This window comes from Lithobates pipiens, unplaced genomic scaffold (assembly GCF_037356315.1).
Source record: "Lithobates pipiens isolate NorthernLeopardFrog02 unplaced genomic scaffold, aLitPip1_a1.2 Scaffold_23, whole genome shotgun sequence".
Classification (NCBI taxonomy): domain Eukaryota; kingdom Metazoa; phylum Chordata; class Amphibia; order Anura; family Ranidae; genus Lithobates; species Lithobates pipiens.
Genome location: NW_027507785.1, coordinates 20,019,638 through 20,091,726, shown reverse-complemented (window position 1 = coordinate 20,091,726; position 72,089 = coordinate 20,019,638). Strand labels below are relative to the sequence as shown.

Genomic DNA, 72,089 nt, shown 5'->3' with positions numbered 1-72,089 from the left:
GACCCCTGGCCTATAAAGCACCCTTCCTGGCCGTGCCATGAGGAGCCCGTTTGCCCGCCCACTCGTCTCCCGCAGGGCTGCTGGCGGGGTAGCTCTGGACATGTCCCTGACATCTGCGGCCGTGCGACCCTCTTCACTAGCCGTGTGGGGGGTCCTTTCGTCCGCCCCCCCGCTACGTGTAGAGCGACCGGGGGAGACACCCCCGCTGAAGCCCCCCTGCTGACGGCCACCCCTCCTGCATCTGCAGGGCGCCTGAACCGTTGTCCTGAAGCCCCCCCCCAGCCCGTGCAGGGTTGCAGCGCCCAGTCCAATGGGGGATATACTCCTGCTCCTGCCTGGTGAAGTCCCGCCATGGATGTCCGTGGCCCCACCCCCTCCCGCATGTCCGCGGCGTGCAGGCCGCTCAGGCCGCCCCAACCCCCCCTGACGCGGTGGCTGGCTCCTCTTAGCTGGGGGGGAGGAGTGCTCCCCCCGTGGACTCCTGGACAGTCTCGTAGGCCCCACCACAGCCCCAGGCGAATACCTTGATGGCGGCCTGGAGATCCGCCCACGTGCCGCCGATCTGCCGCTTCCCGAACCTCCTGGCCCATCCGCCAGCTCCACGGACCCGTCCAGAGCCGCCGCCACCTGATGGTGCAGCCAGTCCGGCCCCCGGGATGATGTCGCCTCTCGCAGCCTCTCCAGCAGCGCCTCCACGTCGGCCATGTTTTTGTGAAAAAACGAGGAGCAGTGAAAAAACTGCCTCCTCGTGTCTTTCTCCTTCTGCACTGCCCGTTCCGGCCCCGCCCCCTTTTTATATGGCCGCTCCCCTTCTTTCAGCCCCACCTCTACCCTCTACAATCCCACCCCTTCGTGTGTCACTAGACACACGGTCATGTCCGGCCCTCCTCTATCCTTCCCTGTCAGTCCGGTCCCTCTCCGGTCCTCTCTGGATCTTCCTCAACTATGGATGATCGTTTCACCGGGTGTCTTCAACACTGGAGTTACGGGAGACACATTCATGCAGACAAAATAGTTATTTGCCGGCCTGGAAAGGACAACATTGTTTACTTTATAACTACTGTGGATGCCAAGGGGAAAGCCATAACATTGCCAGATCCCCGGTTTTATTGGTGATGCATCGCATTGACTTTCTTTTTCATGCCAGTTCTAAAAGAGAACTTCTTTTGTTTTAACATACAAGGACTGTGGGGACTACATACAAGGACTGTGGGGAGATAGTGTCAGGTCTCATAAAAGATGCTTCGGGTCAAGATTACTTACCGGTCACCACACTTGTATAAAGGACTTGTTCTTCAACGCTTTCGCCACTAGGTGGTGAAGGTTTGCATAACAGGTTGGACTATTGCGCTCAGACATGCAGTTAAAGCGGAGGTCCACCCTAAAGTGGAGCTTCCGCTCATTGGAACCCTCCCCCCCTCCGGCGCCACAATTGGCACCTTTCAGGGGGGAGGGGGGTGCAGGTACCTGTACAGTACAGGTATCTGCACCCACTTCCGGCGTAGATTCTGCAGAAGGTACGCCCCTTTCCGCAGAATCTACACCCCTTTCCGAAGGCCCCCCCGCTGCCTGCTGGGAAACACACAGATCCCAGAGACAGCGGGGACCATCCTTATTGCGCAGCGCGACTCGCGCATGCGCAGTAGGGAACCGGGAAATGACTTCCTGATTCCCATACCCAAGATGGCGGCGGCAGCACCCGAGAGACGATCGAGAGATCGGCTTCGGGTGCCAACATCGCGGGCGCGCTGGGCGGGTAAGTGTCCCTATTTTAAAAGTCAGCAGCTGCAGTATTTGTAGCTGCTGGCTTTAAAAAAAAACTCCCGGCGGACTCCCGCTTTAATATTTTGGAAAGAAAGTGTCATTTCATTTTCTTTTGAAGTGAGGCTTTGCTTCCGTAGTCGCACATTTTGTATGCCTCTGTTTTTTTTTGCTTATGTGTTTCGTTTCAGGAAAGCAACGAAATCTTCTATCAAGCTACTGGAGAGTGGGTGGTTTAGTTAGAAAATGGGAGTTATGTGTTATGTAACTTGTTTGCATGTCAAATTGTTCTAATGTGTTGAGTGTTTGTTTACCTTCCCTTTTCCCTTCCCTGTCCAAGTTTGAGTTCAGGTACCAAACTTTCAGGACTGAAAGTCCTTATATTTTTTTCCAGATGATGGGGACATTGTCTAATGCGGAGGGGAGAGTATGTAGTGCCGTGCTCCTGATGAGCAGACGCTATTGTTTTTTTTTTCAAATTTAATTGTCTGAAGCTGTAGTTTTGGTCAGGCTAATTTCTCTAAAAGGTCCGGTTTCTGTACCAGTCCAGCTGGGTTTCCAAAAAATCTTCAAAAAGGACCACGTGTCTGATATATCTTCATTTGGGCTACTTTCCATGGGACTCCCCTAAGGGGACCAACACCTAGGGCCCAAATTTCCGCAGAGTATATAGGGCAGGGGGTATAGTATATACAGGCGGTCCCCTATTTTCAAACATCCGACTTACAAATGATTCCTACTTACCAATGGAAGGAGACAACAGGAAGTGAGATGAAATCTACCCCTAGGAAGGGAAATTCTCTCCTCTAAGGCCGCGTACACACGCGGGGACTGTTCGCCCAACTTTGTCCGTCAAACAGTTTCGGCAAACAGTCCGCTCAAAATTAGCATGGACGGACATGGCCACACACGACGAACGAACAGTTTGCTGAAACCGTGCGCGATGACGTGAACGGCACGTACGACGGGACGAAAAATACGACGTCCTATACACTGCATTATAACTTTCGGCGTGTAAATCCTTTCTGAGCATGCGCGGAACTTAGTTTGACGAACAAGCCTACACACGAGCGGACTGTTCGCTGAAACAAGGTTTCAGCGGACAGTTTTTCGGAAATTCCGAAAAACCTTGTTCGTCAAACTGTCCGCTGAAACTGTCCGCTGAAACTGTCCGCTGAAAGCCCACACACGAGCGGACTGTCCGCCCAAACACTGTTCAGCGGACAAAGTTGGGCGAACAGTCCGCCCGTGTGTACGCGGCCTAAGAGTTGATATGGGAAAAACGTGTCTCCTCTCCACTGATGCTTTATCACCAATCCTTGTTTCACTAATTACCCCAAATTTTCAAAATCCAATTGTCATTGGAACAGAAAGTGAGGTGAAATCTTCTGAAGAAGTGCACAGACAGCAAACCAAATGTTACAGGGGTGATAACCCTTCCCTATGTTTTCCAAAAAGCTTAAAAATAGAGTTTTGGACTTTAAAAATGGGCCAGTTCAAAATTACAAACAGATTCTGCTTTACACAACAAACCTACACAGTCCCTGTCTTGTTTGCACCACCTGTATACTGCTGTTCTGAGTATATAGGGCCTGGGGGCCACACGCATTTCCTTTTTTTAATTTGGGTGCGGGGTTCCCCTTAATATCCATATAAGACCCAAAGGGGCTGGTAATGGACTGGGGGGGGGGGGGACATTACATTACATTACAGCCACAAGCAGTTTTAAATTACTTTTATTCCTTTAGAAATGTCATTTTGTGCAGGGACTGTTCTAAACATGGGAAACACGCCACTTTAAGCATTATTAACCCATTCGCGACTAAGCCTATTTTTGACATTTGGTGTTTACGAGTTAAAATCTGTATTTTTAAAAAAAAAAAAAAGAAAAAAGACGAAAACTCTCCATAAGCAACGCTTTAAAAAAAAATTCCGGTTACCAGGTTAGAGTTACAGAGGAGCTCTAGTGCTAGAATTATTGCTCTCGCTCTGACGATCGCGGCGATACCTCACATGTGTGATTTGAACACCGTTTACCTGCGAGCGCGACTTCCGTATGCGTTTTCTTTGCTGTGCGAGCTCGCGGCGACGGGGGGGGCTGTAAAAAAAAAAAATCTTATTTATTTTAAGATTAATAAATTGTTTTAAAAAAATATATATTTTGATCACTTTTATTGCTGTCAAGTAGGGATGAGCTTCGTGTTCGAGTCGAACGCATGTTCGACTCGAACATCGGTCGTTCGTGCGTTCGCCGAATTCCGAACGTTTGGGCCGTTCACGGCAAAATTCGTGTGGCCCACAATGCACTGCGATGGCGCAATGCATTGCTGTCTCACGATTGGCCAAGCATGCACTGTGACCCCGCATGCTTGGCCAATCGCAGCGCCAGCAGCGAGGAGAGCCATGGTTGGCCACAGGCATCCTGCCTGTGGCCAATCATAGCTCAGGCTGTGTAGTGCACGCCCCACACTATATAAGGCTGCCATTAAGGCGGCCTCGTGCAGTGTATTGGCGTCTGAAGCAGTGGGTGTTCTGTGTACCTTCAACACAGTTACACACCAATCGTTTTTGGCTGATTTACTATCTTGCTCTTGTGTAGTGGTTACTGTCTGTGCCCTGACCGCAGTATACACCACTATATTCACCTCACCTATATAGCTAGTGATCTAGCTTTAATAATAGAGCTTGCGGTCAGTAGTGTTAGTGCGTGCTGTCTGCGTGCTCTGTACCCAGTACATACCACTATATACACCTACATAGCTGTTCTCTATTTGAGCCCGATTGTCATCTGCAGGAGTTATTGGAAGTTGTGTGTGCCTCCAGCACAGCACAGTATACATCTGTATATACCCCTTTAACTCTGCTGTTTTCTGGTTATTGTCTGCGTGCCCTGACCGCAGTATACACCGTGATATTCACCTCACCTATATAGCTAGTGGTCCATCTTTAACAATAGAGCTTGCAGTCAGTAGTGTCACTCAGGAGATAGTGCGTGCTGTGTGCGTGCTCTGTACCCAGTACATACCGCTATAATCCACCTACATAGCTGTTCTCTATTTGGGCCCGATTGTCATCTGCAGGAGTTATTGGAAGTTGTGTGTGCTTCCAGCACAGCACAGTATACATCTGTATATACCCCTTTAACTCTGCTGTTCTATAAAAAAGGCATCTGCAGGAGTTAGTGGGTGTTGTGTGCCTCCAGCACAATATAAACTACCCAACTACTGTTTTACCCAACTCCCTTCAGGCCATTACCATGTCTGGAAGGCCAGCAAGGAGAGGCAGACAGGCGCGAGCCGATAAAAGAGGGCAAGCAGGCTCTGTGTCTAGAGACAACAGTGCTGGTCGTGGACGCGGTGCATTGTCATCAGCACGTGGCCATGGGACATGCTTGTCCTTCTTTTCTGCAGCTGGACATGCTGAACCGCAACATGCCAACGACTTGGTAGAGTGGATGACCAAGCCCTCTTCATCCTCCTCATCCTCTCTCACCCAGTCTCAGGGTAGTAGAAAAGCAGCTGCCAACACATCGTCGTCCCTCCTCTCAATGTCATCATCAGTGACTCCTTCCCTAGACCCACCACGTCCTCCTGAGGAGTCTCCTGAACTCTTTGAGCACAGTGTTGGGTACATGCTCCAGGAGGATGCCCAGTGTTTGGTGGGCTCTGATGATGACACTCAGCTAGAGGAAGGCAGTAGCGTGAGCACAGAGAGAGGGGATACTCAAGAAGGACAGCAATCTGGCAGTCATGTTCCACAAGCTGCAGCATACTGCCAGGTTTGCTACAGCGATGAAGAGGGAGGGGATGATGAGGGCACTGACTCCACGTGGGTGCCTGGAAGGAGGGAGGAGGAGGAGGAGGAGGAGGCACATGTCCAACGAGGCAGGATGCCCTCCGGGGGCCAGCTTAGGGGCAGCACACCGACTGAATCACACCGCAGAGCTCCGCCTGCGCAGAGCGCTTCCTCTGCGCGTTATTCTAAAAGTTCTTTGGTGTGGGCCTTTTTTGAGACGAGTGCATCAGATCGCACCGCTGCTATTTGCAACATATGTCTCAAGCGTATCTCGCGTGGCCAAAACATCAGCCGCTTGGGCACCACATGCTTGACCAGACATATGTTGACCTGCCATGCAGCTCGTTGGCAAGCATACCTCAAAGACCCACACCAAAGAACAAAGCGGACCTCTCCTTGCTCCTCATCAGCTGGCATCTCCAACCCCACTAGACCTTCAGTCCTCTCTGAAACCTGCTCTGAGAGGAATGAAGGTGTAGAATTAGGTGTGTCACAGCCAAGTGCTTCCGGGAACTCTGCTAGTGGTACATCCACGTCCGATTATAGCAGGCAAATGTCCCTGCCCCAGCTGCTGGACCGGCGGAAGAAATTTACTCCCAGCCATCCACATGCCCAGCGGTTGAATGCTAGCTTGGCTAAATTGCTAGCACTTCAACTGCTGCCTTTTCAGTTGGTAGACTCGGCCCCCTTCCGTGAGTTTGTACAATGTGCGGTTCCTCAGTGGCAGGTCCCCAAACGCCACTTTTTCTCACGGAAGGCGATTCCGGCTCTCTACCGGCATGTGGAAGGCAATGTCCTTGCCTCGATGGACAGGGCGGTCAGCGGTAAGGTGCATATTACCGCTGACTCATGGTCCAGCAGGCATGGACAGGGACGTTACCTGTCTTTCACGGCCCATTGGGTCACTCTTCTGGCTGCTGGGAAGGATGCAGGACAAGGTGCAGTAGTGTTGGAGGTTGTTCCGCCACCACGCCTCCAAAATGCTACTATTGGTTGTGACACACCTCTCTCCTCCACCCCCTCCTCTTCTTCTTCCTCCATGGCCTCTTCCAGTGCTCTGTCCTCAGAACCAGCGGTGCTCCGTAGGCGTTGCAGGGGCTACGCAAGTACGCAGGCAAAACGATGCCATGCCGTGCTTGCGCTGGTTTGTTTGGGGGACAGGAGCCACACTGGGGCGGATGTTTTATCAGCTCTGCAGGAGCAGGCCGAGAGGTGGTTGACGCCACGCCAGCTTAAGCCAGGAATGGTGGTTTGCGACAATGGCACCAACCTCCTCTCCGCCCTCCGACAGGGACAACTGACCCATGTGCCCTGTGTAGCTCACGTCCTTAACCTGGTGGTGCAGCGGTTCTTGGGCAGGTACCCCGGCTTACAGGATGTCCTGAAACAGGCCAGGAGAGTCTGTGTGCATTTCCGCCGATCATTTAATGCCTGTGCTCGGCTGGCTGAGCTCCAAAAGGAGTTGAACCTGCCCAAGAACCGCCTTATATGTGACATGCCCACCAGATGGAACTCAACATTGGCCATGCTGCAGCGGCTGCACACGCAGCAGAGGGCCATCAATGAGTACCTGTGCGACTACGGCACCAGGACAGGGTCAGGGGAGCTTGGTTTTTTCTCACCACGCCAGTGGGGCATGATCAGGGATGCATGCACTGTCCTGTCACCGTTTGAGGAGGCCACAAGGATGGTGAGCAGTGACAGTGCATGCATCAGTGACACTGTACCTCTTGTCCACCTCTTGGAGCATACGCTGCGTGGAATAATGGACAGGGCACTTGAGGCAGAACAGAGGCAGGAAGAGGAGGACTTCCTTGCCTCTCAAGGCCCCCTTTATCCAGACAGTGTTCCTGCTGTGCCACCCATCACACAGGAAGAGTGTGAGGAGGAGGAAGAGGAGGAGGAGGATGATTGTGTCAGCATGGAGGTGGAGGCTGGCACTCAGCATCAGCAGCAGCAGTCTTATAGGGATGATTTACAGTCCCAAGAAACACGTGGACTTGTACGTGGCTGGGAGGAGGTAGCTGCGGATCATGTTGTCCTTAGTGACCCAGAGGACTCCGGACCGAATGCCTCAGCTAACCTACGCTGCATGGCCTCCCTGATCCTGCAAAGCCTGCGGAAGGATCCTCGTATTCTTCGGATCAAGGAGAGGGACCATTACTGGCTGGCCACTCTCCTTGATCCACGGTACAAGGGTAAGGTTGCCGACCTTATCTTGCCATCGCAGAGGGAGCAGAGGATGAGACATCTCCGGGAGGCCTTGCAGAAAGCTCTGTGCAACGCGTTCCCAGAGACTGGGAGGTCACAAACTCCTGGTCCTGGACAACGTGTTGCTGAGGCATCAGTCAGAAGGAGCGGTGGAGAAGGTGGCCGTCTGACTGATGCTTTCAGACAATTTTTTAGTCCGCAGCCCCAAGGTATGATTGGTTCCAGCACCCATCGCCAGCGTCTAATTTACATGGTGCAGGAATACCTAGGGGCAAGGTCAGACTTGGACACCTTTCCCACTGAAAATCCTCTGGCTTACTGGGTCTTGAGGATGGATCACTGGCCAGAGCTTGCACAGTATGCAATTGAGCTACTGGCCTGTCCTGCATCCAGCGTTCTTTCGGAACGCACCTTCAGTGCTGCTGGTGGCTTCGTTACCGATCACAGGGTGCGCCTGTCCACCGAATCAGTTGATCGACTGACCTTCATCAAGATGAATCAGTCTTGGATCACCCACAGCTACCAAGCACCTGAAGCTGATGTAACCGAATAATTTTTTTTGAAATACCACATCCCTTCAAGACTGCCTATGCTGATGCTGAGTGACTGTCCTGTTATGTTGATTGTCTATCCTCTTCCTCCTCCGCTGATATGTTGGAAGAACATTTCTGGTTCTGGTTGATGCCATCAGCCCAATTTTTCTGCCCCTGTTTAACAGGGGCGTTTAAGTACAATTTTTGATGCAATGCTTTGCAGCAGGGCTAATTCCTGCAATAAAACTACAGTATATGGCAGAGGTTGCAGTGTGATGGCACCAGCACCAGTGCCTAAGGCACAATTTTTCTGCCCCTGTTTAACAGGGACATGTAATTACAATTCTTGATATAATATTTCACAGGAGGGCCCCTTCCTGTGCCCACCCAGAGTAACGGTGAGGACTTATAGTGTTGTGGCACCAGCACCACAACCACCAAAGGTCAATTTTTCTACCACTGTTCAACAATGGCATGTAATTACAATTCTTGATATAATCGTTCACAGCAGGGCGCTCCAGCGCCCACCAAGAGTCACTTTGAGGGCTTACAATGTTGTGACAAAACCAACACCTTGTTCCGCCATTTCTGCAGAGCATATAGGGCAGGCCCCTACTTTCAAACATCCAATTTACAAACATCTCCTACTTGCAAACGGAAGGAGACAACAGCAAGTGAGATGAAAAAAGATGGACGACAAAACAAATTATACAGGGGTGATAACCCTTCCCTATGTTTTCCAAAAAGCTTAAAAATAGTTTTTTTGACTGGAGCTACACTTTAAAAATGTACCAGTTGAAAATTACAAACAGATTCAACTTAACACAACAAACCTACACAGTCCCTGTCTTGTTTGCACCGCCTGTATACTGCTGTTCTGAGTATATAGGGCCGGGGGGCCACACACATTTCCTTTTTTTAATATGGGTATGGGGTTCCCCTTAATATGCGTACAAGACCCAAATAGGCTGGTAATGGGCAGGGAGGGCTACCCATGCCATTTTTCTGAATGATTTTCAACCATATTGCAGGAACCAGATATAACATTAAAACCGCAAGCAGTTTTAAATGACGTTATTTCCATTAAATGTAATTTTGTGCAGGGACTGTTCTAAACACGGGAAACACGTGGCACTTCACAGGCATACTACAGACACCCCCCAGGCACCATATTTAAAGGAATATTTCATTTTTTTTTTTCACTTTAATCGTCATTAAAATCAGTGTTCCCGCCAAAACGGCCGCTTTTAAAACTTTTTATTGCATTGACCCATGTCCCCTGAGGCAGGAGCCAGGTCCCCAAACCCTTTTTAGGACAGTATCTTGCATATCAGCCGTTAAAATTAGCACTTTCCATTTCGAACGTTCGAGTCCCATAGACTTCAATGGGGTTCTAACGTTCGTTACGAACGCGGGGTCTGTTCGAAAGTTCTGGTGCGAACCGAACCGGGGGGTGTTCGGCTCATCCCTACTGTCAAGGAATGTAAACATCAATCGTGACAGTAATAAGTGGTGACAGGTACTCTTTATGGAGGGATTGGGGGGTCTAAAAGACCACAAATCCCTCCTTTACACTTCAAAGTATTCAGATCGCCGTTTTCGGTGATTCTGAATACTATATATTTTTTTTTTAAACCGGCGCCATTGGCAGCCGAGTAAAACGGGAAGTGACGTCATGACGTCGCTTCCGTGTTTACAATCAGGAGACTGGAATGAAGCCGGTTACGGCATCATTCCAGTCTGTTCCTAGCCGCCAGAAGCGACGGTTTGTTGATCGGGGCTCCGATGGAACAGGAGCCCCGGTAAGAGCGGCAGGAAGCAGCGGGAAGGGGGGGGTGTCCCCTCCCGCTCCTCCAGTATAACAGCCGAGCGGCTTTTAGCCGCATTGGTTGTTATGGCTGTAAAAGCCAATCGCCGGCTCTAAAAAACAGTAGCGGGATGATGCCTGCAGCTGCGGGGATCATCCCAGCATTGATCCATGTCCCCTGGGGCAGGAGCCGGGGCCCCAAACACTTTGTATGACAATAACTTGCATAGAAGCCTTTATAATTAGCACTTTTGATTTTTCACATTCAAGTCCCATAGACTTTAATGGGGTTCACACACATTTTTTGCCTGTACACATGTTCTGCCGCAAACCGAACCGGGGGGTGTTCGGCTCATCCATACTACCTACATAATGTACACACTGAGCCACTCACAGTCTCACCATAATATGCACATTGAGTCATACACACTGGCTACATAATGTACACACTGAGCCATACACACTGCCTACCTACATAATTTACACACTGAGCCACACACACTGTCTACATAACATACACACTGAGCCACACACTGGCTACATAATGTGCACACTGAGCCACACACACTGCCTACATAATGTACACACTGAGCCACACACACTGGCTACATAATGTACACACTGAGCCACACACACTGGCTACATAATATACTCACTGAGCCACACACACTGCATACCTACATAATTTACACACTGAGCCACACACACTGCATACCTACATAATTTACACACTGAGCCACACACACTGCCGAAATAATGTACACACTGAGCCACACACACTGCCAACATAATGTACACACTGAGCCACACACATTGTATACATAATGTAAACACTGAGCCACACACTGCCTACAAAACGTACACACTGAGCCATACATACTGCCTACATAATGTACACACTGAGCCATACACACTGCCTACATAACATACACACTGAGCCATACACACTGCCTACATAATGTACACACTGAGCCACACACACTGGCTACATAATGTACACACTGAGCCACACACACTGGCTACATAATGTACACACTGAGCCACACACACTGGCCACATAATATACTCACTGAGCCACACACACTGCATACCTACATAATTTACACACTGAGCCACACACACTATAGAAATAATGTACACACTGAACCACAGACACTGCCAACATAATGTACACACTGAGCCACACACACTGCCAACATAATGTACACACTGAGCCACACACATTGTCTACATAATGTAAACACTGAGCCACACACTGCCTACATAATGTACACACTGAGCCACACACACTGCCTACATAACATACACACTGAGCCATACACACTGCCTACATAATGTACACACGGAGCCACACACACTGCCTACCTCCATAATTTACACACTGAGCCACACACACTGCCGAAATAATGTACACACTGAGCCACACACACTGCCAACATAATGTACACACTGAGCCACACACACTGCCTACATAACGTACACACTGAGCCATACACACTGCCTACATAACGTACACACTGAGCCATACACACTGCCTATATAATGTACACACTGAGCCACACACACTGCCTATATAATGTACACACTGAGCCACACACACTGCCCACATAACATACACACTGCCTACATAACATACACACTGAGCCATACACACTGCCTATATAATGTACACACTGAGCCACACACACTGCCTATATAATGTACACACTGAGCCACACACACTGCCTACATAATTTACACACTGAGCCACACACACTGCCTATATAATGTACACACTGAGCCACACACATTGCCTACATAATTTACACACTGAGCCACACACACTGCCTATATAATGTACACACTGAGCCACACACACTGCCTATATAATGTACACACTGAGCCACACACACTGCCTACATAATTTACACACTGAGCCACACACACTGCCTATATAATGTACACACTGAGCCACACACATTGCCTACATAATTTACACACTGAGCCACACACACACACACACACACACTGCCTACATAATTTACACACTGAGCCACACACACACACACACACACACTGGCTACATAATGTACACACCGAGCCACACACACTGGCTACATAATGTACATGAATTGCAAACCAAGGGCAGAGTGAATTGTGTCCAGGAAAGTAATTTTGAAGAGTTCAGAAAGGAAAACAGAAATTGTATAATTTTAGGGACCTGACCAAGTCATCTGAGAGGAACGTTTGATGTTTGCATGTCTGTAGTCACAGAGCACGGGGGCGTTGGGTTGTGTCATTGTGTGTTACCTCATACAGTGATATGGTGACATATATAGTCTTGTTTCAGTGTCTCATACACGGACATCCTTTGGGGAAGTGGTATCTACAGGATTTGCTAATGATTGCACAGTATGAATATTCTCTGTCACTTGGCACAATGATCTGGGGGCACAAAATCTTTTGACCCTAAGATTGGCCCTGATGCCCAACCGGCAGCCCTTTGTCACTCTGTTTTAAATGCCACTTTATTCATTGACATAACTCTATAGACCCAATCTATCCAGGCAGTATGGTCACCTACTGACTTGGCACCATCCACAGGCAGCTCAATAAGCACAAAAGTTGGATCAAACATAATTTTAGTTTGGATAATTGCACTGCAGGGGATGTTTTTTAAATTTATTTGAAGTGAAAGAAGGCAGTGATTTTCCTAAGCTTTGTCTTTGCAAAAATTAACATTGACCGAGAGAATACGGGAGAAATGAGGAGGGTCTACCTGGGACTGAACTAACTAGCACTAAACAGGATCAGAGAACAGAGGGAGATATGAAATCACATACCAAGTAAGTTATAGTGGTCCTAAACACCCACTAGATGGCAGTATACTACAGAACAACAGTAACCAAATACCATTCAATACAACAACTGAAAAAAAACATAGGTGGGACAAATCATAGCAGAGAGTATTCTGTGTTTCGATGCTTACTTAGGTCACAAAAGTAAAAATTGTATTAAAGTGATATTAAAGGCACCGTTTTTTTATACTTACCTTTTTTATACTTACCTGCTCTTTGCATCAGTTTTGCACAGAGCAACCCCCATCCTCCTCTTTTCAGGTTCCCCGCCGGTGCTCCCAGCCCCTCCCTCCTGTCACATAGCTCCCAACTGTCCCTGACTTCGAGGGACTGTCCCTGATTTGAAGCAATGTCCCTCTGTCCCTCATTCCTCCTCATGTGTCCCTCATTTGGTCTGATCTATATAGTTGTATATCCAGGGCTCAAAATTTCAAGTCCTGAGCTACTAGCCAGGCCTCAAGGGTTAGTGCCGGTTCACACTACCGCGACTTGTCAGGCGACTTAGCCGCCTGACAAGTCGCGCTCCGTTCTGTACTACGGAACCGTTCTAATAGGAGCGACTCAAGTCGCTCCGACTTAGAAAAAGGTTCCTGTAGTATTTTCGGGGCGACTTCAGGCGACTTGCATTGACTTCTATACAGAAGTCATTTTGCAAGTCGCCGCTGAAATCGTGTGCAGGTCGCGTCTGTGAGACGCGCTGCAAGTCACGTCGCCCCTGTGTGAACGGGCACTTATTCACCACCAGTTGCCCCGCCCAACCCCTACACTGCCCCACCCATAATTCCGCCCCTAAACACACCCTCATAAATGATCTAATGAAATTACACTTACATGTTTTATGCAGAATTAAGTTACAAAAATAAATATTATCAACAACTTTATCCGTGCCTATCAGTGCTTTTTTTACCTGTGTCCATCAATGCCGCTTCACCTCTGTCCACCAATGCCGCTTTACCTGTGTCCACCAATGCCGCTTTACCTGTGTCCACCAATGCCGCTTTACCTGTGTCCACCAATGCCGCTTTACCTGTGTCCACCAATGCCGCTTTACCTGTGTCCACCAATGCCGCTTTACCTGTGTCCACCAATGTCGCTTTACCTGTGTCCACCAATGTCGCTTTACCTGTGTCAACCAATGCCGCTTCACCTGTGTCCACCAATGCTACATCACCTGTGTCCACCAATGCCGCTTTACCTGTGTCCACCAATGCTACATCACCTGTGTCCACCAATGTCGCTTTACCTGTGTCAACCAATGCCGCTTTACCTGTGTCCACCAATGCTACATCACCTGTGTCCACAAATGCCGCTTTACCTGTGTCCACCAATGCCGCTTTACCTGTATCCATCAACGCCGCTTCACCTGTGTCCATCAACACCGCTTCACCTGTGTCCATGAATGCCGCTTCACCTGTGTCCACCAATGCCACTTTACCTGTGTCCATCAGTGCTGCTTTACCTGTGTCCATCAATGCCGCTTTACCTGTGTCCACTAGTGCTGCTTCACCTGTGTCCACCAATGGCGCTTCACCTGTTCACCTGTGTCCATGAATGCCGCTTCACCTGTGTCCATCAACGCCTCTTCACCCGTGTCCATGAATGCCGCTTCACCTGTGTCCATCAATGCCACTTTACCTGTGTCCACTAATGCCGCTTCACCTGTGTCCTCCATTGCCACTTCACCTGTGTCCACCAATGATGCTTCACCTGTGTCCATCAATGCCACTTCACCTGCGCCCACCAATGCAGCATGCCTGTGCAGGGGAAAAGAGAAGAGGATTGCCTGCTGGATGATCAGAGCGCCGAGGAACACCACTGGAACAGCTTTCATTTCAATTGCTGTGTGCTCCCGCCACTCGCCGTCACATACAGCTCCATCTCCTGGCTGGGGAACTTTGATACACATCACCTGACCCGGGATTGGACGAGTGGTCTGTCCATCAAAGTCCCTGGACCAGAAGGCGGGGCTGTATGTGACAGTGAGTGTGGGGAACACACAGCAATTTAAATTATATCAGGGGTTCATGCTGGGACTTGTAGTCCTTCAATTTTGGGGGGAGGGACACACGCATAGATCTCAGGGGTTCATGCTGGGACTTGTAGTCCATCACTGTGGGGGGGGGAGGTCACAGCCTTAGATCTCAGGGTTCATGCTGGGACTTGTAGTCCTTAAATTTTGGGGGGACGGACACATGCATAGATCTCAGGGGTTCATGCTGGGACTTGTAGTCCATCACTGTGGGGGGGGGGGTCACAGCCTTAGATATCAGGGGTTCATGATGGGACTTGTACTCCTTCAATTTTGGGGGGAGGGACACACCCATAGATCTCAGGGTTCATGCTGGAACTTGTAGTCCATCACTGTGGGGGGGAGGGTCACAGCCTTAGATCTCAGGGGTTCATGCTGGGACTTTTAGTCCTTCAATTTTGGGGGGGGGAGTCACATCCATAGATCTCAGGGGTTTGTGCTGGGACTTGTAGTTCTTCAAAAAAAATTGGGGGGGGGGGCAGCCTTAGATCTCAGGGGTTGATGTTGGGACTTGTAGTCCATGACTTTTGGGGGGAAGACACATCCTTAGATATCATGGGTTCATGTTGGGACTTGACCCCCCCCCAATAAGTGAAGGACTACAGGTCTCAGCATGAACCCCTCAGAGCTGAAGATGACACACGCCCCAAAAATTGGCAACAAAAAGTATCAAAAAGGATTTTTGGGGGGAGTAGGGGGATGTCCCTGAATGGCAGTTTGGAAATGTGGTCACCCTGAGTCGGGCACACGCCGGATCTAGTTCTTGTATACGCTCGTTCTCTATACTTATGACAGCGCCAATGTATAATGACATGCAAAGTGCATATGCCCTTAATAAAGTAAAAATAATAAAAAAAATATATTAATGTAAATTATGATTATAAAATAAATACAATTTTTTCAACCAATGAATGAGCTTACATTCATAAGTCTCTAAACGCCTTTTGTGTGTAAACGCACATACATAAAACACAAAATGTGCATTTTTTTTTATTTGCTGGTTTCTGGAGGAACGATCATCCAGCGTTGATGGAAGTATTTCAGGAGTACATGAAACCTTGGTGACCACAGGCAGCACATTGGATGACATCATATCAGTCCGGAGTTTTGTGGTTGCCATGGGAGATCTCTGGTGTGATCCCTACGGATAATAGAAATGGTGCAGGGAATACACAATCAATACATTGTATCCACATTCCAAGCTTCACTAATCTGTACAACAAACACAGTGTGACCGATGAGGAATTCATTACACAAGAACTATGTCCCTCCTCCTCCTCCTCCTCCCTACTTCCTCCTCATCATTCTCCTTCCTCTCAGTGTCAGCTGTCTGGGGAGAGCGCAGGATCACAGGTAATACAGGCTTCTGCAAACACTGCCTAGAATCTGTACACACTGAGCCACACGCTGCCTGCATTCACAACACACTGAGCCACACGCTGCCTGCATTCATTACACACTGAGCCACACACTGCCTGCATTCACAACACATTGAGCCACAGGCTGCCTGTATTCTCTACACACTGAGCCACACACTGCCTGCATTCACAACACACTGAGCCACACGCTGCCTGCATTCACAACACATTGAGCCACACGCTGCCTGCATTCACTACACACTGAGCCACACGCTGCCTGCATTCACAACACATTGAGCCACAGGCTGCCTGCATTCACAACACACTGAGCCACACGCTGCCTGCATTCACAACACATTGAGCCACAGGCTGCCTGCATTCACAACACACTGAGCCACACGCTGCCTGCATTCACAACACACTGAGCCACACGCTGCCTGCATTCACAACACACTGAGCCACACGCTGCCTGCATTCACTACACACTGAGCCACACGCTGCCTGCATTCACAACACACTGAGCCACACACTGCCTGCATTCATTACACACTGAGCCACACGCTGCCTGCATTCACAACACACTGAGCCACACACTGCCTGCATTCATTACACACTGAGCCACACGCTGCCTGCATTCACAACACATTGAGCCACAGGCTACCCGCATTCACAACACATTGAGCCACAGGCTGCCTGTATTCTCTACACACTGAGCCACACACTGCCTGCATTCACAACACACTGAGCCACACACTGCCTGCATTCACTACACACTGAGCCACACACTGCCTGCATTCACAACACACTGAGCCACACGCTGCCTGCATTCACAACACACTGAGCCACACGCTGCCTGCATTCACAACACACTGAGCCACAGGCTGCCTGCATTCACTACACACTGAGCCACAGGCTGCCTGCATTCACTACACACTGAGCCACAGGCTGCCTGCATTCACTACACACTGAGCCACAGGCTGCCTGCATTCACTACACACTGAGCCACACGCTGCCTGCATTCACTACACACTGAGCCACACGCTGCCTGCATTCACTACACACTGAGCCACAGGCTGCCTGCATTCACTACACACTGAGCCACACGCTGCCTGCATTCACTACACACTGAGCCACACGCTGCCTGCATTCACAACACACTGAGCCACACGCTGCCTGCATTCACAACACACTGAGCCACACGCTGCCTGCATTCACAACACACTGAGCCACACGCTGCCTGCATTCACAACACACTGAGCCACACGCTGCCTGCATTCACAACACACTGAGCCACACGCTGCCTGCATTCACAACACACTGAGCCACACGCTGCCTGCATTCACAACACACTGAGCCACACGCTGCCTGCATTCACAACACACTGAGCCACACGCTGCCTGCATTCACAACACACTGAGCCACACGCTGCCTGCATTCACAACACACTGAGCCACACGCTGCCTGCATTCACAACACACTGAGCCACACGCTGCCTGCATTCACAACACACTGAGCCACACGCTGCCTGCATTCACAACACACTGAGCCACACGCTGCCTGCATTCACAACACACTGAGCCACACGCTGCCTGCATTCACAACACACTGAGCCACACGCTGCCTGCATTCACTACACACTGAGCCACACGCTGCCTGCATTCACTACACACTGAGCCACAGGCTGCCTGCATTCACTACACTGAGCCACACACTGCATTCATGACACACTGAGCCACGCTCTGTATTCTGTACATACTGAGCCATATGCTGTATATACTGAATCACACACTGTATGCACTGAGCCACACACTGTATGTTGTATATACTGAGCCATATGCTGTATACTGTAAACACTGTGCCACACGCTGTACATACAAAGCCTTATGCTGTATACACTGACTCACACAATGTATGCTCTATACATCGTGTCACACTGTTGGCGCTATATAAATCGATAATAATAATATGCTGTACACATTGAGTCACCCATTGCCTACACAGCAAGCCACATGCTCTATATTGAACACACTGAGCCACATGTGGCTTGTATTTTGTATACACTGAGCCACATACTGTATACTCTACACATGAAGCCACAGGCTGTATGCTATACACACAGCACATACTGTACACATTGTGCCACACACTGTGTCTGGTACACAATGAGCCACATCCTGCCTGTATCCTGAGCTATGTACTGCTTGTATTCTTTTTTGGGTGCACACTGTGCTGGGATTGCACTCTTCACTCCTGTATGTGTCAGTGCTCTCTGTGCCCACCGATGTCCAAAGCTCTGCACACCCATACTGTAATGACTGCATTCGCATTGTAATATTATAAATATTTGTGAAGAAACTTTTGCAACATACCGAAACATCCTGACATCAAAATCAATACAATATACACAGAAACCTGCTATCAAAGTGTTATGTAATTACAGAAAATAACATAGTTCTCTTCTGGGAGAGCAATGTGCCAGCTGGTAACACCCCAGGGTGGAGCTCACAGGATTCACTCAAATTCTGCACCCAGTGCCAGGCTGGAGCCAGGGAAACAAAGCCAGCTCTGATAAACTAAGGCAAGACTCCGATCACAAACTGGGTGTTATCTGAGATCTCTGGAATCTGTATTGCAGAGGATAAAGGCCTCCATGTCTCATAACACCATTTATTCCTCATCACTGTTGTCCCACCGCAGATGTAGATTATATATTTTGATGCCCCATATGTTCATTCCAGGCCTGCTCAATGCAACTATGTCCTGCAGTGACCTCCTCTGTTTATTTTATGTCCGACACTGTCCTTCTCTGTACTAGTGTTGCACTACTTTGGTCTTCTTTGGTAATTTCTTGTCCACTGATCTCTACCATACTGCTGCACTGACCTCCTCTGATACCTTTCTGCACTGACCTCCTCTGATACCTTTCTGCACTGACCTCCTCTGATACCTTTCTGCACTGACCTCCTCTGATACCTTTCTGCACTGACCTCCTCTGATACCTTTCTGCACTGACCTCCTCTGATACCTTTCTGCACTGACCTCCTCTGATACCTTTCTGCACTGACCCCCTCTGATACCTTTCTGCACTGACCCCCTCTGATACCTTTCTGCACTGACCCCCTCTGATACCTTTCTGCACTGACCCCCTCTGATACCTTTCTGCACTGACCCCCTCTGATACCTTTCTGCACTGACCCCCTCTGATACCTTTCTGCACTGACCCCCTCTGATACCTTTCTGCACTGACCCCCTCTGATACCTTTCTGCACTGACCCCCTCTGATACCTTTCTGCACTGACCCCCTCTGATACCTTTCTGCACTGACCCCCTCTGATACCTTTCTGCACTGACCCCCTCTGATACCTTTCTGCACTGACCCCCTCTGATACCTTTCTGCACTGACCCCCTCTGATACCTTTCTGCACTGACCCCCTCTGATACCTTTCTGCACTGACCCCCTCTGATACCTTTCTGCACTGACCCCCTCTGATACCTTTCTGCACTGACCCCCTCTGATACCTTTCTGCACTGACCCCCTCTGATACCTTTCTGCACTGACCCCCTCTGATACCTTTCTGCACTGACCCCCTCTGATACCTTTCTGCACTGACCCCCTCTGATACCTTTCTGCACTGACCCCCTCTGATACCTTTCTGCACTGACCCCCTCTGATACCTTTCTGCACTGACCCTCTCTGATACCTTTCTGCACTGACCCCCTCTGATACCTTTCTGCACTGACCCTCTCTGATACCTTTCTGCACTGACCCCCTCTGATACCTTTCTGCACTGACCCCCTCTGATACCTTTCTGCACTGACCTCCTCTGGTGGTTTCCTGCACTGACCTCCTCTGGTGGCTTCCTGCACTGACTTCCTCCTGGTGGCTTCCTGCACTGACTTCCTCGGTCAATCTTCCACACACCTAAACTTTTCTGTCTCCTGCAGTCACCTCTCATCTCATACTGCTGCACTGATCCCTTATGTCCAGCAAAAACCTTCTCTCAGTTTCAAGACCAGTTCCACTCTGTCTTGTGCACCGATCTTCTCTGTCTCTTTACAGTAATGTCCCACCCTCTATGTCTTGGTCTCCATTTTTATGCTTTATGTCTCTCATGTTTATCTCAGCATCTTTGATTAACTGTCCATGTCCCACTTTCCTTGACCATCCACCTATATCCCATTTTCCATGTGCCATTGTCTGTGACCATTCATTGAGATCCCACCGTCTATGTTCCACCACCCACGTCCTTCTATCCACATGTGTTGAGGTGCAGTGGCAGTCTAATTGCAAAACTTGTATTCATATAGAGTCCAATAGTTTATAACAAACTCAGCTGGAAGGCACCCAACCAGGAATACTACCAGAATATATCAGCAGTGTGTAGAAGAGCTGGTCTCAGATGTGTTGAGGGGCAGAATGTGGCCTGGCCGGTCTATACACAAATGGGGAGGTTTCCAGGGAGGATGGAGTGTCCCTATTTGTTTGGAACCTCTCTCTGCTGCTAATCACTGTCCCTGTCACACTCTGACTCCTGGCACACTAAGCCCAGGAGTCAGGGCCTTAAATCAGAGCTCCCTGACCCAAGATGGCTGCCAGAGTCACATAGGGTGGCGGCATCCAATCGGAAAAAAAGACTGCACCTGCTACACGTCTTGCCATTGATGCCCTACAGTCCATGTCCCACTTGCTTGAGTCAAAGCCAATTCCCATCCTTGATTTTCTATTATCCATGTCCCTTAATCCATGTTGGAGTTTGGGCTGTTTTCCACCCCCTAATAATTTCTTTGACATCAAATAATCTTCTGTGTTTTACAACAGAACCATGACGTCCTACAGCGGCACTCTGGAACGTGTCAGGCGCAGCTTCAGTGAAGGAAAAACCCGACCTGCAGAGTTCAGGATGGCACAGCTGGAGGCTCTTGGACGATTCCTGGATGAGAAGAAGACAGAACTACTTCAATGTCTGAAGAAAGATCTGAATAAGGTGAGATCATGGGGTTAATAATGATAAATGGTGGGGTCAATCTACAGCGCCATATTCACAGGCATTTTCTATAAAGCCTTCAATGTGGGCTTGTTGGCCCAGTGCAATCTTTTGGCATCAATATCAGCCATTAGGGCCAGTGTTCATGTTTGTTGCTCCAGAGGGGGGGGCAGACAATGCATGGTGCAAGCAGATGTTGGCAAGGGCTAAAGCCCCGTACACACGATCAGAAATTCTGCCAGCAAAAGTCAGACGTGAGCTTTTGGTCAGAAATTCCGACCGTGTGTATGCTCCATCTGACTTTTGCTGGCAGAATTCCAACCAGCAAAAGATTGAGGGAGAGTTCTCTATTTTTCGGTCGGGAAAAAGTTCCAATCAGAAATTCCTGTCGTCTGTACAGATTCCGACACGCAAAATTCCAACGCATGCTCAGAAACAATTCGACTTTTGTGTGACCAAGCTTGAGCGGAATTCAAGCATCCAAGCAATTCAACCACCCAAGTTTTTTCCATAATTATCTCGGTAGGAACAATAGTGCTCTAACCTGTCCAATCACCTGTTTCCCCAAACAATGGCTGATAGGATAGAACCTCCCACAGACATGAGATAGCGGCCCAATCCTGCCAAATATGCCAGTTGGCATCCCATGTTTTTGAATACTGTAAGGTTGGCCGTACAAACCTTTATATGTGTCTGTAGTAATGATGAATCATGCTGGTAAGACATCTATATTGACACACTGGGAACCAGTTCCATATTAAAATGTACTTGTCATGGCAACAATATAGGAGTTGCTATTTCTCTAGAGCTTATATTGTAATTCTATATTCATTAACTTGTAAGTCAGCTATCTGAATCAAGTGCACAAGATGACCCTTGTTCCAGGTCAGTGACTCACCGGGTAGAAACTTCCCAATTAAAGGGCCAGTTTACTGTTCTTCATACTTTAGGGGGACCGAACTTTAGCTAGTGGGAGTAGAAAATGCCCTGGCTTCAGTGGGAGTAAACCATGCTATAGGCTTGGTGGTCAGTGGGAGTAAAACAAAATAACATCATTGGCGTGGGCGGCACAGTGGTGTAATGGGTAACACTCTTGCCTAGCCGTAAAAATGGTCACTGGTTCAAATCCCAACCATGACACTACCTGCCTGGAGTTTGCATGTTCTCCCTGTGCCTGAGTGGGTTTCCTCCGGTTTCCTCCCACACTCCAAAGACATGCAGGTAGGTTAATTGGCTTCTGTCCAAAATTGGCCCTAGTATATGGACCTTGGATTGTGGGCTTCTTGAGGGTAGGGACCGATGTGAGTGTGTAATGTACAGGAATAGGGACAATTGTAGACACTCGCTCAGGTTGAAATGGATGGACTGGTGTCTTTATTCAACCTTACTAACTATGGTGTTAGTGGAAGGAAGCATAGCCCATCACTGGTATCAGTGAGAGGAATAGTAGCCCATCACTGGTATCAGTGGGAGGAATAGTAGCCCATCACTGGTATCAGTGGGAGGAATATTGCCCCATCACTGGTGTCAGTGGGAGGAATAGTGCCCCATCACTGGTGTCAGTGGGAGGAATAGTGTCCCATCACTGGTGCCAGTGGGAGGAATAGTGTCCCATCACTGGTGCCAGTGGGAGGAATAGTGTCCCATCACTGGTGCCAGTGGGAGGAATAGTGTCCCATCACTGGTGCCAGTGGGAGGAATAGTGTCCCATCACTGGTGCCAGTGGGAGGAATAGTGTCCCATCACTGGTGCCAGTGGGAGGAATAGTGTCCCATCACTGGTGCCAGTGGGAGGAATAGTGTCCCATCACTGGTGCCAGTGGGAGGAATAGTGCCCCATCACTGGTATCAGTGGGAGGAATAGTGTCCCATCACTGGTGCCAGTGGGAGGAATAGTAGGCCATCACTGGTGCCAGTGGGAGGAATAGTAGGCCATCACTGGTGCCAGTGGGAGGAATAGTAGGCCATCACTGGTGCCAGTGGGAGGAATAGTAGGCCATCACTGGTGCCAGTGGGAGGAATAGTAGGCCATCACTGGTGCCAGTGGGAGGAATTGTAGCCCATCACTGGTGCCAGTGGGAGGAATTGTAGCCCATCACTGGTGTCAGTGGGAGGAATTGTAGCCCATCACTGGTGCCAGTGGGAGGAATTGTAGCCCATCACTGGTGCCAGTGGGAGGAATTGTAGCCCATCACTGGTGCCAGTGGGAGGAATTGTAGCCCATCACTGGTGGCAGTGGGAGGAATTGTAGCCCATCACTGGTGGCAGTGGGAGGAATTGTAGCCCATCACTGGTGTCAGTGGGAGGAATAGTAGCCCATCACTGGTGTCAGTGGGAGGAATAGTAGCCCATCACTGGTGTCAGTGGGAGGAATTGTAGCCCATCACTGGTGCCAGTGGGAGGAATTGTAGCCCATCACTGGTGGCAGTGGGAGGAATTGTAGCCCATCACTGGTGGCAGTGGGAGGAATTGTAGCCCATCACTGGTGGCAGTGGGAGGAATTGTAGCCCATCACTGGTGGCAGTGGGAGGAATTGTAGCCCATCACTGGTGGCAGTGGGAGGAATAGTAGCCCATCACTGGTGGCAGTGGGAGGAATAGTAGCCCATCACTGGTGGCAGTGGGAGGAATTGTAGCCCATCACTGGTGTCAGTGGGAGGAATTGTAGCCCATCACTGGTGTCAGTGGGAGGAATAGTGCCTTGTATCAGTGGAAGGAATACAGTAGTGTCCCAAGGGCTGGATAAAGGCAAGCAAAGGGCCAGATTTAGGCCCACGGGCTGCAGTTTGGAGACCCCTGCTCTAATCAATTTTCCAATTTTCTCATTTTCCAGTCAACATTTGAAGGGGAGGTCACAGAACTGAGCATGGTGAGGAGCGAGATTAATCTGGCAATAAATAATCTGAGCTCCTGGATGAAAGATGAACCCGTCTCCACAAGTATGGTGAGGCCTCAATAATTGTTCTGTGATGCATGTCTCAGGGTTGGGACAAGGGTTGGAACGGAGGGGTGGCTGCCCTGGGCCCAGTGGGGATTTGGAAGGTTGTGTTAGAAGGGGTGAATTGGAGGGGGGGATTTGTGTAAGGAAGGGGGCTTTGGTTGGGGTGGGGGGGGAGGGATTTGTGCTAGCAGGGGTGATTGGGTGGATTTGTACTGGGGGGATTTAGGAGGGAGGATTAGTGGTAGGATAGGGGATTTGTGGGGGGATGATTTGTTCTGGGAGAAGGGGATTAGTAGGGGGGAAGGATTTATGCTCAGATAGGAAATTTGTGGAGTAGAGGATTTGTGCTAGTACAGATAATTTGGGGGGTTTGTACTGGGGGGGAGGGAAGGGGATTGGTGAGGGAGGGAGGATTTATGCTCAGATAGGAAATTTGTGCGGTTTAGGATTTTTGCTAGTAGAGATGATGATGGGGGGGGGGGGGGGTGTTTGTCTTGGGGGGAGGGTTAGTGGTAAGATGGGGGATTTGTGGGTGGTGGTGATTTTTTCTGGGAGAAGGGGATTAGTAGGGGGGAAGTATTTATGCTCAGATTGGAAATTTGTGGGGTAGAGGATTTGTGCTAGTAGGGATGATTGGGGGGTTTGTATGGGGGGGGTAAGTGGTAGGATAGGGGACTTGTGGGGGGAGGGGTGATTTGTGCTGGGAGAAGGGGATTAGTAGGGGGGAGAGAGGGATTTATGCTCAGATCGAATATTTGTGGGGTAGAGGATTTGTGCTAGTAGGGATGATTGGGGGTGGGTTTGTACTGGGGGGATTTGGGGGGGGGGGGGGTTAGTGGTAGGATAGGGGATTTGTGGGGGGGGGATTTTTGCTGGGAGAAGGGGATTAATAGTGGGTGGAAGGATTTATGCTCAAATAGGAAATTTGTGGGGTATAGGATGTGTGCTAGTAGGGATGATTGGGGGGGTTTATACTGGGGAGGGGGGGGGGGTTAGGGGGAGGGTTAGTGGTAGGATAGGGGATCTGTGTGTGGGGGTGATTTGTGTTGGGAGAATGGGGATTAGTAGGGGGGAAGGATTTATGCTCAGATAGGAAATTTGTGGGGTATAGGATTTGTGCTAGTAGGGATGATTGGGCGGGGGATTTAGGGGGGGGGGTGTGGTAGGATAGGGGATTTGTGGGGGGGTAATTTTTTTGCTGGGAGAAGGGGATTAGTTGGGGGGGGGGGGGAAGGATTTATGCTCAGATAGGATATTTGTGTGGTAGAGGATTTGTCCTAGTAGGGATAATTGGGAGGTTTGTCTTGGGGGGAGGGGGGGTATTCAGGGGGGAGCGTTGTCCTAGTAGGGATGATTGGGGAGGATTTAGGGGGATGGGTTAGTTCTAGGATAGGGGATTTGTGGGGGGGGGGGGTGAATTGTGCTGGGAGAAGGGGATTAGTGGGGAGGAAAGATTTATGCTCACATAGAAAAGTTGTGGGGTAGGGGATTTGTGCTAGAAAGGGGGGGGGGTTGGAAAAGGAAGCAGATTTGCGCTATAACAGGGGGAAGTTTTGTTTGGGGTGATTTTTGAAGATTAGCACTCAAATTTTTTTTTTTGTGGGTGGGGGATTTTTGATGACACATATGGCACATAATGCTCATACATTTGGAGGGAGGGGGCACCATTTGGCATCTTCGCCCTGGGTGCTAGAAGACCTTATCCCGGCACATTTGATGTATCATGTGATCTGTTGATGAAGGGCGGTTCCTCTTTCTCTCCCTGCAGGCCATGTATTTAGACTCGGCGTTTATTCGGAAGGAGCCGTTTGGTGTGGTGCTCATCATCTCCCCCTGGAATTACCCCATCCTGCTGACTCTCATCCCTCTAGTTGGAGCCATAGCTGCAGGTAGGTTCATCAATGTAGTTTGTCAGACCTGAAAAGCCAGCAGCATGAATGACTCGCATGCACGGACTGTGAGAAAAGTCCTAATAACACGGCAACATTAGAACATCCACTTGAAGACCACAATACTCAGATTTACGTTGCGGTTTTTAAGTGGTATACCGGCATGATGCTTGCAGCTGCAGGCATCATCCTGACATCGTTTCTTTTTATGCCGGCAGATGTTTTTTTCCTTTTTTTTTTTTTTTTTTTTTTTTTTTTTTTTTTTTTTTTTTTTTGTTAAAGCCGTCCTAGTGGCTAATTAGCCACTGGATTGTAGTTAAGAAATGGTGTTGCGCTCCGACTAAATAAATCTAATTAAATTAACATGTACTCAAGTGACAACCAAAACAGAAATAGAATAAAGTGTGAAACTGTATGTTTAAATAAGCTCAGACAATGTGCATAAATACTAAAGTACAATACACCAGGTCACATTGTGCGCTTGACCAAAAAAAAAACTTGATATGAGAAATCCTCTATAAATGACAGTGAGATAATATTAAGTATATCCAAATATATAGATGATATGACACAAAAAAAAAAAAAAAAAAAAAAAAACTGAGTGTCGTTATAAAAGTGCAAAACAAATCAAAAATACACAAAATACTAATAGTCCATGTGTAGTGTGTCACGTGTCTGAACAAAATACTAATAGTCCATAAGCAGTGAAATGTGTGTTTAAGCAAAAATTACAAAAACAAAAATAAGGTGAACTATAGTTATATAGAAAGCATATCCATTTAGTGATAAAATGCGTCCATTTGGTGATCAACAAAGCAGTATCCTGCGTGCTCCAAAAGCAGGGGGTGGATTCCACCAGTGCTCCTATGCGTATAATATCCTCACACTAGGTGCAGTAATTACCTTACCTTACTGCTGTAAGGTAAACAGCATTTCCAAAGTAACGCTTGTTGTCCAATAATGTAGGTTCAGTAGGTGATGTGATCCTGGACTCTCATTCACCATGGGCACGTTGTAACATGCAGAGAAAGCAAGGGGAACACTCCAATAGTGAAGTACGTATTCACAATTTATTGGGTATAAAACGAAGATAAGGTACTCACATTTAAAACAGTAATAAAAGCACAACTTAAACGAACGCGTGTCACGTTCGCGCTTCCGGACGTCACTTCCGGTGTCCTTACTGGCCAATTGTGTTCCTACGCGTATCGTCAAATGACTTCATCAGGGAATAACAACTGGGGTAAGGACGAACGTATAAATAATGTCAGTAATTAGCAGCCATTTTTGTGAAGTCCATTGTGGCCACATCTACGGCCATTTTCTCGTGGGCTAATATATATAGAGTAATGGTCTACAGACGTGACAGTGACAGGAAATGTGCAAGCCTCACTTACGATCATTTTATGGGGGCATTTTTTATTGTGGATGATCATTAACTGTTTTAGCCCGCTGGGAAATGCCCAGGAAACATTATTCTTATTGGCGCAGCCCCGAAGGTAATAACAGAGCAACCCGTCTCATTAGCGCACCTGCGCAATAACGTTCGTTTCTAAAATGACATCTAGCATAAAACAAAAAGAGAGAAAAGTATGGACAGTACTGGACGAATATATTAAAATTGAAAGTAAATAAATAAAATCAGAATAAAAGCTGCACTAGTAAAACCATAGTCATAAAATTATTATGTGTAAGAGATATCGATAGGGTATTTATATAAAATCTTAGGGGGTGTGGTATAACATGGCCAATAATTAGGAATCAACTATTGGCGATATAAATTATCAACAGGTCCATCTAAAAAGCAGTGATGTCTAGGAGGGAGACAGTGATCTAAAAAAACGCTTACGGCTATTTACTGGACCACTATCAATGTATAGACTAAGTGATGTGGGAAAAAATTAAAAGTTATAGCTAAAATTATGTGCATATGAGATCAGCAATATATTGGACTAGGATGTAAGAATTCCATGATAATGGCCATCGTAGATGGTCCTAACGGGAGTCATAATCGATCTCCAAGAATAACGCTAAAAACAGAGACTGATTAAAAAAAAGGGGAATAGAATATATGTAAAAGTAGAATAGGATAAGATGGAATATGTAAAAATATATCAGAATCACTCTCAATTTAAGAGAGGACACCGGAAAGGAGATCCAAAATTCACATAATAGCCATTTTAAAAACATCCTAACAGAAGAAACTTATAAATAATGTAGTCAGAAATCACTAATAAAACAATTAAGGTCAAAATCAATATTGAGTCCCTGGGGCGCAAAAGTGTCTAAAGTGAAAATCCATCTAGACTCTGCCTGACTTAGTGTTCTGACCTTATGGCTACCCCTCCAGTGTCTTTTGTAGGGTTCGATACCCCAAAACATAAGCTGGGTAGGGTCCTTGTTGTGGTGTATGCAAAAGTGCCTAGAAACGCTGTGCTTGTCGAAGCCATTAATGATGTTTTTAACATGCTCTTTTATTCGTACCCTTAAAGGTCTTTTGGTGCGGCCTACGTATTGCAAGCCACAGCTGCATTGCAACACGTACACCACTCCCTCGGTATTACAGCATATGAAATCTTTTATTTCGTACGTATTCCCAGTGCTTGTAGACGTAAAATTAAATTTCTTTTCAGCTGGGCGTTTTGTTTTTAAACATGCAAAGCACCGTTTACATGGGAAGAACCCTTTACCAGTGAAGAAAGTCAGGCCTGTGGGTGGGGGGTCGGGGACATTCTTGACTATCTTGTCCCTTAAAGTCAATGCCTTTTTGTACACAAATTTAGGGTATTCAGGCAACACTTCCTGTAAGTGTACATCTAAGCGTAGGATGTGCCAGTGTTTTCTGATAATCTTTTCAAATTTCTTGTGTTGAGCGTTGTAGTTTAGTATGAGCGGTATCCCATCCATCCCTCGTGCCGGGGTGGTTTTATCTCTAATTAGAGTGGTCCGATCCATATTTTCAACTTCTGTAATTTTCTTTCTAATGTCTTCATTGTCATATCCCTTATTTATGAACCTCTGGCCTATCTTTTCAGCCTGCAGGCGGTAGTCCTTAGTGTTTGTACAGTTTCTGCGTAGTCTTATCAGTTGACCCTTTGGAATATTACACAGCCAGTTAGTGTGATGGCAGCTACCTCTTGGCAAGTAACTATTCCTATCGACATTTTTGAAATGGGTCTTTGTATATAATTTGTTATTATTTTGTGTCACTTCTAGATCTAGGAAAGATATTGATCCGGTACTCACTTCCCAGGATAGTTTAATGTTTCTGTTATTGATATTTAGTCCTTCCAAGAATCTAACTAGGCTGGTTGTTTCACCTCTCCAGAGTATCAAAATATCGTCTATATACCTTTTATATATAGCCAGTTCTCTGGGTCTGTTAGTGTATACCGCTTCTTCTTCCCATTGGGCCATGAATAAACATGCCACACTGGGAGCAAACTTGGCTCCCATCGCCACTCCAGTTCTTTGATGGAAGTACTCACGGTTATACCAAAAATAACTGTTTTTAAGGCAAAAGTCCAGACATTTGACCAAATATTTACGCTGGGAGCACGACAACGTGCTGTACTTTCTTAAGCCCCATTTTACAGCCTCACAGGCTTGATAGTGTTGAATCACCGTGTACAATGAAGAGACATCAACTGATGCCATAATCCAGGGTCCTTCCTCTTCAGGTAGTTCTTCTAATATTTGCAATACCTGCTTCGTGTCTCTCAGATATGCTTCGGTTTTTGTGACCACAGGTTGTAAAAATGTATCTATATATTCCCCCATTCTAGAGGTGAGGGAGTCAATCCCATTCACTATGGGCCTAAACGGGGGATCTATTTTATCCTTGTGTATTTTTGGTAAGGCGTAAATAATCGGAGTCCTGCATGCCTCTGGAATCAGGTATTTGGCTTCTTTTTTACTCAAGATATCCTTTTTAAGCCACTGGATTGCTTTTACAAAAGATGAAAGGGATCCGCCCTCCCACCGGCAGTGGGTGTTTCTCCATGTTCTTCGGTGAAGATATTTGCCAGCACACCATGGAACGACACAAGTAGCATCCAAACGGGTTTCACGGGCCCTGCGCGGCTCAGAAAACGTTGCGCTATCTTTGTGTTGTGATCCTGCAATAAATCACCCGTTTTGGACGCTACTTGTGTCGTTCCGTGGTGTGCTGGCAAATATCTTTACCGTGACTTGAACCGGCATCCAGCTGGTTGTTGCTACAGCACCCAAATCTTAGAGCGCATCCAGGAACGTGTGCGATGGGAATATGAAGTTCTCCACGTTCTTCGTCCCTCCAGAGAACCTGGAACTGAAGCCGGCGCTTCCTTCGGCATACCATAGAGCAGTGATGGCAAACGTTGGCACCCCAGATGTTTTGGAACTACGTTTCCCATGATGCTCATGCAGTCTGCAGTGTAGTTGAGCATCATGGGAAATGTAGTTCCAAAACATCTGGAGTGCCAAGGTTCTCCATCACTGCCATAGAGCCTCTTGAGGAGCGGAAGGTCCCCCGATCAGCGCTATGGTATAGCAAACCGGAAACAACCTGAGCTTTGTCACTTTCGGGTTCCCCCGGATGTAAATGGTGCCGTTTTTGAACTAGAAATGTATCTGATCACCGGTGTTGGTGGGATCAAATGCTTTTAAGGGCAGAGGAGACATCTGGGGTCTAGCACAGGGCTTGAAAAATTTCTGTTGAATCTAGGAGCCAGCTAAAAAAAAAAAAAAGTTAGGAGCCAGTTTTTTTTTTTTTTAACTAACAAATCTTAGGGGTGGAACATGTAACATGTTCTTGAAGGCTTGAAGATTACATAAAACCCCCAAACATTTGTATATTTTCTGAAAGCAGACACCCTAGGGCAATGATGGTGAACCTTGGCACCCCAGATGTTTTGGAACTACATTTCCCATGATGCTCAACTACACTGCTCAGTGTATGAGCATCATGGGAAATGTAGTTCCAAAACATCTGGAGTGCCAAGGTTCGCCATCACTGCCCTAGGGCAATGATGGTGAACCTTGGCACCCCAGATGTTTTGGAACTACATTTCCCATGATGCTCAGCTACACTGCAGAGTACATGAGCATCATGGGAAATATATTTCCAAAACATCTGGGGTGCCAAGGTTCACCATCACAGCCCTAGAGAATAAAATAGTGGTGGTTCCAATTTTTTATGTCACACGATATTACTGCAAAGGTCTAGGAAAAATGTCAGTAAAAAAAAAAAAAACACATTAAAAGTTTTAATTTTAGGGGGCACAAAAAACACAATAAATGACCTATATATTTATTTATTTTTTTTGGTAAAATATAAAAGCCAAGGTTGCACCAAGTAAATACCCAACAACATGTCAAACCTTAACACGTCAGTACCCTATATTTTCCATAGGTGAAAAAAAAAAAACCCTTAAAGGGGTTGTAAAGGTTTGTTTTTTATTTTCTAAGTAGGTTCCTTTAACCAGTTCCAGACGAGCGCACGCCGATGTACGTCGGCAGAATGGCACGGGCAGGCATATTGGCGTACAGGTATGGCCAGTTTTAAATGCCGCCCTGCCATTGCTGGTCGGGACCCCCGTGAGTCCGGTCGCGGGTCCCACGGACTCGATCACCGCGGGGATACCCACGATCGTCTCACAGGGAGGCTGAACGAGGAGATGCCGAACAGCATTTCCCCGTTCTGCCTAGCAACAAGTGACGCTGATTTCTGCTCCATGTGATTGGAGCAGAGATCAGTGTTCACTAACGCAAAGCCCAGCCCCCCAACGGTTAGTAACACGCCCCTAGGAACACTTAACCCCTACACTGCCACCCCCTGGTTAACTGGTTAGTTAATTAATCACTGTATTTGTATAACACTGATTGCTGTATAAATGACAATGGTCCCAAAAATGTGTCAAAAATGTCCAATGTGTCCGCCATAATGTCGCAGTCACAATAAAAATCGCTGATCGCCGCCATTACTGGTAAAAAAAAAAACTTTTACGCAAACCAAACAATCGCTTATTGCGATTTTTTTTTTTTTTTTTTTTTTTTTTTTTTTTTTTTTTACCAAAAATATGTAGAAGAATACGTATCGGCCTAAACTGAGGGAACGTTTTTTTTCAAAATTGTTGCTCTATTTTTGTTTATAGCGCAAAAAATAAAATCCGCAGAGGTGATCAAATACCCCAAAAGAAAGCTCTATTTGTGGGAAAAAAAGGATGGCAATTTTGTTTGGGAGCCACGTCGCATGACCGCACAATTGTCAGTTAAAGCGACGCAGTGCCGAATCGCAAAAAGTGGTCTGGTCTTAAGCCAGCAAAATGGTCCGGGGCTGAAAGTGGTTAAAGGGGTTGTAAAGGTTTGTTTTTTATTTTCTAAATAGGTTCCTTTAAGCTAGTGCATTGTTGGTTCACTTACCTTTTTCTTACATTTCCCTTCTAAATGTTTTTTTTTTCTTCGTTTTCTTTGTCTGAATTTCTCACTTCCTGTTCCTCCTCAGTAAGCTGTTCTGGCTGACTAAACACCGCTCGGATGATGGTGTGAAGATTACTGAGGAGAAACAGGAAGTGAGAAGTTAAGACAAAGAAAAAAAAAACATTTAGAAGGGAAATCGAAGGAAAAGGTAAGTGAACCCAACAACGCACTAGCTTAGAGGAACCTTTTTAGAAAATACAAAAGGAACGTTTACAACCCCTTTTAAAGTGGTTGTAAACCCTTACAAACCACTTTGACCTACAGGTAAGCCTAGATTAAGATTTACCTGTAGGTCCAAGAAATATCTCCTAAACCTATATGGTTTAGGAGATATTTGGCCGAACACAGGCACCGCTGTCTACGGCGTGTGCGCCATAGACAGCGGCGCGCAGGCGCACTGAGCGCGGCATTCTCAACGACGGAGCTGCCGCACGTGTCGGCTCCCGTGCGCATGCGTGGGAGTGACGTCATCGCGGCTTTGCCGAATGACAGCGGCGGAGCTGCGAGACCCCACCAAGAAGATGGATGCGGCCGACTACAGGGGACAGCGGCGACTTCGCTGGCTCCTGTGTCAGGTAAGTGACACGTAATGGACTACTATGCGATGCATAGTAGTCCATTATGCTTTGCCTTTGCAGGGAATGAAAGAGGAAGTAAACTCATCAGGGTTTACTTCCTCTTTAAGTCATGAGTTTAGCGTTACAAAGGAAGAGGAGGTAATTGCTGCTCTTATTCCGGCATGCGCAGCAATATGTAGTGGGTAGTGTAATCTTTTCAGGTGTAGGCACAGCACTGTGTGCGTTTTACGTGTGTGTATGTGGGGGAGCCTCCAATTTTTTTTTGGGGGGGGGGGGGCATTGTATGTGCTTGGGTGTAACTTTACAATAACATTTTTAATTATTTATTAAAAAATTTTCACCATCACATGAGGGACAAAAATTGCCCCATGTGATCTTTTTTTTTACATTTTGGTGACAGGTTCTCTTTAATGAGACATCCAGGGTCTACATTCTAAAAGACCCTTCGTGTCTCCCCTGTGCTCCATTGAATGTAATGCAATGCACATTACATTTTTTCCCAGGCCTTGATGGGCATTGGCTAGGGAAAATGAACGAGGACCTGGAAGTGACGTCACACGTCACTTCCGGGTCAATTAGAATGAGAGGAGGGTGTCCGTGTGTCCGCTCTCCTCCCTCCCATCTACCCGGCAGGACCCGATATTACCCTCCTCCATAGCACTAGACTTCCTCTGTAACTCTCCACTGGTAACCTGTAAAGGCTTTTAAAGTGTCACCTATGAGGATTTTTAACCACTTAAGGACCGAGCCTCTTTCGGAGATTTGTTGTTTACAAGTTAAAACCAGTTTTTTTTTTTTTTTTTTGCTATAAAATTACTTAGAACCCCCAAACATTATACATTTTTTTTTCTATCACCGTAGAGAATAAAATGGTCGGTCGTTGCAATACTTTCCGTCACGCCGTATTTGCGCAGCGGTCTTACCAGCGCACTTTCTTTTTTTTTTGGGGCGAAAAAAATACACTTTTTTTTTTATCAAAAAATAAGAAAAGTAAAGTTCCCCGGGAGCTGTGGTTGTGAGGACTATATATAAGACAGCACCAGGGGACGCATAGTCCCACGCAGGACCGTCTCCAGAAAATGCTTCTGTGTCTACCATGTTTAAATCGATCATGTGTTTTTTTTAATAACTTTTATTCTACTCATGTATTTTATATAATCAATTAATCACTATATGAATTGTTTGTGTATCTTGGTATCTATTCCAAATGATGAGAAGTTAGAGGTGATATACCCCTGAGTCTTCCCTGGATATGTGTTATTTAAGCTTTATATGTATGTAGGGCTTTTTTTCTCAATGAAAAGGTGCAGATCCCCCGTTTAGTTACCTCCTTGTCTCTGCCCCCTACCCACATCTGAGCACTGTCCCTTGTTTCCACCCCCCTACCTACTGCCCCTTTTAGAGAATACAGAACAAAGCAGGGGCGGACTGACCATTGGGCCACTTGGGCATCTGTCTCTGAAATGTCCCTTACCGACATCCTTTTGGTCTAAAAATCCTGAGATTATAGCTACCCCACCTCTCCAGTACCTTCTCAGCCAATAGAAACGTGTCTGTGTATACTGTGTGTGTGTTTGTGTATACTGTGTTTGTGTATACTGTGTGTGTGTGTGTGTGTGTGTGTGTGTGTTTGTTTGTGTCTACTGTGGGGCCCCATGTGTTGTCAGTCCGCCCCTGGAACCAAGTATAATTTTGTGGTATTAAGGTCTGTATATGGAATTTGATAATGATAACAAGAAAGGCAGTAAAATGAATTCCCTGCAGCCAGCAACAATATATCCCCCCCCCCCCCCCAAGAACAATAGAAACCCCACAACAATATACCCCCAAGCAACAGTGGATCAACCCCAGCAACAAAAGACCCTACCAGCAACAATAGATCCCCCAGCAGCCAGTATGAATAGACCCTCCAGCACACCCTAGCACCTCCTGCCATTATATACATCACAGTGCTGGAGGTGGTGGAGCTGTGTTCCCCCTCATTCCCGCTGAAAAAAAAGCCCTGTATGTATGTATATAGACCACATACTGTGATAATAATCAGGTTCCTGTATCGTTGTTCAAATCTGCCATGTAATAAATACCAATTATTAACTATCCGTACTGACTGCGTGACTCATTTAAAGTCCGACTTTGTCACTCCTCCTTTTCTCAACTAATAGGGATGGACTAGGTTCTTGCCTCATTCAAAGACCCGCCCAACGCTCCTTTCTTACTATTCCAGAAAAGTGGGAATGGAGTCACAGAACCCGTGTAATTAATGTGTTTGGGTTTAATTGGATGTTCTTGTGATTGAAGCCTCAATTACCCCCATGTTATTGCTGTAATGATTGGGTTCTGCCATTTTTAGGAGTTCAATAAAAATATAAAAAAAAAAAAAATATATATATATATATATATATATATATATATATATATATATATATATATATATATATATATATATATATATATATATATATATATATATATATATATATATATATATATATATATATATATATATATAGAGATATTATAGTATAACCTTTTAGGGTGTCTGCTAAAAATATATATACTGTCTGGAGGGCTGTAAGTCATTGTCATGGTTATGCAATAGAGTTGGTCTGCTTACCTGTCTCCATGTGTTCATCTCTAGAGACCAGCCGACCCTCACCTGACTGCTTTTGTAATCCATCCTCTGGCATGGCTCCACCCTAGCTCCTATCAGAGGACTCTATATTAACCTGTGCACTGCAGGCCAACCCTGCTGATCAACCTTTGTGTGTTAGCTTCCCGTTACCTGCCGTGTGCTCTTCTGTTGTTCTGTTACCGACTTTGGCGTGTCCTTGACTATCCGTGTTTGCCTGTGATCCTGACCTTTTGGCGTGTCCCTGACTATTCCTGTCTGCTTGTGGCCCCGACCTTGGCTTTGTCCCTCACCATCCCTATCCCCCTGTTGCCTACTGTGGGTGTGAGCTGGGGGAACCTGGGGGTCGCGACCTGGAGCCAGTTGCAGCCAAGTCCATCCTCACCACTAGAGGCGCTGGTGAACACCTGCTGGCTCTTAGACTCCGCTGCCCAGGGAATCTTACGCTCTAATCCCAGTGGGATCTGTCTCCCGTCCGCAGCAGTCAGCCGTAGGGTCCACAACCTTGCGGTGCACTCCTGATCCTAGCGGTGTGCATCTGTCACCTGGCCTCAAGGTAACCTGACAGTCATTTCCTTGCTGATTTCCACATGTAAAAAGAAAAAGTGTCAGAAAAAGCCTGGTCTGTGATTGGATATACAAAGGGCCACAGGCAGGCAGTTTCCTGTTATAGACGGAGCTATGATTGTGGGGCTTCAAAAATAGGAAGAGAGACCATTGGCACCATAGTGCGGAGCTGGATGACTTCTTCCAAAGTCTTTGTAAAAACGTAGTTAACCGTGATGTAAAACTGCTACATAATTCCCATACCTGATGATAATACCCCTAAAGCACAACATACTGTATCGTTGGGTTTAAATCAGCTAAATACATTCCAGATGCATTCAATTAAATGTTGTATAAAGTCTTACAGATTTTCTTTTTCTTTAGAAAGCAGCCATGGCCTGTGTAGAAAAGCCCGTCCCGTTGCAGGAAGGACCCTTGCTGTCTTGTGTGGAAGCAGAGGTCTCTCTGCGGGGGTCCAGCACACACCCGCAGCTCTGCAATCAGAAAATCTTATGCTCCCTGCTGATTAGAGAGCTGTAGCTCTGACCTCAGAAAGGGGTGTTTCAGACCTTTGTAGAGAGACCACTGCTTCCACATGGAGAACAAGGGTCATTCTCTACCACATGCTGGCAGGAGACAGGCTTTGCTACTCAGGTTGTAGCTTTATAAACTGATCTTGGTTTATTATTGCAGGTAATTGTGCCATCATGAAGCCATCTGAAATCACCCAAAACACAGAGAAAGTCCTGTCTGAAGGTCTTGCCCAATACATTGATCAGGTGAATGTTACACAATTTGCAGATATCAGAGCGATGGCGGGAGGCGAGGGGACATGATGTTGGAATATCATAGACTGGGGTCCATTCCCTCTCCATCAAGGGAGAGAAGTCAACTGGGTAGATCCAGTGACAAACTTTCTATAATGATGTGTTGTAACCCATGGCAACCAATCCAGTCCAGTTTGCTTAAAAAAAATTCTGCTTAAGGAGCCACCACATACACACACATGCGTTGTAAAGTGACCAGACATCCCTGATTTCTGGGGACAGTCCCTGATTTTAGTAAGCTGTCCCCCAGTTAAAACGTGTCCCCAATTTCATCCCCATTTTATCGATTATGTCCCTGATCTCCTTACCAGTTTCAAAAATGGTATCTCTGGCCCGATGACTGTTGGATACTCACCTTCTGCAACACCTCCATCTACCCACCAGCCATAATATTTTTGGGTATTGCTATTCTTCCTGTAATTGACCCTACAGGCTTTGGGTGGCTGTGGATGAAAGGCACATTTGGGGCGAGCGGTGCTGGGCGTGGCGCGCAGGGGCGAGCAGTGCGGGGCGTGGCGCGCAGAGGCGAGCGGTGCGGGTCGTGGCGCGCAGGGGCGAGCGGTGCTGGGCGTGGCGCGCAGGGGCGAGCGTTGCTGGGCGTGGCGCGCAGGGGCGAGCGTTGCTGGGCGTGGCGCGCAGGGGCGAGCGTTGCTGGGCGTGGCGCGCAGGGGCGAGCGTTGCTGGGCGTGGCGCGCAGGGGCGAGCGTTGCTGGGCGTGGCACGCAGGGGGCGAGCGTTGCTGGGCGTGGCGCGCAGGGGGCGAGCGTTGCTGGGCGTGGCGCGCAGGGGCGAGCGTTGCTGGGCGTGGCGCGCAGGGGGGCGTGGCGCGCAGGGGCGCGTGGCGTGGGGCGTGGCGCGCAGGGGCGAGCGGCGCGGGGCGTGGCGCGCAGGGGCGTGGCGCGCAGGGGCGAGCGGCGCTGGCCGTGGCGCGCAGGGGCGAGCGGCGCTGGCCGTGGCGCGCAGGGGTGAACGGTGCTGGAAATAAATTGCAGGAGGTGCAGAGGTGATCTGTGTTGGAAGAAGTTTGAAAGAGGTCTAGAATTGAGCAGAGTTAGAAGATAGCACGCAAGAACAGTTTTGGAAAAAGAATGGTGGGGGGTGTATAGGACGAAAAGCTTTAGGCTTAGGGGATAGGGAGAAGCTATAAAGGGGACATTTTTTTTATATATGGTCAAACGTGGGCATGACAAGTAGGGAGTACTCACTTTTTGAAAATCTATTCACCTTGATATATCAACATCTGCTGAAGTTAGGAGTGCAGATTCCAGCTTTGGCTGTAGCTGGTTACGTTGATGACGTTCTACTTGTGGGCACCTTGAGATGGTGAGAAGAATAATATAACGTCAGCACATGAAGTGATTTTGTCTCCTGTCTCTTCCCCTCTTAGGACTGTTTCGCAGTGGTTTGTGGTGGGGTGGAAGAAACTGGGAGCCTCCTGACAGAAAGATTTGACTATATTTTCTTTACAGGTAACAAGAACCGCAATAAAATGTGTCTGATAGAACAGCATATATCCCACCATGCTAAGGGAGAGGAAACTTTTCTATGTTTCATAGGGTGGTAGGACATAAGGGGTGGATGGTGGCAGAACAGGGCATTGGTATCCAGACAGGGTGCCAAGGCAGTGCTGGCAGGACATGGACTTGGGGTGAGGGTGCAGGACAAGGTCCCTGGACAAAGGTGACATGATGTGGGATAAAATTAAGGATGGTAAGACATTTGCCTAGGGCAAGGGGGGCAAAACAATGACCCAGGGTGGCAAGATAGGGGCTCAGGGCAAAGGCAACACTCATTTTATTAAGCATAAGGCAAGGGGAAGGACAGTGCAAAAGTTGGCAAGACATGCCCCCAGGGTGAGGGTGGAAGAGGTCCTGGGCATTGTTGGCCAGACAGGGTCCTGAGACAATGCTGGCAGGACATGTGCATAGGTTGAGGGTGGCAGAACAGGGGACCAAGAAAAAGGTTACAAAATATCAGCCTTGGTTGAGGGTGGTGGGACAGTGGCATAAAGTGAAGGTCGGGAAGACATGGGCTCAGGGCGAGGGAGATAGGACAGTGACTCATGTTAAGAGCGGCAGGGCAGGGGCCCAGGACAATTGAGGCCGGACAGATTTCTTAGACAATGTTGACAAGACATGGGCTTAGTGCTAGGGTGGCAGGACAGGGGCTCAAGGCAAAGGAGACCTGATATGGGCCCAGGGTGAGGGAGGTGGTACCAGTGATATAAAGGGAATGGTGGCAAGACAAAGGGTCCCAGCCAAGGATGTCAGGACAACATCCTAAGCTGAGAGCGGCAGGATATGGACTTAGGATGAGAATGACAGGAACGATGCCCAGGGCAATGGTGGTAGGGTATACGTTTGAATGAGGATAGCTGCTCAATGGCCCTCGATGAGGGTGACTTTACAGAGGTCCGGGTTGAGAGAGGCAAGACATGGACAACAAGCAAGGTTGTTAGGGCAGGGGTCCAGGGATAGTGTGGCAGGACAGGAGCCCAGGCCAAAGGTGGCAAGATGGTGGCATAGAGAAGAGGGTGAATGGACATGTTCCTAGGCTGAGGAAGTTAGGACAGGAATCCTGACTATTGGGTAGAAAAGGGGCCCTGGGTGAGGATAACAGGAAATTGACCCAAATGGACTGAGGACATGGGTATGGCAGTGTAATTTTCCTAGTTGTTATGTTGATCCTCTGGCTTCAATACTTTTAGTCACTGAATCAGGACATTTGGCAGATCAGGAATATTCACTGTTTTCCTGAAATTCCAGAGCTACACCTCAGTGATTTCAAGTGCCTAAGCCACAGGAGGAGCACAACAGTTGGGCAACTAGCATTTTTTTAAAAAGGTGGTCAGCCCCATATTTCTCTTATGAAAGGATTTATGGTAAAGATGAGGAGACACCGAGACGACGAAACTTGTAGGCACTGATTTCCACTTTCTTCCTTCACAGGGAATCCAATGGTTGGTAAAATAGTGATGCAGGCAGCGACCAAATACCTGACGCCTCTGACTCTGGAATTGGGCGGGAAGAATCCATGTTATGTGCACGATGACTCGGACATCAAAAACGCCGCCAGGCGCATTGCTTGGTCGCGGTTCATCAATGCAGGTCAAACATGCCTGTCACCAGATTACGTCCTCTGTTCCGACAAGATTAAGGAAAAGTTGGTGGAGGCGCTACGGGCCACCATCCAGGAGTTCTACGGAGAAGATCCAAAGCAGTCTCCAGACTTTGGGAGAATTGTTAATGACAGACATTTTCAAAGAGTGGCAGCCTTACTCAAAAACGGGAAGATAGTGGTGGGCGGACAGACCGACGACACCGAAAAATACGTTGGTAAAATAATCCTGTTTTATGTGTCCATATGCTGATGTGTATCATCGTATATTTGGATATTTCTGGGTAGAAAAGCTTACATTCAAATGGTTTGAGATGTATCTAACATGCCACACCAGCACCATTATTCCCTTCACGTCTGCCATTTGTAGATTAAAGTTCCCTTACAGCATACCCTGTGCAGTGTTCGATCTAGCAGTTAGCAGTTCACATGACTATGGTAAGACAGATGCAAGCTGGCCGAAATACCTTTGCACATACCCTACTATTATGTTTACCATCTTAACCAGTTCCCGACCAGTGCATGCCGATGTACGTCGGCAGAATGGCACAGGCAGGCATATTGGTGTACAGGTACATCCAATCTTTAATGCCGCCCTGCCATCGCAAGCGGCGCGCTCGCGTGCTGGTCAGGACCCCTGTGAGTCCGGTCGCAGGTCCCGCGGACTCAATCATACCCGGCATACCCGCGTTCGTCTCACGGGGCGGCTGAACGGAGAGATGCCATTGCAAACAGCATCTCCCCGTTCTGCCTAGCAACTAGTGACGCTGATCTCTGCTTAATGTGATTGGAGCAGAGATCAGAATTCACTAAATGAAAGCCCAGCCCCCAACAGTTAGTAACACACCCCTAGGAACACTTAACCCCTACACTGCCACCCCCCTGGTTAACCCCTTCACTGCCAGTGTCATTTACACAGGAATCACTGCATTTATATAGCACTGATTACTGTATAAATGACAATGGTCCCAAGAATGTGTCAAAAATGTCCGATGTGTCCGCCGAAATGTCGCAGTCACAATAAAAATCGCTGATCGCCGCCATTACTAGTAAAAAAAAAATATTAATAAAAATGCCATAAAACTATCCCCTATTTTGTAAACGCTATAACTTTTGCGCAAGCCAATCAATAATCGCTTATTGCGATTTTATTTTTATTTTATTTTTTTACCAAAAATATGTAGAAGAATACGTATCGGCCTAAACTGAGGGAAAAAAATGTTTTTTTCATATATATTTTTGGGGGATATTTATTATAACAAAAAGTAAAAAATAATGCGTTTTTTTTCAAAATTGTCGCTTTTTTTTTTGTTTATAGCGCAAAAAATAAAAAAATAAAAACCGCAGGGGGGGTCAAATACCACCAAAAGAAAGCTCTATTTGTCTGAAAAAAAGACGTCAATTTTGTTTGGGAGCCACGTCGCACCACCACGCAGTTGTCAGTTAAAGCGACGCAGTACCGAATCGCAAAAAGTGGTCTGGTCTTTGGCCAGCAAAATGGTCCGGGGCTGAAGTGGTTAAATAACCAGATGGCACCCTTTCGGAGTAAACTTGGTCATACCGGCCATTTTATTAACAAGAAACCATAAACGTATTACAATACTTTTTCAGATCAATCGTAACCATGTGTAGAGCTTTGAAGGCGCTGAAAAGGCCCCAAATTTATAACGTATCGGCGTGACACACCAGGTTCCCCAGTCGCAGCACGCCTACTCGGGGGACAATATTCAACTTCCAGCGCTGATACCCATATCCAAGTACCCAGTTAAACCTTGGTTAACTGGCATCTTCCCGAGGATCCCGTACCAAGATGGTTCCCACTATACCATACTGGTCTTAATTTTAGAAGGCCTTCAAAAATCTCAACCGCCATAACTTACACCAATAAATGCCAAACGTTCCAAATATAATACAGACAACAGGGTGGGAGATCTTTCTTCGTTCCGGTGACCTCCAACTGACCACCGGACACTGACTCCCTAACTGTGCTGCTCACTATTCTGGCCACCCCCTCGACTCTGACCAACTCGAAACATCCAGTTAACCCTTAATTGGCAAGCTGGCCCTCTCATGCCAATGGGGTTTCTCATAGAGTGATCACCATTTGAGCTATGAAATGGGGATCTCGTTTGTAAACAACTGGCAGTGACAGATGCCAAAGTATTTGCTTCTGTGTTTACTGGTTAACCTCTTTCCACCTGTGACCGACCACCTGGCACCCCTCCTGGGTGCCTCCGCTAAGATAGAGCTTCCTCCACTCTGGAACCAGAGCAGTGGCAGCTGGTGGTATTTTTTTGGTGGGGGGGGGGGGCTGGCAAACAGTACCCACCTATTTTGAAGCCTATTAGAGCCTCTGGCTGTAATCAGGTGCTAAAAAAAACCCTTGGCTGTAATTCACGCGCCTGGCATCCTGAAAGGGTCCGGGTGCATGAATAAGGGGCGGTGGAGTCCTGTCAAAATAGCGGCCGTGGATAGAGCATGGGGGTGGCGGCCGTGGATAAAGGGGGGTTGGCGCTCCGGCGCCTAGGGTTCCAGGATTCACCCGGACAGTTCGGAACCATGTGTCTGGGTTTCAGACTGCCTGAAACACGGACACATTATTCAGACTGGACTATGGCTTCCCAGCAGGGTTGCTGGCTGCAGTTGTCTAAGCTGAGAGTGACTGTTACATTCTTTCACGCTGCCCAAAGCCAGCACTAACACCCCCCCCCCCCCCAACACACACACAGAGGAGAGAGGGCTCGATCTGGCCCTCCCCCCCCCCCCCCACCCCCTACCCCTTCTGTGTCTGCCCACACTTCAATCCCCGGCGCTGTACTTCAGAAAAGCAAAGTGGGGGCTGGAAATTTGAAGTCCAGCAGCCTCAGATACATCTGGATGAGAGGTGCTGACTGCCAGAGTTCTCCTTATCATCAGAGTCTGCAGAGTCCCCCCCTACAGTGAAAAGGAACTCTACGAGTTCAGATGTAAAAGGGGAACTCTGCAGACTCTGATGTAAAGGGGGACTCTTGTTATTAACCACTTTCAGACCGGACCATTTTGCTGGTCAATGACCAGAGGTCTTTTTACAATTTGGCACTGCGCTGCTTTAACTGGTAATTGCGCGGTCATGCAATGTTGTACCCAAACAAAATTTGCGTCCTTTTTTTTTTTTTTTACACAAAGTTGTCACTAAATGATATATTGCTCACACATGCCATAGTTATATGTGGAATTGTAGCCCAAAATACATTCTGCTGCTTCTCCTGAGTACGGGGATACCACATGTGGTCGACTTTTTGGAAGCCTAGCCGCGTACGGGGCCCCGAAAACCAAGCACCGCCTTCAGGATTTCTAAGGGCATACATTTGTAATTTCACTCCTCACTACCTATCACAGTTTTGAAGGCCATAAAATGCCAAGATGGCACAAAACACCCACAAATGACCCCATTTTAGAAAGTAGACACCCCAAGCTATTTGCTGAGAGGCATGTTGAGTCCATGGAATATTTTATATTTTGCCACAAGTTGCGGGAAAATTACAAACTTTTTTTTTTTTTTTTTTTTTTCACAAAGTTGTCACTAAATGATATATTGCTCACACATGCTATGGGCATATGTGAAATGACACCCCAAAATAAATTCTGCTGCTTATCCTGAGTACGGGGATACCACATATGTGGGACTTTTTGGGAGCCTAGCCGCGTACGGGGCCCCGAAAACCAAGCACCGCCTTCAGGCTTTCTAAGGGCGTAAATTTTTGATTTCAGTCCTCACCACCTATTACAGTTTTGAAGGCCATAAAATGCCAAGATGGCACAAAACCCCCCCAAATGACCCCATTTTAGAAAGTAGACACCCCAAGCTATTTGCTGAGAGGCATGTTGAGTCCATGGAATATTTTATATTTTGCCACAAGTTGCGGGAATATTACAAACTTTTTTTTTTTTTTCACAAAGTTGTCACTAAATGATATATTGCTCACACATGCCATAGTTATATGTGGAATTGTAGCCCAAAATACATTCTGCTGCTTCTCCTGAGTACGGGGATACCACATGTGGTCGACTTTTTGGAAGCCTAGCCGCGTACGGGGCCCCGAAAACCAAGCACTGCCTTCAGGCTTTCTAAGGGCGTAAATTTTTGATTTCACTCCTCACCACCTATTACAGTTTTGAAGGCCATAAAATGCCAAGATGGCACAAAACCCCCCCAAATGACCCCATTTTGGAAAGTAGACACCCCAAGCTATTTGCTGAGAGGCATGTTGAGTCAATGGAATATTTTATATTTTGCCACAAGTTGCGGGAATATTACAAACTTTTTTTTTTTTTTCACAAAGTTGTCACTAAATGATATATTGCTCACACATGCCATGGGCATATGTGAAATGACACCCCAAAATAAATTCTGCTGCTTCTCCTGAGTACGGGGATACCACATGTGTGGGATTTTTTGGGAGCCTAGCTGCGTACGGGGCCCCGAAAACCAAGCACTGCCTTCAGGATTTCTAAGGGTGTAAATTTTTGATTTCACTCCTCACTACCTATTACAGTTTTGAAGGCCATAAAATGCCAAGATGGCACAAACCCCCCCCCCCCCCCCCCCCCTCCAAATGACCACATTTTGGAAAGTAGACACCCCTAAATTTAGGGGTACACTAGTGAGACTCACAGGTAAAAAAGCACCTAGGCTGTCAGCGACTGTATCAAAATGCTACAAAAAAAACTGTTAGCGATCGCAGGGATCAGGCCTGACTCTACGAACGCTGCAGTTATGTGTGTTGTGTTTTGTAAGTGACAGTGATCGATCGATACTGCACTGGGGTGGGCTGGGCTTGGCGGAGGGGCTAAACGCAGGTGCTAGCAGGTATCTGGGCTGATCCCGCTAACAATGCGTTTTGGGAAACCTAAACTGCTGGCGACGCTAATATAGATCTGATCAAATACTATATTACTAAGGGAGGTGTATGCTTTGCGCGTGGGTGTTAGCGGTACTGGCACTAACCTGACGCTGCCTGGGGCGACGCAGACCTTATCTGACCCTCAAACTTATATCACCCGCCGGGTGATCAGGGGGTTAAACCTTTATTAGGTAATAAATGGCGGGTGCCCTGAAACTATAAAAAAATAACTAACCAACCAGTGTCACCTGTAACAGTTATATGGTGATCACTGGTGAAAGGGTTAACTAGGGGGCAATCAGGGGGCTTTATGCGGTAGTATATGGGGGTCCCTGGCGCTATAAAAAGCTGCGGCGAACCTAAATACCTACCTGCCTAACTAGCGTCACCTGTGACACTAATACAGCGATCAGAAAAACGATCGCTTATTAGGCTGGGTTCATACTGGAGCGATGCGGAAACGCCACAAATCCGCGGCGGGTTCCCGCATCGCATGCCTCCCGGCGGCAGTTCACACTGCCCTATGCGAACTGCTGGGAGTGTCAGTGAAATGTTAATGACACCCCCAGATCAGTTTGCATATCGCAGTGCGATCTGCAAACTCGGACAGGAATCGGATCGCATGGTGTGAACACCCATGCGATCCGATTTTGCTGCGGACCAAAAAAAGGGTCCCGTGCGAGTTTGCGGCGGGTGCGATGCGAATTCAGCCATACTATCTGTATGGCTGAACTCGAATCGCACAGAGATCGGATGTGATTTGCACTGCAGTGCGGTGCGAATCACATCCGTTCTCATAAACCGCTGCAATGTGAACCCAGCCTTAGTGACACTGGCGACGGGGGGTGATCACGGGGTTAAACCTTTATTGGGGGGGTTAGGGGGGTACCCTAGAACTAAAGGGGGCGAACCCTAACTGCCCTAACAGTTATTACAATCACAAATGACACCAATGCCTGGCATGTTCTACTGTGTAGTGTCGTGTTGGTGCAACTCACCGATCCTCTCTCCTCGGTGCCGGAACGAAAAATACACGACACGGAGGAGAGATTACATCACTTCCTCTGCCTGTGTTTACATTACAGGAGAGGAAGTGATGTCATGCTGCACTTCCATTCGTCAGGAGCGATCGCGAGGGGGTGGCCATGAATGAATGGCCGCCCCCTCATCCCGGATCGCTCCTGCACGGAATCCGACCGCCGCTGGCACCGGGGGGGGGCCCCGATCGGGCCCCCCACCCGCGGGAAGGCAGGGGACGTACATGTACGCCCATATGCCTGCCCGTGCCATTCTGTCGACGTACATCGTCGTGCGGCGGTCAGCAACTGGTTAATTTCATATGATTAGAAATGTTATTTAATAACTATATATATATATATATATATATATATATATATATATATATATATATATATATATATAGTTTATAATATTAAAAAAAAATAATTGCTGTGCGCCGCTAAAGTGTTCGGGTTTGACTTGAAGAAAAGGTGGCAACCCTACCAGCGTCCCTAATGGATGGGCCGCCACTGTAGCTGAGCATTGCACACAAGAACTAGAAGACACTAGCCTAGGTGCAAACTTGAACTGACTTTACTGTAAATTCACACAGAATATAAACCACACTTGATCACATTATCCTAAACAATGCAAACTGTAAACAGTAATATCATTCGAACATCTAAGGAACAGCAAACATAAACAGTAATCTAATTAAACAGTAAGCTAATTAACAACTAGTCACCTAGACAAGCCTAGGTCATGGCTCCCAACTGTCCCTGATTTCGAGGGACTGTCCCTCATTTGCAGCAATGTCCCTCTGTCCCTCTTTCCTCCTCATTTGTCCCTCATTTTGGTCTGATCTATATAGTTGTATATAAAATTCACATTTTATCTTTCCAAAAAGTGTTTTCCAGTGCTAAACCTTTCATCCAAATTGCAGCATTTGTAAATTTAAAAATTTCAGGGCTGTCCAAATCTCATTAACCAGCTTTCTTTTCACATCCATCGTCTCATTAAGTTTCAAGTTGGCAAAGACCATCATGGCTTTCTTGACGGCTTCCATGTCTTGTCACCCTTCCCTTTATACCACTGGTACCACCTCCCTCACTCTGGGCCCATATCATGTCACCTTTGCCTTGGTCCCCTGTCCTGCCACCGTAGCACTAATAGGGTGTTTAAGTCCGGGGGCATAAGAGATCCGGCAATCTTGTGACCACAGTGCCCACATGATCAGGAGGTGGTCCTGCCAGTTCCCGATAATTGGTATGGACCAAGAGCTGTCCTTGACATCTCCATCTCTATGCTGTAGGCTAGAGAGAGAGATATATCACCGCTCCAGGTAGGTCAAGCGACAGTAGAAAACCTTCTCATCCATCTTGGAGGCCCAGGTGCTGGCAATGCATATAGCAATCAAAAACAGGAAGAAGCTCTGGACAGCCGCACTCAAAAAAAAAAAACGTTTTTTTGCCTTTTGTTTAAAAATTCTTGTGAACAAAAATACAAGCCACAGCAGGAACAGACAGGAGCTAACGCGTTTCACACTTCAATGTAGCGCTTAGTCAGAGCCATGACTAAGCACTACATTGAAGTGTGAAACACGTTGGCCAGCACTGACTTGCATCACTAATGGCCACTGATTTCTGGCACCTGTGGGCACTGATTGGTGACAATTGTTGGCACTGGTTGGCACTAATTGCTGGCAGTGGTGTGCAACCATTGCTGGCACTGGTGGGCACTTAATTGTAATCAGGGTGCTGATGATCAGTGCCCTGATTACATACCTAGCTGTCCCCTGTGAAGAGTTTCCGCTGATCGGCTCACCTCTCCTCACACACTGGCAGTGGGAGGAGAGGAGCGCCAATTACCATCATCTCCTTGTTTACATGTGACTGGCTGTGATTGGACACAGCCGATCACATGGTTAAAGAGCCTCAGTCGTGGCTCTTTACACAGATCGGGGGTCGTGCCGTGTCCTAGCAACACAATCCCAGTGCTGCGCGCAAGAGCAGTCGCTCTGGGAAGCCGTCGTTTGAGGGTGGGCGGGCAGCAAGTGGTTAAAATTGGAATGGCAGCAAGCTACACAAGATCTCTGTCTTCCCTTGTCACAGAACGACGGTCTGCCTTGTTTACATAGTCTGTTCTACCTGTCTCCCGAAGAAAATCGGTGGATCTCGGGGGACATCACATCCGCCGCACCCGCTGATTGGCTCCCGCCTGTGTAAGTTCACCTTACAGATATTTCTGTAAAGGTGAACTAACCCTTTTAAATAATATAAAGAAGCCTCCAGCAGATGGCAGCAGAGTATAATGAATGTAAGGCCAGTATAATCATTCCAAATAATATAAAAAGTCTCCAGCAGATGGCAGCACAGTATCATGAATGTGATACCAGTACTGTACAGTGATTCCAAATAATATAAAAAAATCTCCAGCAGATAGCAGCACAGTATCATGAATATGGTACCAGTACTGTATAGTGATTCCAAATAATATAAAAGGTCCCCAGCAGATGGCAGCACAGTATTATGAATGTGATACCAGTACTGTACAGTGATTTCAAATAATATAAAGAAGTGCCCAGCAGATGGCAGCAGAGTATAATGAATGTGATACCAGTATGATCATTCCAAATAATATAAAAAATCTCCAGCAGATGGCAGCACAGTATCATGAATGTGATACCAGTACTGTACATTGATTCCAAGTAATATAAAAGGTCTCCAGCAGATGGCAGCACAGCATCATGAATGTGATACCAGTACTGTACAGTGATTCCAAATAATATAAAGAAGTGCCCAGCAGATGGCAGAAAACTAAAATGATTGTAAGGCCAGTATGATCTTTCCAAATAATATAAAAAAAATCACCAGCAGATGGCAGCACAGCATCATGAATGTAATGCCAGTATAGTAATTCCAAGTAATCGAAAAAAGTCTCTAGCAAATGGCAGCAGAGTATAATGAATGTAATGCCCTGGTGTCCAACACTTGGACTGTGCTGGAACTGAAAGCGAGACTGTACTGTGGGCGGAGTTATGTCCGGTCTGGGAAGCGAGAGGGAGCAGCATAGGAGAGTGTGATGGATAAGTAATCAATGATGGGAAAGGATACAATCTGGAGGGGTTAATGGCCATTGCAATGCCTAGGGGTGATGGTCAGGACTGGGTTGAGTAGTGTTAACTTTCATTGCCTTGACCAACAATACAGGTATGGGAGGTTAACTTTCACTGACCACTGATACAGTAGGCGGGGGGGGGGGGGTTACATTTCGCAACCCGTGACCACCAAAGTGGGGTTGGGGGGGAGGGGGGTTCAATTTCATTCCAGCAACCACCGAAGTTAATAGTGCTGACACTAGTGGGCACTGTTACTGTATTCACTGACACAACCCACCACAGTGGTGTCCTACCTTGCCCCTTTACATGTCACCCCCACAGTTCTTGGCTCCCCTTCACACCCCCCCCCCCCTTCACATCCGTGTCGGGGTGGGGGGGGTGGGGGTCCCCACTCCTATCTTCTACACAGGTACACATCAGGGTGGAGAGCGGGAGGCACAGCAGCACTGGATGGAGGGCGGGAGCTGGAAGCGTTAACTTTTCATATTAACAAGCTGGTGATTGGTTGCCAAGACCGCTCTGCATCCAGTGCCGCTGTGAGAATGACAGAGGCGGAGGCTGGGGGGGAAGGAAATGGACCCTCCATGGTCCAGATGAGACGGGGACTCTGTCCGGATCTGGACCACGGCCTGCAATTCAGTGATGCCTGCCTTGGTGCCATTCTAGGAGGTCAGTGCTATGTAGTTGATGGTTTTACCTGAAGCCAGCCAGTTAGATGGAATAATGTATGTAGAGTCTGTGTAAGTGTGGAAAGGGCAGATATATGGAAAGACTTACCTAAAGCCTCTCATTTCAGCGCCCACCATTCTTTTGGACGTGGTGGAGTCAGATCCGGTGATGCAGGAAGAGATTTTTGGACCAATTCTTCCCATTCTCACAGTTTCCGGGTTAGAAGAAGCCCTTCAATTCATCAACAAGCGAGAAAAGCCTCTCGCTGCCTATGCGTTCTCCGCCAACTCGCAGGTCAGTGCATGTATGTGTGTCCCTATGTGTGTGTGCTCTATACAACTTAGTCCTCTGAGTACATTGTGCATGTTTTCAAATACATGTGTAGCTTAGGGTCCCTGGAGCCAGGGTAGTACCTGGACACTGGCCTGTCGTGTAACATACAGGAAGGGTTCAAGGCCTGGTCAGGGCCATCTTTAATATTGATTGGACCCTGGGCAAATGTTTCCTTGGTCCCTCCCGAATCCCCTGATCAACTATTTGAGGGCAGTGTGGGGCTCAAGGAGCTGCCCGCAACAATGACTGGGCCTGGGGCAGCTGCCCCTTTTGCCATGCGTTAAAGACAGCCCTGGGCCTGGTAAAGTAACTGGACATGGGCCATTTATATCACATACAGAAAGGTTCCCCAGACCCAGTGCAGCACACAACATGACATGGGTCCCTCGTACTGTATATCTGATTCCTTCCCTCCTCTGGTGCCACATTTGGCACCTTTCAGGGGGGGGGCAACAGGTACCTGCGCCCATTTCCAGGGGGATGTTTGGGGGATTTGTGGAGTCAAGTGCCGGAAGATGCTCCAGCACGGGGCTCCACTGCAGGCCTAGATTTTCAGACATTGGGATTTACTTGAAATCCTGGGATGGTCCCAGCGAATATGGGACGGTTGGGAGATATGACAATGGGCACCTGAACAGAGCCCTGTCATATTACATGCAGAAATGTTACTCCTGAATCCCATTGCAGTACCAAGACAACAAACCCATCATATTACTTACAGAAAGGGTCTCCAGACCACATCGCACTACCAAGTGACAAACCCATTAGATTATTACAGAAAGGGTCCCAGGACCCCAGTGCAGTATCTAGACACAAAGCCACTTGTTGCTTATATAACATACAAGAAGGATCCCTAGGCCCGGTGCATCAACTGGACATGGGCCCCTCATATAACATGCACAGCCCTTTGGTTTGTGGTAACCGATAGAGAGGGGGTCCCTGGCCCCTATTTCAGTACCTGAACAGAGACCCATCATATGAACCAAGCCTCTCATCTTACATACAGAAAGAATCTCTGGGCTGCAGTGCAGAACTAGAACACAGACCCATCATATGACTTGCAGAAAGGGTCCCTAGGGGGTTAGCACAAGGACATGGCCCCTCATATGAAATGGTCTTTGATACAATGTAGGGAAAGGGTCCCCGGATTCCAATTAAGTAGCTGGATAGAGACCTTAAGTGCTTCCATCATATACCACTTCCTCCTGTCTGAATATAGATATTAGATATTATAGCCGCAGTTTTACAACCAAGAACTAGGCAGGACTCGTTTGCCTGCAAAGCTGGAACTGTTTATTTGAACAAGAATACAGGCTTTTATACACTTGAGAAGGAGGTTCCCCCTCCAGATCATATTACCCTAACAATACAATAAAAGACCATGTATTTTTTCAACCTCACCTACTATGTAACTTTGTAACATTACCTACAGAAAAGGGTCTGTGGACCCTATTGTAATACATACACACAATTCCATCATCTTACTTACAGAAAGATTCTCCAGACCCCATTGCAGTACCTACCTACAAACCTATCCTTTTACTTACAGAAATGGTTTCTGGACCCCATTACAGTATTTAGACACAAACCCATCATATTACTCACAGAAAGGGTCTCCAGGCCACAATGCAGAATCTAAACACATGCCTCTCATATGGCATCCGAAAGTTTCTCTATGCCCCTATGCAGCAGCAGGATATGGGCCAATAATGTTTCAAATCTAAGATAAGCCTTCAAGCGGTTCTCCACACTAAAGTGGAAGTTCCGCTCATCTGATACCTCCCCCCCTCCGGTGCCACAATCGGCACCTTTCAGGGGGGAGGGGGTGCAGTTACCTGGATAATCCAGGTATCTGCACCCACTTCCGGGACAGATCCTTGCAGACCGCCCAACCCCCCCCCCCCGGTTGTGTTCTGGGAAACACACAGTTCACAGCGGGGACCAGCAGGGACACGCAGCGCGACTCGCGCATGCGCAGTAGGGAACCGGGCAGTGAAGCCGTAACGCTTCACTTCCCGATTCCCCGACAGAGGATGGCGGCGGGGGGCAGCAGAAAGATGAGCGATCGCTCGTCATCTGCCGCCGACATTGCTGGACCCTGGGACAGGTAAGTGTGATTTTATTAAAAGTCAGCAGCTGCAATATATGTAGCTGCTGACTTTTTTAATATTTTTTTTTAAAGGTGCAGAACCACTTTAAACATTTTGCAAGCTGATTGGTAAAGGGGATGAAGATAAATAGTGACATACTAGTTACCTGTAGTGTAATAAGGGGCATTTATATTGGACACAGAAAAATGTGCCCCTTCCTATGCAGAAGATTGCGGGTCACCTGCTAACAGCTGAATATGTGGGCGAGGAATTAAACTGCATGCACATATAATAAACTACAATAAATTACCCAGTACTTTACAGAATAAGGAACTAATAAAACTTTTTATTTATTTATTTTTTCTTGGGCAGATCATCAACCAGTTCCTGGACAGGACAAGCAGTGGTAGCTTCTGTGCTAACGACGGTATTGTGCAAACCACCATCATGACTTTGCCATTTGGAGGAGTTGGTGAGTATTATTATTATTATTATTATTATACAGGTTTTATATAGCGCCAACAGTTTGCTCAGCGCTTTACAACATGAGGGCAGACATTACAGTTACATTACAATTTGGTACAAGAGGAATCAGAGGGCCCTGCTCATTAGAGCTTACAATCTAAAAAGGAAGGGGCAATTGATACAAAAGGTAATAGCTGTGGGGGATGAGCTGATGGAGGAATTAAAACAGTGTTAGTTAGATGTAGGATAGGCTTCTTTAAAGAGAAGGGTTTTCAGGGATCGTCTAAAGATGGATAGATTAGGGGGAGTAGAAGATGACTTCAGCCTGTCCATCATTGGATTTCTTTGTTTTGAATTTGTGGGCAAATTTGTGGTCTTCTGATTTTCTGCAGTCCAGGTGTTTGACTGATAATTTGGGACTTGCCATAAAAGCAGAGAGGTGCAGCTCAGACATGTGACAATGCCGCAGTGAAATCCTCATCATTCTCTGTGTTTTTCGAATGGTCAGTCCTGTTTGCTCATTGGAGGTAATGAGGTCAATGTGTGTTTTGGCTAATGAGATCTCTTCAAGGATGATCTTCATTGCACTAAGTCTGTTCAAACTAAGAGGAAGCCATTTTACTACTGTCTGGGGCTCCATTACTCTGCTACTACTGTCTGGGGCTCCATTACTCTGCTACTACTGTCTGGGGCTCCATTACTCTGCTACTACTGTCTGGGGCTCCATTACTCTGCTACTACTGTCTGGGGCTCCATTACTCTGCTACTACTGTCTGGGGCTCCATTACTCTGCTACTACTGTCTGGGGCTCCATTACTCTGCTGCTACTACTGTCTGGGGCTTGCTACTATCTGGAGTTTTATTACTCCATTACTTCTATCTGGGTTGAGTTGAGTTACATCTTGATATAGCGCGGTCCTTTACCCAGCAAAGTCCCAACGCACTTACAAACACATACACATATATGTATACTAGGGCCATTTTATAGACAGGATCTGATTAAGCTACCAGCATGTCTTTGGAGTGTGGGAGGAAACCGAAGTACTCGGAGGAAACCCACACAGGCAAAAGGAGAGCATGCAAACTCAAGGCAGATGGTGTCGTGGTTGGGATTTGAACCAGAGACCCTATTGCTGCTAAGTGAGCATGCTAATGGGGCTCCATTACTACTATCTGAGGCTCCATTACTCCGTTACTACTATCTGGGGTTCCATTACTCCAACACTACTATCTGGGGCTCCATTACTACTATTTGGGGCTCCATTACTCCAACACTACTATCTGGGGCTCCATTACTACTATCTGGGGCTCCATTACTCCATTACTACTATCTGGGGTTCCATTACTACTATTTGGGGCTCCATTACTCCAACACTACTATCTGGGGCTCCATTACTACTATCTGGGGCTCCATTACTCCATTACTACTATCTGGGGTTCCATTACTACTATCTGGGGCTCCATTACTCCGTTACTTCTATCTGGGGCTCAATTACTCTATTACTACAATCTGGGGCTCCATTACTACTATCTGGGGCTCCATTTCTCCAACACTACTATCTGGGGCTCTATAACTACTATCTGGGGCTCAATTACTCCAACACTAGTATCTGGGGCTCCATTACTACTATCTGGGGCTCCATTACCCCAACACTACTATCTGGTGCTCCATTACTAATATCTGGTGCTCCCTTACTAATATCTGGTGTTCCATTACTACTATCTGAGGCTCCATTACTCTGTTACTACTATCTGGGGCTCTTAGACAAAAAAAAAAACTCTGTCAGACTTCAAAGGCAGATTGGACCACATTATTTGTACAAAAAGAAAAAAAACATGATTTATTGGTACATCAAGAATAAAACAAAAATAGATTTACACAAACAAACATACAAAATTGTGTTTAACCACTTCCTGACCAGCGCACGCAGATGTACGTCGGCAAAATGACACGCGCAGGAAAATGGGCATACCTGTACATCCCTTTAAATTTGCTGCTCTGCCATCGCGAGCACGCCGCCGGCGGCGCGTTCGCTTGCCGGTCAGGACCCCCATGAGTCCAGTCTTGGTTCCCGCGGACTCGATCGCCGCGGGGATACCCGCGATTGTTTCACGGGGCGGCTGAACTAGGAGATGCCGTTGTAAACAGCATCTCCCTGTTCTGCCTAGCAACAAGTGACGCTTATCCTGCCTGTGGCCAATTATGGCTTTCCTCGCTGAAGGCGCTGTGATTGGCCAAGCATGCGGGGTCACATGAGCCAGCAATGCACTGCGATGGCGTAGTGCATTGTGGGCCGTTCATGCCACACGAAGTTAGTGCGAACGGTCCACAAAGTTCTGAATTCGCCGAACAGATGAACGGCCGATGTTCGAGTCGAACATGCGTTACCGAGCTCATCCCTATTCACATTCTAGAAAAAAATTGGGCTGACTTTACTGTTTTCTCCTTTTTTAATTCAAGAAAAAAAAATGCCAATAAAATTGCGTTTGCAAGACCGCTGCGTAGGTGCCTGGGGTGCACTGCAGATGCCGATACCCCTACTGGATGATCTCCCTGCTAGAGCCAGCTGGGTTCTGTAACTTAATACAGCAACATAAGACACGTGTAAGATGGTGGGGTTTTAAGAAGGGGGGGAGGGGGGTAGAAGATGGGGACAGTGGAGGGGGGTGTTGCATGCAGAGGTCAGACCTGAAGAGGGGTGAGCACGAGATGTGGATGTGGAATGCAGAGGTAAGCAGCCGTGGAAGAAGGCTGAGCTCTGCACTCTGTGTGTAGCGCACCCTAAACTCTGTACAGGGGGTCCCCTACTTACAAAACATCCGACTTACAAACGACTCCTACTTACAAACAGAGGGAGATAACCGGAAGTAAGAGGAAATCTACCTCTAGGAAGGGAAATTCTCTCCTGTAAGCCCAAAATATCCGATCGGACCGTGTTGTCGGATAATCCGACAGTGTGTGGGCTCCATCGGACTGTTTCCGTCCGAACATCCGACCGACAAAGTTTGAGAGCTGGGCTATAAAATTTTCCGACAACATGATCCGATCGTTTGTAGTGAATTTCGATCGGACAAAGTGCCACGCATGCTCAGATCAAATTCCGAGACCAAAGCTATTGGCTACTAGCCTGAACGTGGTCCCGTCGTAACTAAATAACGTCATTACGTTATGAACGATCGGATTTTCCGACAACTTTGTGCGACCGTGTGTATGCAACACCAGTTTCGGACAAAATCCGATGGATTTTGTTGTTGGAATGTCCGACCGTGTGTACAAGGGCTAAGAGTAAATATGGGAAAAAGTTGTCTCCACTGATGCTTTATCACCAATCCTTGTTTCCCTAACAGCCCAAAATTTTCAAAATCCAATTGTCATTGGGACAGAAAGTGAGGTGAAATCTTCTGTACAGGGCCACAGACAGCTAAACAAATGTTACAGGGGTGATAACCCTTCCCTATGTTATCCAAAAAGCTTAAAAATAAATTTTTTGGCTGGAGCTACACTTAAAAAATGTACCAGTTCCGACTTACAAACAGATTCAACTTAAAGAGGAAGTAAACCCTGATAAGTTTACTTCCTCTTTCATTCCCTGCAAAGGTAAAGCATAATGGACTAGTATGCATCGCATAGTAGCCCATTATGTGTCACTTACCTGACACAGGAGCCAGCGATGTCACCGCTGTCCCCTGTAGTCCGGCGCATCCATCTTCTTGGTGGGTTTCGCAGCTCCGCCGCTGTCATTCGGCGAAGCCGCGATGACGTCACTCCCGCGCATGCACACGGGAGCCGACACGCGCGGCATCTTCGTCATTGACGATGCTGCGCTCAGTGCGCCTGTGCGCCGCGGTGCCTGTCTTCGGGCAAATATCTCCTAAACCGTGTAGGTTTAGGAGATATTTCTTGGACCTACAGGTAAGCCTTAATCTAGGCTTACCTGTAGGTCAAAGTGGTTTGTAAGGGTTTACAACCACTTTAAGAACAAACCTACAGTCCCTATCTTGTTTGTAACCCGGGGACCCCCTGTAATATGTACGTAGTGCATACCTGAACCCTGCTTTCTGTGTGTTACCTGCCCCCCCCCCCCCCCCCACAAAATTTGCACTTCATACCTAATGCACTCCTCGTATTTAATTCCCCTTTAAGATCCTCACACTGTTATGCCGCGTACACACGATCGGAATTCTTGTCGGAAACAGCTCTGGTTTTCGGAATTCGGCTCAAGCTGTCTTGCCTACACACGGTCACATAAAATTCCGATCATTTATAACGCGGTGACGTACAACACGTACGACGCGAATAGAAAAGGGAAGTTCAATAGCCAGTAGCCAATAGCTTCCGTCTCGTAGTTGAATCTGAGCATGCGTGATTTTTGGCGTGTCGGAATAGCATACACACGATCGGAAATTACCGATAGAAAGTTTTTCCGTCGGGAAAATTGAGAACATGCTATCAATTTTTGGCTGGCGGAAATTCGGACAGCTAAATCCCGATGGAGCGTACACACGTTTGCATTTTCCGATGAAAAGCTCTCATCTGTCTTTTTCTGGCCGGAATTCCGGTTTGTGTGTACGCGGCATTAGTGAGATTTGACCAACCCAAGTATTTGATGTGGTTTGGAGGGTGTGTGTGTGTGGGGGGGGGGAGGGAGGAAGTTTTGGGGGGTCATGGTTGAGTTCATGCATCTATTTTCTAAGAAAAAAAAAAAGCCCTGGATATGACCATTATATCATCTATGACGGTGGTTTCACACCTCAGTCATCAAGTACCTGCAACAGGCCATGTTTTAGGATCTTCCCTTAGATAAAATAGGTGTCGTAAATACCAAGCCATTGACATTGATTTAAAGCACCCATGCAAGGTGAAAGAAAACATGACTTGTTGGGGGTACTTAAGGAATGAGGTTGAGAACCGCTGGTCTATGATGATCACAAGTCCCTTATTTCTAGGGCAAGATAGAAGGGTCTTCACAGATGACTTTCTCGTATGCTTGAAGGTCTTGGTCCTGGTGACCGGGGGAGATTACTTATTATCAAAAAGGCCCTGGTAGATATGGTGTGGTCATGGTCATGTTTGTCCAGGGAACTGTGGTCACACAGGTAATTTCCACCTAAATTAGATTTGGCCAGATGACATGGGATGGGTGCACTAATGATTAACGTAATCGTGTAATTACACCTAATGACAACCCAATAGAACACTGTTATGAAGATGATCCATGGAAAGAATGGCTTGTCCTTCAAGCTTGGTGTTTTCCATATCTCCCATGAGTTTTGGTCCAGAGAGGGTAAAACTCTGAGGCAGCCATGGTCAGTTTCACCCCATGGGGGGGGGGGGGTTGTTATTTCCTGAGCCCAGAGGGTCTGAAAATTCCCATGTGGTCCATTTATGACCACACTTGTGATTACAGTTAGTTGAGAAGCTGCGTCCCATCATTCTTCCTCATTCTGTGCCGTGATTTCTGTATCGCTATCTTACAGCATCTGTCCTTCTTTTTATCTTGCAGGACACAGCGGGATGGGCATGTATCATGGCAAGTTTACCTTCGATACCTTTTCTCATAAGCGGGCGTGCCTTCTGCGCAGCGATGGTCGCGAGAAATTAAACGAGGTGCGTTACCCTCCGTACAGTGAAGGTCGGCTGGGATTCATCAACTCCATGACGGGGGTGAAGCGGAAAGGAGGTTGCGTTATCTCCTGAAGACTCAAATCTTCGACTTGATTGCCAAATGCACACGGATCGCAAGAACCGAAGCCATTCCGTCCCAGGTTGTATGAAATGATCGCACGGAAATCCTCTTCATATTTTATACGTGGCCGGATGCACTAAACTCAAAATATTTTATTTTATATCTGTATATATAAAAAGTAATTCTGTATCATCTTTATTAAAGGAATAAAAAAAAAAAAAAAAGTCTTGTTTGGTTATGTTTTGGAAATGGGACTATGATCCTGCCACCAGCAGATGCCCCACATACGGTACAATGGGATTGTGTGCAAGATGCCAATCGGGTGTGATTTATTTCTGGTAAATATTAACATTTAACGCACAGCTGCCAATCAAAGCTGCCCTTTTTGGGGGGGTGAATTTTGGGCCTGATGGGGGCTGAGAGGAGATAACAAAAGCTATGGGTACCGTTATACAAGGCACAACTCTTGAAGCACACTCATTTAGGAGGGTGATGTTGGCATTACATTGAAGTGGAGGTAAAAACAGAAGGTTTTTTTACCTTAATGGAAAAAAAAAAAAAAAACTTCTGGGTGCAGCTCACCCCCCCCCCCCCCATGCCCTCCCTTATAGTTACTGGACCCCCCATCTCGAACCAATGATCTGCATGAGAGCAGCGGCTCTCCTGGGTCTCTCTCTCTCTCTCTCCTCATTGGCACACACGCAGAGCTGCTGGAACCATTGGCTCCTGCTGCTGTCAATCACAGCCTGTGAGCCAATGAGGAGAGAGCAGGGGAGTGGGGTCAAGCCACAGTCTCTAGCACGGTTCGGGAGCGAGTGTGCTTGAGTGCCCCCCCATAGCAAGTGGCTGGTTATTGGGGCACTCAGCATGGGGAAGGAGACAGATCTTCCCCTAAAAAGCAGAGGATCAGGGGGGGCTGCTCTGTGCAAACCGATGGCACAGAGCAGGTAAGTATAGCATGCTTGTTATTTTAAGTAAAAATAAGAATCACTTTAACCACTTGCCAACCACCTGCCGTCATTATACAGCGGCAGGTCGGCACGTTCCAGCGAGCCGTCGTAGCTATACGTCGGCTCCTTTAAGCAGGACAGCAGGCAAGCACACGCACGTGCCCGCTGCACTGCGGGGGTGCCAATGCTCGTGGCTGAGCGTCACGATGACCGCCAGCCACGAGCGATCGTGGGCACGAGAGGCAGAACAGGGACGTCTGTGTGTGTGTGTAAACGCACAAATCCCTGTTCCATTCTGTGAGGAGATGCAGATCGTGAGTTCCTAATAGCTGGGAACCATGATCTGTCATCTCCTATAGTCAGTCCCCTCCCCCTACAGTTAGAACACACAATCAGGGAACACAGTTAACCCCTTGATCGCCCCCCTAGTGTTAACCACTTCCCTGCCAGTGACATTTATACAGTAATCAGTTCATTTTTATAGCACTGATCTCTGTATACTTGTCAATCGACCCAAAAATGTGTCAAAAGTGTCCGGTGTGTCCACCATAATGTCGCAGTCACAATAAAAATCGCAGCTTGCCGTCATTACTAGTAAAAAAAAAAATAATAATAATGATAAAAATGCTATAAATCTATCCCCTATTTTGTAGACGCTATAACTTTTGCACAAACCAATCGATATACGCTTATTGAGATTTTTTTAAATTTTTTTTTATTACCAAAAATATATAGCCTAAACTGAGAAAAAACTGGGGATATTTATTATATAATGAAAAAGGTGCAGCGCTAATTAAATTACAATAAATATTTTTTTTTTAATTAATAATAAGTGATGGTGAAAAAGTTCTCAATTAAGAAAACTAAAGCAATTACCCCATACAAATCGCTGCATTAGTGAACCAATAAATAAATAAAACAATAATTAATAAATGAATAAAACCAGAAATAAAGAAAATTCATCCCAAAAATAGTGGTGAAAAAAGAAATCGCTTAATAAAACTATAGCAAAAAGTACAAAATATTGTTTTATGTTTTTTTTTTTCAAAATTGTCGCTCTTTTTTTGTTTATAGCGCAAAAAATAAAAAAACGGCAGAGGAGATCAAATACCACCAAAAGAAAGCTGTAGGGAAAAAAGGGCGTAAATTTTGTTTGTGTACAGCGCCACACGACCGCACAATTATCAGTTAAAGCGACGCAGTGCTGTATCGCAAAAAATGCACTGGTCGGGAAGGGGGGTAAATCCTTCTGGGGCTGAAGTGGTTAAGTGTTCTTCCCACATGGGTTTGTGTCTGCATGGAAAGTGATAGAGTCCGCGGGACCCGCGACCGGACTCACGGGGGTCCCGACCGGCTCGCGTTCGCGATGGCAGGGCGGCATTAAAGATTGGACGTACCTGTACGCCAATATGCCTGCCTGTGCCATTCTGCCGACATACATCAGCGTGCGCTGGTCGGGAACCGGTTAAAGTGGTTGTAGACCCACTTTTTTTATTTTTACCTATAGGTAAGCCTAGAATATTGCCCGTACACACGGTGGGACATTCCGACCACAAAATCCATCAGATTTTTTCCGACGGATTTTGTCCGAAATTTGTGTTGCATACACACGGTCGGACAAAGTTGTCGTCAAATCCGATCGTTCTGAACGCGGTGACGTTTGTTTCGTACGACGGGACTACGTATCGGCCAGTAGCCAATAGCTTTCGTCTCGTAATTTTTTTCTGAGCATGCGTGGCACTTTGTCCGTCGGAATTCTCTACAAACGATCGGAAAAAATGTCGGATTTTTTCTTTTTTTTTGTCTGACAATTTTAGATCCAGCTCTCAAATTTTTTCCGGCGGAAATTTCCGACCGGAAAAAGTCTGATAGAGCCCACACATGATCGGATTTTCCGACAACATAATCCGATCGAACCTTTTCAGAAGGAATTTCCAACCATGTGTACAGGGCATAAGGCTTACCTATAGGTAGTGGAAATATCTCCTAAACATGCGCCGTTTAGAAGATATTTCACTTGTAGTCCGCCGAAAAAATTCGAACGGCGCATGCGTGGGGAAGAAACGAAACTAAGTGCCGTTTTCTTCCCTAGCCTGTGCCGTTAGCCGCGGCTCCCGTGCGCATGCGCAGGAGTGACGTCACGTGGCTCCGACGAATCACAGAGCCGTAGTCCGCGGCCTGGAACGAAGAGGGGCCAGAAGATGGACACTGCCCACACAGGGGACATCGCTGGATTCTTTTGCAGGTAAATGGCACATAATGGGCTAACACACGATGCATACTAGCCCATTATGCTTTTCATTTGCAGGCTGCAGCAGCGAGCAAAAGAGGAAGTAAAACCCATCGGAATGATGGTCCCCACTCGGCTCCATAACATTGGATGACGGAAGCGTTATCAAACATCACTTCCGCCCAATGATCTTAAAAGGGAATTTTTTTATTTTTTTTTTATATAAATTTTTTATTGCATTTAACTGTAAATGTGAGACCTGAGGTCTTTTTGACCCCAGATTTCACATTAAAGAGGACCTGTCATGTTTTTTATTTATTTTTTTATTTTTTTCTCTATTACATTCCTTGTAATAGGAATAAAAGTGACCCAAATGTATTTTTTTTTTTTAAAAAAGGACAGTGTAAAAAAAAGTAAACTAAATAAAATGTAAAGCTCCCCGTCCCGCTGAGCTCGTGCGCAGAATCAAAAGTATACTTAAGCAGCACCTGCATATGAAAATGGTATTCATAAAAGTGACCCTACATTTTTTTTTTTTTTTTTATTAAACTGTGTCAAAATAAAAAAACAAAAAGTAAAATAAATAAGAAAAAAATAATTCTTTTTTTTAAAAGCGCCCCGTCCCGACGAGCTCGCATGCAGAAGCGAATGCATACGTGAGTAGCGCACGCATATGAAAACGTGAGGCATCGCCACGATTGTTAGAGCGAGAGACCTCCTCTGTAACTCAAAACTGGTAACCTGTAGAAATTTTTTTAAACGTTGCCAATGGAGATTTTTAAGTGCCAAAGTTTGTCGCCATTCCACAAGCGGGCGCAATTCTGAAGCGTGACATGTTTGGTATCAATTTACTCGGCGTAACATTTATCTTTCACAATATAGAAAAAAATTGGGCTAACTTATTTTTTAAGTCAAAAATGTGTATTTTTTTTTTTTCACAAAAAATTGTGCTTGGAAAACCGCTGCTCAAATACAGTGTGACATAAAGCATTTCAATGGACCGCCATTTTATTCTCTAGGCCAGTGATGGTGAACCTTGGCACCCCAGATGTTTTGGAACTACATTTCCCATGATGTTCAACTACACTGCAGAGTGCATGAGCATCATGGAAAGGCTTGTTGGAAGAGCGGATAGGGTCGTGGGGTGTGGTGGTTGTCGTCACATCCTCCATATTATTCTCCTCGTTGGGCGCCAACCAAGGGTCACATAAGAGGCTTACCCAAGGGTGGGTGTCAGAAACCATGAAATCAGGCCGAGACAGAAGTACAGTGAAATCACACTTGTTTAATAATAAAAGTAAAAAGAACCATAGCACTAACCCCCGAAGGAGATACTGGTTAGATTGGTCTTACCGTTACCTTCTTCCTCCTCACTTCATGTCTAGGGGTGTCCCGTGGTAAATGGCCCAGTAACTTGAGAGACTGACGACAGATCCACTTAACCACTTCCCTACCGGCACACGCCGATGTACGTCGGCAGAATGGCACGGGCAGGCATACGGGTACGTCCAGTTTTAAATGCCGCCACCGGCGCACTCGCATGGCAGTCGGGACCCCCGTGAGTCTGGTCGTGGGTCCCGCGGACTCGATCGCCGCGGGGATACCCGCGATCGTCTCACAGGGTGGCTGAACGAGGAGATGCCGTTGTAAACAGCATCTCCCCGTTCTGCCTAGCAACAAGTGACGTTGATCTCTGCTCCATGTGATTGGAGCAGAGATCAGTGTTCACCAAAACAAAGCCCAGCCCCCCACAGTTAGTAACACACCCCTAGGAACACTTAACCCCTACACTGCCACCCACTGGTTAACCCCTTCACTGCCAGTGTCATTTACACAGGAATCGCTGCATTTATATAGCACTGATTACTGTATAAATGACAATGGTCCCAAAAATGTGTCAAAAATGTCCGATGTGAAAGAAGGAGAATAGATGTGGCGCTATACCTTATTAAACTCACTAAAAAATATAAAATATAAAATAATATAATATAAAATAAAATTGTACAAATTTTCCAGCTTGCTGGCTAATATTTTTTTATAAAACCAGCGAGAAACCTTGATGGACTGAATAGTAAAATCAATAGTAAAATCAATAAATAATAAAGTGCTGGGGGTTAATCCTTATTAAATAGTGAATGCAAAGTGAATATACATTTTCCAGCATGCTAGTTAGTAAATGCAATAAAACTGTACGGTCCACTCAAATTAGGTGAAGGTGAATAGATAAATATTTAAATAAATAATTAGTAAAACTATCATGAATCAATCAATACTCAATAGTGAAAACTACTAAAGTTGCTTGTGACTGTGATTGTAACACAACCAAATGAATGGACACAAGGGGAACAATCAAAACTATATAAACGTGAATACTGGTGGGATGGTGGGTGTAAACACACTGTGTCAAATCTCAAAACATGCCAAAAATACCACAATATAAAAATAGAAAAAATAGAAAATTAAATACAGATAAGAAATAAAAAATAAAAGATTAAAAATTGAGTCCAGAAAGTAAAAAGTAAAAAAATATAAATAAAAAAATCTTGCGGTGACAAGTCAAATGTGAAAAGTCCAATTGAATAAAGTTTAAAATTAATATTTAAACATGAAATGAATATTTGGTGGTGAAAAGGGTAAGTGAAGAAAGTGACTTCGATATTCGTTCGCAGTGAACGTTTGCAGTGAACGTTTATGGATTTTGCTCTCACCAGAGATATGACCCCGTCCGGGGTGGATCAGCCTCCACAGTATAAGCCACTGTGTCGCTTCTTGGGCTGTCTCTGCTATGCTGCTGGGGAGATCCCTCGTTCTTCCGTGGGGATGTTGTACCTCGTTTACATGTGATAGAAAAGAGGACTGCCCATGGTGTAGTATGTTTGAAACTCAGTTTATTTGAAACAACCTTAAAAATACTCACATTTAGTACGAAAAAAATACGTATTGTATTAAAAGCGTTCGGAACATCCACTCGGCTGACACGCCGTTTGTGCTGAAGGTGTACGTATCTGGCCACGCCCTACGCGTTTCGTCATTCAGACGTCATCTGGAGCGGCCATCTTCATACACCTTTCCACTTTTATAGGGTATAGTAACCAATCGCGCATGTGCGGGGTCACAGCCGCCATGTTTGCTAAGGGAATTATCAATGTTAAGCCTATTATTATGCCGGCACGGCCGCCATGTTGGCTGAGGGAATTGTCAATGCTAAGCCTATTGTTGTGCCGGCCCAGCAGGCAGTATATCATTGTGCCTGCTGCTGGTATGATGTTGTTAGACGCAGATTGGGCACTATTCCCACTTAAGTGGAATATATGTTATTATAACACCTTTATGCACACACATAAATTGATGTAACCATAGAACAAAGATAAAAATAATGTAACTAAATTATATAGCCATTACAATAGTTTGACAGTATTTATGAAATTACAATAGTTTGGCAATATTTAAAAATTAAAAAATTTAATAAATTTAAAGTTGTATTGACAGTATTTAAAAAAAAAAAAAAAAATTACCATAAAAATCTATAAAAAGAAGACTGAAAATTGAAGGAGAAATTTGAAGGAAGGAGGAATACTAAAAGGGGAACCAGTCTATGTGTATGTGCCTTATTATGGGATCTGAAGGTAAATTAAATCGGTAATGCCTAAATTGAAATTAAAATTAAAATTAAATTTATGTTAGACTTCATCTCAAATGTGAAGGAGGCTAGTTGGGTTCCAGAGATGTTTGGTTGGAAAATTTATATTTGAAAGACTTTGGTATATTACTTTTAAAATATTACTTTTAAAATATTAGACTATATGCTATGTTGCCCAAGGACTAGAATGCTTGATACATTTAGAGGACCAGAGGAGAGAATACAGACCACCAAGATGGGTAGAAGAAAACGAAAGAGGGGAAAGAGAGGAGGCAACAAGAAAAAGAAGGAGAGAACACTAGGGAAAGGCATCTATAATCTTAGCCGGGTCACTTTTAATGAGGAGGAACTCAAAATATTAGACCTAGGCCTAAAATTTGCACCAGACAAGAACCTGGACAAGTTCGAGACCTTCATAGACTTACAAAAGTTCATAAGGAAATTAAATATAAAGAAATTTTATGCTAATAAGAATTTTACAAATATGGATAGGGAAGAGACACAATACAAACATTCCCAACTAAGAAACAATTCTGTTTTCAACCCTAACCAACAACAGAATGAAGGTATCAAAGTTTTCAAAAAAATGGTAGAAAAGGATATCAGAGAGTTAACAATCAAACCCTCAAAAAGAAAGGGCATATGGAATACCATTAAACAATTAGAAAAGAAAAAAGATATAGTGATTAGACCAGCAGACAAGGGAGGAGGATTGGTGATATTGGACAAAATCGCCTATGAGGAAGAAATGACTAAGCTCCTTAGTATTCCAAACACCTACAAACAATTGAAGAAAAACCCAAAAGAAGAGCATAACAAAAAATTAACAGATTACGTTAATAAGGGTCTAAACAAAGGGATACTCAATAAGAAGGAATCGAGGTATCTCATACCCAAGGCACCGAAAATTCCAGTGATATATTATGTACCGAAGATACATAAAAATCAAACACAGCCCCCAGGAAGACCCATAGTGAGTGGGATAGACTCCTTATTTTCAAGACTGGGGGCCTATGTAGATGGATTCCTACAACCACTGGTAGTGGAAGGCAAGTCATATCTGAAGGACAGCAGACAGCTCCTAAAGGAACTCCAAGACATCAACATAGAAGAAAGGGACATACTAGTAACAATTGACGTAAATTCTCTCTACACAAACATTAAACAGAAAGATGGACTAAATGGAGTAAAGTGGGCCCTCCATAATAGATCCAAACTAAAACAAGAACAGATTGATTATATACTTGAAGGACTAGAGCTGGCTATGTCCCACAACCACTTTTGGTACAAAGGTAAACACTATGTCCAAACTAAAGGAGTAGCAATGGGGGCTAAATACGCACCCAGCGTGGCAAACCTCTTCCTGGACCATTGGGAGGAAGAACAAATTTATGGAGTCACTAGAAAAAATATCAAGATGTACAAAAGGTACATAGATGATATTTTAATTATCTGGGGAGGCACCAACTTGGAACTACAGCAATTTTTAGAGGAGATAAATCAAAACATTTATGATATTACGTTCACAGGAAGTTGGGACAACCAGAGCGTAGACTATCTGGACTTACAGATTTTTAAAATGGAGGGATCCTTGGGCACCAGAACCTTTTTTAAGGCCACGGATAGAAATGGCTACATTCCTACCTCAAGCTGCCATCACCCAAGATGGATTAGTAACATTCCTAGAGGACAACTTGTAAGACTATACAGGAATTGCACAAAAAAAGAAGATTTTAACAAACAGGCCGAGGTCATCATTAATAGGTTCATCAGTAAAGGATATAAAGAAACCCAACTAAGGGCTCTCAAAGATAATGTATTAAAAATGGACAGGAAACAATTGCTAGAGAGCAAAACAAATACCAAGAAGACCAGGAATATGGAAACCGCCTTCCTGACAGGTTTCAATAGGCAACACAAAGAGATAGAAAAGATTATCAAAAAACGGTGGCCTATTCTAAAAACAGATGACGTACTAAAACAAATCTTGCCCAATAATCCCTCTTTCATATACAAAAAAGCTCCCAACTTAAGAAACAATTTAGTGAAAAACACGATTGACCCCCCACGACAAATCAAAATCGCCGAACATCTTAAAGGCTTTTTTAAATGTGGCCAATGTCTTCCCTGCCGTAAAAGTAAGAAGACCAGTAGAAAAATTACAAAATTTACTTCAACTACCAATGGGAGAGAATTCAACATTAAGGAACTCATTTCATGCAAAAGTACGCACGTTACGTACATTATAGAATGTCCCTGTCATAAACAATACGTGGGTAGAACCACAAGAGAATTGCATGTGAGAATTAAAGAACATGTAAAGAATATCAGGAAAGGATATGACAAACATAGTGTCTCACGTCATTTTAGAGACTTTCACAATCAAGATCCTAAACAGATGATTTTTTATGCAATTGATAAAATCAAAGGACATTGGAGGGGAGAAGATATGACCAAGAAAATTTCCCAAAATGAAACCAGATGGATTTTTAATATGGAAACATTGCAACCAGATGGAATGAACATAGACTTGGACCTCAATTGCTTTTTAACCAATTTTTAACCGACTTCCGTCCTAACACATCGTGTGGAGATCGAATGCAACACAATCAACGAGGTCTTTAATGAAAAACTTATGTTCCATTATCCTAATGTCCCAAATACTTTAATTCTCCTACCCAACGCAAAAATAGTAACACTCCTATCTTTATTGTTAACCATATTCTATTCTACCTTTTTAACATAAAAGTTTTTTAACATATAAGTTTTTTAATATACATGTTTTTAATATATACATTTTTTAATATATATGTTTTATATATTGATAGCTTTTTATACATATGCATATTTCATATATTCCATATATCCCTATTTACGTACATTTTGTACACATTACCTTATTGAAACTTTGCCATCACAACTGAGGACGAAAGAGATTTTTTCCCTTCCTCTAAATGTATCAAGCATTCTAGTCCTTGGGCAACATAGCATATAGTCTAATATTTTAAAAGTAATATTTTAAAAGTAATATACCAAAGTCTTTCAAATATAAATTTTCCAACCAAACATCTCTGGAACCCAACTAGCCTCCTTCACATTTGAGATGAAGTCTAACATAAATTTAATTTTAATTTTAATTTCAATTTAGGCATTACCGATTTAATTTACCTTCAGATCCCATAATAAGGCACATACACATAGACTGGTTCCCCTTTTAGTATTCCTCCTTCCTTCAAATTTCTCCTTCAATTTTCAGTCTTCTTTTTATAGATTTTTATGGTAATTTTTTTTTTTTTTTTTTAAATACTGTCAATACAACTTTAAATTTATTAAATTTTTTAATTTTTAAATATTGCCAAACTATTGTAATTTCATAAATACTGTCAAACTATTGTAATGGCTATATAATTTAGTTACATTATTTTTATCTTTGTTCTATGGTTACATCAATTTATGTGTGTGCATAAAGGTGTTATAATAACATATATTCCACTTAAGTGGGAATAGTGCCCAATCTGCGTCTAACAACATCATACCAGCAGCAGGCACAATGATATACTGCCTGCTGGGCCGGCACAACAATAGGCTTAGCATTGACAATTCCCTCAGCCAACATGGCGGCCGTGCCGGCATAATAATAGGCTTAACATTGATAATTCCCTTAGCAAACATGGCGGCTGTGACCCCGCACATGCGCGATTGGTTACTATACCCTATAAAAGTGGAAAGGTGTATGAAGATGGCCGCTCCAGATGACGTCTGAATGACGAAACGCGTAGGGCGTGGCCAGATACGTACACCTTCAGCACAAACGGCGTGTCAGCCGAGTGGATGTTCCGAACGCTTTTAATACAATACGTGTTTTTTTCGTACTAAATGTGAGTATTTTTAAGGTTGTTTCAAATAAACTGAGTTTCAAACATACTACACCATGGGCAGTCCTCTTTTCTATCACATGTAAACGAGGTACAACATCCCCACGGAAGAACGAGGGATCTCCCCAGCAGCATAGCAGAGACAGCCCAAGAAGCGACACAGTGGCTTATACTGTGGAGGCTGATCCACCCCGGACGGGGTCATATCTCTGGTGAGAGCAAAATCCATAAACGTTCACTGCAAACGTTCACTGCGAACGAATATCGAAGTCACTTTCTTCACTTACCTTTTTCACCACCAAATATTCGTTTCATGTTTAAATATTAATTTTAAACTTTATTCAATTGGACTTTTCACATTTGACTTGTCACCGCAAGATTTTTTTATTTATATTTTTTTACTTTTTACTTTTTACTTTCTGGACTCAATTTTTAATCTTTTATTTTTTATTTCTTATCTGTATTTAATTTTCTATTTTTTCTATTTTTATATTGTGGTATTTTTGGCATGTTTTGAGATTTGACACAGTGTGTTTACACCCACCATCCCACCAGTATTCACGTTTATATAGTTTTGATTGTTCCCCTTGTGTCCATTCATTTGGTTGTGTTACAATCACAGTCACAAGCAACTTTAGTAGTTTTCACTATTGAGTATTGATTGATTCATGATAGTTTTACTAATTATTTATTTAAATATTTATCTATTCACCTTCACCTAATTTGAGTGGACCGTACAGTTTTATTGCATTTACTAACTAGCATGCTGGAAAATTTATATTCACTTTGCATTCACTATTTAATAAGGATTAACCCCCAGCACTTTATTATTTATTGATTTTACTATTGATTTTACTATTCAGTCCATCAAGGTTTCTCGCTGGTTTTATAAAAAAATATTAGCCAGCAAGCTGGAAAATTTGTACAATTTTATTTTATATTATATTATTTTATATTTTATATTTTTTAGTGAGTTTAATAAGGTATAGCGCCACATCTATTCTCCTTCTTTCACCTATTTTACTGTTCCATCCATCTGGATGGAAACATAATAGAGGCTGCTCTTACCTATATTACACTACATACTCTCTGTATAACAGATTCCATAGCGCACCCTATCCCTCTGTTTTAAAAATGTCCGATGTGTCCGCCATAATGTCGCAGTCACAATAAAAATCGCTGATCGCCGCCATTACTAGTAAAAAAAAAAAAAATTATTAATAAAAATGCCATAAAACTATCCCCTATTTTGTAAACTATAACTTTTGCACAAACCAATCAATAATCACTTATTGCGATTTTTTTTTTTTTTTTACCAAAAATATGTAGAAGAATACGTATCGGTCTAAACTGAGGGAAAAAAATGTTTTTTATATATTTTTGGGGGATATTTATTATAACAAAAAGTAAAAAATAATGTGTTTTTTTTCAAAATTGTCGCTCTATTTTTGTTTATAGCTCAAAAAATAAAAACCGCAGGGGTGATCAAATACCACCAAAAGAAAGCTCTATTTGTGGGAAAAAAAGGACATCAATTTTGTTTGGGAGCCACGTCGCACGACCGCGCAATTGTCAGTTAAAGTGACTCAGTGCCGAATCGCAAAAAGGGTCTTATGCCAGCAAAATGGTTCGGGGCTGAAAGTGGTTAAATAGATTTTATCTGCAAGAAACAGAGACAATGAACAGTCTCATAAAATGGGATCAGAGGGTTGGAAAGGAAGTTCAGGTACTCTAAGCCCTTGTACACACGGTCGGAGATTCCGACAACCAAATCCGACGGATTCTGTCCATCGGATTTTGTCCGAAACTGTTGCATACACACGGTCGGACGAAGTTGTCGGAAAATCCGATTGTTCGTAACGTGATGACGTTATTTCGTTACGACGGGACTACGTTCAGGCTAGTAGCCAATAGCTTTGATGTAGGAATTTGATCTGAGCATGCGTGGCACTTTGTCCAATCGGAATTCTCTACACATGATCGGCGTATGTCCGATCGGACCAGTTTGTCGGAAAATATTTCCAGCAAGTTGGAAAATTGGGTCCGACGGATATTCCAACGGAAACAGTCCGATGCATGATAAACAGGGCGCAGTGGGATGGATGGGGAGACAGTGGGATGGACGGGAGGACAGTGGAACTGTGGGATGGACGAGGACAGTGGGATGGACAGGGGGACAGTGGTGCTCAGTGGTGGACTGTACTGAGGCTGATTGCTACACTGGCTGCTTCTTCTGCTGGGCTCCTGCAAGTTTCATAAACAAGACATTAACTCTGCTGGAGGCTGGAGCAGGGGAAGAAGAGGAGAGCGTTCTGCATGTGCTTATCGGCACATTGACGGGGGGGGGGGGGACTCAGTCAGGAGTGTTGCTTACCACTGAAGGCGGGGGGGATTGCTGCTGGCGGGAGAGAGCGCATCGGAGCGGGGAGCAGGATGAGGCACTCGCCACTGAAGCCACGGGAGCGGGGGGGAGTGCTGCTGGTGGGTCTCAGGAGAGAGCACATTCAGCAGGGGGGTATGAGGGCATGGTGCTGGTGGAGGGCTACAGGTACTTTCCACACTGGCTGGGACTAGAGCTTATGCTGTGGTGTCTGGGTTACGGGAGGATAAAAACCCAGGCACAGTGTTAAAAACCCGGACTGTCCGGGTCATTCCCGTACAGGTGGCAACCCTACCGAGACAACAAGATCGGGTGGATCCGCACCCCAGGCCATAGCCTTCCTGGGGGCTGGTCAGGGGGACCAGGACCATGAAGTCAGTACATCATACTGGACCGGAACCCCAAACCACGGGACAACCGCATCTTAAATACCCTCTCTCAGAAAGCACAGCAAGAGCGCCACTCCCACT

The 72,089-nt window shown here is 45.9% G+C and overlaps 1 protein-coding gene across 1 annotated transcript; it reads left to right on the top strand.

Annotated features, from left to right (window-relative positions):
* The first annotated feature begins 16,202 nt into the window (after positions 1 to 16,202).
* Positions 16,203 to 58,762, top strand: LOC143927239 (aldehyde dehydrogenase family 3 member B1-like). Its single transcript, XM_077451239.1, has 10 exons — positions 16,203 to 16,326; positions 21,151 to 21,316; positions 24,148 to 24,258; positions 26,024 to 26,144; positions 37,050 to 37,135; positions 38,571 to 38,652; positions 40,132 to 40,518; positions 50,097 to 50,263; positions 52,765 to 52,864; positions 58,362 to 58,762. The coding sequence occupies exons 1-10, from the start codon at positions 16,211 to 16,213 to the stop codon at positions 58,553 to 58,555; spliced, it is 1,530 nt and encodes a 509-aa protein (XP_077307365.1). The 5' UTR covers positions 16,203 to 16,210; the 3' UTR covers positions 58,556 to 58,762.
* The last annotated feature ends 13,327 nt before the right edge of the window (positions 58,763 to 72,089 follow it).

Bases quoted from the DNA above. Each gene is read 5' to 3' on its own strand.
- LOC143927239 (XM_077451239.1), top strand. From the start codon at position 16,211: ATGAGGAATTCATTACACAAGAACTATGTCCCTCCTCCTCCTCCTCCT. The intron at 16,327-21,150 runs GTAATACAGGCT...GTTTTACAACAG, and splicing joins GGGAGAGCGCAGGATCACAG to AACCATGACGTCCTACAGCG. The intron at 26,145-37,049 runs GTAGGTTCATCA...TTATTATTGCAG, and splicing joins AGTTGGAGCCATAGCTGCAG to GTAATTGTGCCATCATGAAG.